Below are 72,089 nucleotides of genomic sequence, written 5' to 3'. Positions count from 1 at the left end.
CACCAGTTGAGATATTCGGAGGTGCCGTATGTAGTATGCTAGCCCCAAAGTGGTGTGATGCCTCCGCCGAGTGGCCTTAAAAGTCCAAACGCTCTGCATTGGCTCAACCACCAGAATCCCCTTTTCCCCGGACACGGCTAAGCGTGGGTGCTCGGGTCCGTGGTGACGCACCGCTCACCATCATCCCCATGCGGGAATGTCCCTGCGGATGCTCGGGAAGCCGTGGTGTCGCCACTCACCAACGTCTGCATGCTGCAGACGCCCCAGCGGGATTCCTGTATCTTAGATTATACACAGTTCAAAACGAGAGGCAAGCTACTCCATAACTGAACTGGCAGCCAACAATAACATGCACCAGCTAGCATGCCAGCGTGATGCACTGTGTATTCTCATGAAGATACACTTTCTAAAAATAAAAAACTGGTGTCCGTAAAAAAGGCACTTTTAAGCCGAAATTTGGGTCAAATACAGCCATCCTGTTTTTCGCAATCAAACTTCAGGAAATTATTTGCCAAGACCCCCCCCCCCCCACACACACATTTCTGCAAGTTATTTTTTTCCCATCAGATTTGTAAATGGTTCCGTGCAATTTCTTTTCAACAGTTTCTGAACAAGAATACTAAAACAAGAATGAAAAAAAAAGAACACACTATTGAAAATAGAACCCCGGGTTTTAGTGGTAGCCGGGATCACACTGCTGCACTTAAATTGCATGGCTTTCGTATTACAGTAATAACACCACCAAAACGAACTATTTTCAGATAAAGAATTTTAGCACTTTGATTCAACATTTTTACCTCGTTTCCGTATGGCACGAGCCTTGTCCCACGTGCTCAGCTGCCACTTGATGAGGTTAAATAAGTTTTTTCCCCAGAGGACGAGGGAACGAACGCTTTGTCGCAGCCACAGATGCTCATGTGAGTAATTCGAAACACTTGCATAAGACAGCATAATAATGCTGCTTACGCATGACAGTGACCTTGCATAAGCTGCACTCAAGGTCACTTCAACGTTGGTCGCATTCAAAGCAGCGGGAATAGCTGAAAAGATAAACCCACCTCTCTTGAAGATTACCGTGAGACCAGACTTCCTATTGGTGGATAATTCATAAAAAACAACGGAAACTGGAAGTGCAGGGCGAGTAAATAGGCCCTCCGAACTTTAATACACGCACATACACGTACATACGTGTACATCGCACAGTACACGGGCCTCGAATTTCTCCTCTGAATTTCTTTGGAGGAGAAATTCGAGGCCCGTGCACTGTGCGATGTCAGTGCACGTTAAGGAACCCCAGGTGGTCGAAATTTCCGGAGCCCTCCACTACGGCGTCTCTCATAGCCTTAGTCGCTTTGGGACGTTAAACCCCATAAACCAACCAACCAACACAGTTCTAGACTTTTTTTTATTATTTTCCTTAGAGCTATACGCTGGCATGACAGAAGATGGCTACACTGTTAACTCAGCCAACCTGATCTCAGAAAGAATGGTGTTGAGAAACGTTGAACGTTGCCGGTTGGTGTGCTTCGTGCACTGTCAGATAACACTTAAATGCTGAATACGCTACGATTGGACGGTACACTCTAGACACTGTCCTTAGTTAAATAATGGCAGTAAAGAATGAGCAGCTTTCAACATGTCCAGCAAAAGAAATCATTTCCTTTTTATCTACCCTCCTTTCATACAACCAAATGAAAATGGCTTTATAATGTAGCACTTGCATAGGTGTCATTTTTTTTTAAAATAAATCAGTTGAGCTTATTCGAGAACAAGAATTGCACTTCTATTGGCCACGTGCTTTTACCACACCTATTGCAAAATATGGAAGGTGCAAGCGCAACTGAGGATCACACCGACGCATCGACGATCTCGTTTGTGACTAAGGATGCACAAAAAAATGGGTGTGGTTTAGCTCTGGTTAAACCTGGTTGGCTGCGAAAGACTTTCCTCCTCCTCCCCTGCTCCGCTTTTCAAGACGTTCGGCCCGTTGTTTTTCGGTTTCCTCGGCACGTCTTCGTCTCTTAGCTTCATTCCGTATAGCACGGCTGGACTCACACTCTGAGCTTGAAGTGGCTTGCTTTGCTGCTTCTGATTCTCATCGTTTTCGCAGACGTTCTTCTCGTTGTTCCTCTGTTTCCTGGGCACGTTGTTTCCGCTTGGCTTCATTCCGTTTAGCTTGCCTAATCCCAGCTTCTGAACTCGATACAGCTCGTTCAGCTGCTTCGGCTTCTCGTCGTTTCCGCAGTGGTTCTTGTCGTTGTTTTGCATTCTTCCTAGCTTGCTTGGCTGTCGAGTTAAACCGTTCAGAAGCAGTGGAGCAACTACACTCTTCGTCGGTGACTTCCATGGAGAGACTCCTCGAGGAGCGCGCGCACGACCGGCTCCTCCTGGCTGCGGTGGAGAAAGCAAGCTGACTTCACGCGTCGCCATAGCAACGGAGAGGCTGACATCACACCATCGGTTAGGCGCGGCGGCGGCTCCTCGAGGAGCAGGGGGGTCCACGGACCACACGACGAGCGGTTAGACCTGGTGTAGTATTGCTTTCGCAATAATAAATTAATGACATGACAAATCTCCATGGTAGCCTAAACATGACATATACGTTGTAAACTCAGGTGGTCTATACATATTTGCAAAGCGGAGCCACATTAGCACATGTGTCTCATGTATGTAGGGGAATTTTTACCTCCAAGCCCGTGCAGCGTAGTGGGAAGTAAAAAAGGTTGCAGCTGACAAAGTCGTCAAATGTGCAATAGTGTGCACACTAGTGCACGCTAATAAAATGCACTTTCCATGTTTTCTTTTCGAAGCCTTCAGCTTAGTACGCGAGCTTAGTGACCCATTTCTGATTGTTGCGAAAACTGAAATCAATGCACCCCTGCTTTATTACTTAGAAGCATGTTACTCATATGTTATGAATGTGGTCTCTTTTTCGCTGTCAAGTGCTCCCGTATGTGAAGAGCGGCACATGCCGTGCGTGCTTTCGCCGATGTGCACCGTGGAGGACGTGACGTTTTGTCGCTGGCTGCCAATTAAGTTCTTGCCCTCTATAAGTCGGCTCGATAATTAAACAGAAATTATCCCATGGTGGCACTGAAGTAAGCTTGCGGCACGAAAGGAGCAGAGAAAAGTGCCGAATGCGACGGCTTCCCTGTTGCCTGTGAGCGTAAGTCGAACATACATTCCTCTCGGCTCATAGAACCCTTCTGCAGAACCAAGCCGCTGGCAAAACCCAACGCGACTCGAATGTTTCATTGCCCGTATAATAAGTGCTTCAAGATAATAGTGCATCATTTATCATTTACTGTGCGTGCGCTAAGTCCCCCAGGGAGCGACGACTGCGACAACTGCCCCGCGCTGAGGTTGTTTAAACAGCTGTGCACGAACAGTTCTGCTCGTTTGCTTGGCATGAAACGCATGGTGGGCTCTTCTTATCTTAAATGTTATCTACTCTTGCTCAGGAATTGTAGTTTTACTTGTTTACACACTATACGATAAGCGCCGATAATGTTACCGCGCCTGCTTGAAAACGCTTCGCGTATAGGACCGGCCCTTTCCGCTAATTGTACGAGGGTGAATCAGAAAGTCTTTGTCCCTGTTTTTTATCAGGCAAAATAAGGTATATACAGGTAATTAAAAATATGCGTACCATTCTACGTTTTTTCCACATAGTCCCCACACCGCTCCACAGATTTGTCCCATTGCAGCACTAAATTTCAAATTCCTCTGTGGTAGATTTAGTCCGGCAGACTGTACTTTCTTATTCTTCCTCGTATATAGACCAGAAGACGAAAGAAATTTCACTGCCGCCATGTTCGAAGCGCTGTGTTGAACGCAGACGCCTGGGCTGCCACGCGAAGAGACACGACATAGAGCGCACACAGGAGCAGCGGCTAAACGGCACTATGAAAACGCTGAAGGAAGCCGTAATTGAAGACATAATTTGCAGAGATCGCGTTTATTATCCTGCAACATTCATTACCCTGGTGATGAGTTTTGAAGGCTCCTTACCCACCACCTAGGCAAATGCGTCCGGTGAGTAAGAACTTTACATGCGATTTTCTCAAACCAATGTGTTGTAAGTCCGCGTAACGATGAGGCGTCCCTCACAGCCTGAGTCGCTTTGAGACGTTAAACCCGATAAAATAAAACCAGATGATGAGGCAGGGTTCAATAATGCAGGGAGCAATGCTATGAACTGTTGATCTGCATGCCTGCCCTTTGTTGGAATACGTGTGCAGATAGCAGGTCCGATATGGTTTTGTGAAGCCACTATCCCAAACCCTCCAAGGCTGGCAGTTGTTGCGAGTCATGAATTACGAACTTGCGTAGCCGCGACATCACTGATCCTGACGAAGTGGAACCCACTTATATGCCACTTGAGCACTCGAGCTACAAATGCGAGCCGGTTCTAATGACCAAAATGGGCTCATGGCGGATCGCCCCACTCTACCAAATTCACTGGCATCTATCGGTCATACCGCTAGCCACCGCGCCATTGCAGCGCGACCACATAGACCGATGCCGCTAAAGTGTAAACACAGGAAACCAACGCTGTAGCATGTCGGGCTGCACTTGTCCTTTTTGAGTGGCCGAGCATCTGCAGTGGAACAGCTAGGGTTTCACTTGGTCGGTGTTGTGGTTACTGCGATGGGTACACGGACCATCAACCACCGTGGGTTCGAGCTTCGCGACAGCCTAAGGCCCCAACCAGTGAGGAGAGCGGAAGAGCGGCTGGCACTGGGGAAACAGGCTTCCAAATTCACAAAGGAGACATTTATTTACCCCGTCCTGAATACTTCGAGCACACCTCCATGTTCCCATAACACGGTCACTGAATGCTGAACACACTGCGATGGCCACGCAGTTCGGTATACCGTTTCAAACCCAGCACTTGTGTTTTCGTACTTGCCTCGTATTTCGTTCTACGTACCACAACAATCCATATTCCACGCAGTTCGGCATTTTTAAAGCCTGATTGGAAGCGATACAGAATGAAGACTCTGAAGCGACGGAGCTCTCGACACACGTCGCGCACATCGCACACAGCGCTCCACAACATAGCTGCTTCTTTTCCTCTGCTGTTACTGCATCTGTAGAGAACGCAGTAGTGCTCAGATGACTTCTTGTACTTGCAGGAGGATGACAGAGACCTGTTTAAGCCCTCTTAGAGGTTGTAAAGGCCACTTTTTGTAAATGGCTCATACGCACTTGGTAGCGTTTTGGCAGCCCGGCAAAAGATGAACCCTGATGTCTGGGTTTGAGAGTATGTTCCAGCCGGGCCCTGCGCGAGAGTATTGTATTCCGGTGTATAACGATGTAACGTTGCGGTAAACTCAGCAGCCCTACGGAAGCTGTTTTCCTTCGCATTCTATGCTGTTTTTAGTGTTTCTAGATTGGGGCAAATTTGTCAGTCGACGTGACGTATTAGGTCGCGATATGTAAGCAACCACAATAGAGAAAAGAGTGCTAAGGAGTGAGAATTCGAATAATGATATTTGCCGCCATCTCACGCGCGTAAAAGCTTCAACTGCCTTCCTGCAGTGACTGACCTGGAAGAAAAAATCTCGGACTTGCGCAAGCGATACGCCACCGAGCTTCGAAGAGAAAGAACAGGGGACTACGGCGACCGCTGCTGGGTCCACATGGACCGCATGGCGTATCTGCGGCGTTCAGTCACTGCGGAGGATTGCAACGGCGTGCAGGTGAGTCGTGCGAGTTGTGTCTGGAATATGCAGGGACGAATTTTTGCATGCAGATCAAGAAAACTCATTCATTAGACCACTGAGGTTATCTTATCACGCTAAAAGAGTTTTATTGATGAACTATTTTTTGGTTTGCTTACCAAAGCATGCGCAATGTATTGCACATTGGAATTCAGTGGATGAAAAAAAAAACAATTTGAAAAGAGATTATGGGTAATGAGCATAAAAGGCTTTTCTTGTGCCCTTCGGTGTTACCTCTAGGTGTGATACTGTTTAAAACAGTTTCTCGAAGAAGTTAAACAAAGAAAAACGCCACAGCGAGTGCAACGAAACTTCGTGCGTTCAGTACACGAGGAGTTACGGCATCTTGATGCGGACTTCTGCGATGAAAGTTCGGGCATGTGTGCTGCCCCGGCTGTCCGGAAGGAGACGGGAGGTAATGGTGTTGTTTTACTGGCAGGGCGCTTCGGTGGCGGCTCATCGTCGTCGCCGCCCACATCCAATTCTGCTCTCAGCAAATCGTTAGCAATCACCAGTTTGAAGTCCAGTAGACTATGTGTGTTCTTGCTAGCAACTCCTAGGAGCTGACAGCCTTCTTTATACTGCAACTATGCATTAACTACCGCCACGTCCGCAAAAAAAAAACAAAGAGCACGAACAGTCCAGCGCGTTGTCCTTGCCTTGCTTGGGTAGAGACTGACCATTCTATCGCAGAGGTCAACGCCTCCCATGTTCTTATTGTACTCTTCGACGAGAGCCGGCCGAGGTGCATCCTTATAGACTCTCTCCTTTTTGCACCATCTTTTGCATTCTCCTACTGGCTCCTCACCAATGTGTGAAGAAGCGAACGTAATGGTCTTGTTGTCAACCCACTTAACAAGGCAAATGCCATCAGCCACATTGACAGTTTGGGAAAAAAGATCCGCGGCCTTTCTTCACCAAAGCTTTGTCATCAGGGAGCTTGGAATCCTTTGGCACGCGATTCTTCATTATGGTGCCAGTTCCACGCAGGCCTTGGCTCGAGAGGAGCCGGAGTAGGGGTGCAGTTGTGAAGTAGCGGTCAAAAAGTAAAGAACTGCCTGCTGGCATGGACTTTGACAATCGAAGCGCAGCACAAGCACCCACAGCCAGCTCTGATCTGTCGGCTGCGAGCGCAGACTTTCCCTGATATATTTCGGAACCTAGAACCATTCCGCTTGGGCTGGAGAATGAGGTTTACCAGGGGCGTATTGCTTCAGTGTCGTTCAGCCTGTAAACGGTATTATTTGCTCGTCTATGCTTGCTGACGGGCTTCTTGGAAGCTGGAGGCAAGCCGTCCTTATCATTTCAATGAACGGTCTCAATCTCCACAGCCGGACCGCTTTCTTTTCCTCATCACTGGTTTCCAAGTCATTCACAACTTTTATGTTTTTTCGCAGCAAGAAGAAGCGATCGCGAGTCAGAACACCAGCAATTGCAGCAACTCGTGTTTGCCTTGCCCAGTAAAGACGGCTCTGTGGATATCCCACGCAAACCATCATAAACGCTGCCCCTATGAAATTTTTCATCTTGGCAGTGTTGCTATTCCGCAGCGTCCGCTTTTTTTGGTGATAGCCCACCTCAGTGTTTTCATGCATGTTTCGGTAAAACTCCTCTGAAAAATACTGCTTGACATAGTCCAGAGCAGTCCAATTGGTTCGAGAATCGGGCTCAGTATCCGGCGTATCCGGAACATCAGGCAGTGACGACACAAACGGACCATGCCTCCAAGCAGGGAATCTCCCCACACTTGTTGATGGCTCGCTGCCGGAATCTTCCTCGTCCGAGTCGTCTTAAAAAAAAAAAAAAAGAAAATCGGCCTTAAGACCCGCATCTGGTATTTATGCTGTAAACACTTGTATTAGGAAGCTCACCTAAAGAGGAAACGTCTGGTTGCGGTGCTTGTATTGGCGTTTCGTTCAACTCATCATCAGACAAGTCGAGATCCGGGCCGTCCTCGGAGGCAATGGCCTCCAAAATCGCCTCTGCCCTGCTCAGATTCAACCCTGGCAGGGGCCAAAGAATGCCTAAATTACAAACATTGCTGACATATCAATTGGAAATAACTTTTTGTGTAAAATTGAACATCATCATAACGCCTTCCCTTGCAGAAAAGCACTTACGATGAACAGAATGAAAACAACCCCATGTGCTGTAGCTCAGTCCCAGTGTGCAATAAAATGTACACAAAAAAATACAACGCGGCCACGGACAAAATACGCGCTTGCCTCAAGATAAATTATGCTCAAAATGATCCCTGTACATTCCTGAACGTGTTCACCGCAAAATTCAGAACATTTAGCAAAGTGGTAAGTAAGTAGGGGCAACTTACTTGGTCGCGTTGAATAAAACTAATAAAACGACGCCGTCGGTATGGACGCCATTTTTGAACGTGCCGAGCAAGCGCTCCGCTCGATTGACTTCTCTCATTCTTGGCCAGATCGCAGCACATGTGTATGCAATATATTGCACAGGAGGACTTTGCGCGTACCGCAGTTGCATCAGGGCCTTGACGCTGAGACCGAGTGTGCAATAAATTGTACGCTGGGTCTCACGAGGATGCACAATTTTTTCCAATGAACATCCAGCTGACAACGCCCGTCTTGTCTTTCTGTCCTTTGTCTTCGTCGCGCTGAAACAATATGACTGCGAAACATGCCTTTTTGTTTCCTGCAAGATAAACGTAAGAGAAAAATAGAAAGAACAATTTTTTTTTCTTTACGCTTTATTGGTACAACCATTTATGTGCGCTTGCTGTTGAAAAATAAATAGCGAACGATATAGATGTTATATAACTCATGTTTTTAATCTTAGCGGTTACGCGAGCAATATTCATTTCGACAGCAGGGGAAAACAGGTCGCTGGTTCAGATATCGCGCCACGAAGGTCAAAGCACGAGCGGGGTTAGCCCAAAGCCTCCTAGCTGGCTTTGGGTTAGCGGCCTTCATTACTCAGTTTGCGGAAGGGACTTTGTTTCGCCCTCGGTCCCTTCCGTCAAGGCGGCTGGTCAGAGCTCCTTGTCAAGCCAACAAAAGGGATGATCCCCTTGCTGGCGTCGTTGTGTCCCATGGTGGGATGAAGACATGAATGGGTGGCTTCTTGCCGCCCCGACGAGGTTGCACTATATGTCTACTTTACAACATTTCGTACAATACAGATAATGTGTTATGTTCATCTGAAATGGTGCAGGTGAAATTTTCAAAAAGTACATCATTTCGTCATCATTCGCACAAAAAATGTGCAATCATTCCGATTGCACGCAGTAAAGAAGGATTATTCTGAGCACAGTAAGTGCATGCAACTTAATGCATGTACGATGCCTCTCATATTGTAATAATTGCAAGAAAATTTTTTTGTGTTTATGTAAACACGTGAAAGCGAACCATTATCACGCAGTAGCCTTCATTGTTCATGCTAATAGAAGCCGTTAACATGCAGTGGGATAATCGGTTCCCACGACGTGCCGACTCTTCTACGGACCAAACACGATGACTGCTTCGTCAACAGCAGTGGCTAAATCATAGTTCATGATCCATGGCGTTGCAATCAGCGATGGCTCGCGATAAAGCGAGCGCAGGACTCTTCGCAGTTTCTACCGTCACGAGCACAAAAGCAAACACCACCGTGTTTGTCGCAGCACCGCCATTACCTACGCATGAAGGAACACGACGCCAAAGTATCTGTGAACGGTGCCGCAAAGCAGGCGACAGCGCCCGAGATAACGCGACGGACAGAGTTCGCGAAGCACTCAAAGGATGCACGGCAGCTGCAACGGCCGCTCTGGTCAGAAATTCAAATGGGATAGTGAGAGACAGAGAGGTCGTATCTCCTTTCAGAACCTTCTTGCGGTTAGATCTTAATTGTTCTTTACTGCAGACACCAATTCCTCCTTCAGTTGCGTTCATAGCGGTGGGCGGAGCAATTACAGCTTCAACGGAGGATTCTCCTGTTGGCCGGCACGGAAGTTGCTCGCGCTTTCCTCCCCTTGAGTGGTGTCGCATATATTAGCATGGACAGTGAAGGCGATCACGTGGCTTGCTTTCAAACGTTTACATAAATACTAAATATTTTTTGCAATTGTCTACGATTGTAAGGAACATCGTGCATGCATTAAATTACGTACACTCGCTGTGCGCAGAACGACCCTCCTCTTTTGCGTGAACAGTATGTATACGAGGGGGTACCCAAAAGAAACCGTACTTATTTTTGTTTGAACTTATTTGTTCACATTTTCAGCACAGATCTTCAATATCCTTCAAAGTACTCTCCACTTACAATGATACGTTTGTCGAATCTTTCATTCCATTTTTCAAAACATTTTTTAAATTCATCTTTTGTGACGCTTGACAGTCCCTCCGTCGTTTTTTTCTTCACCTCAGCAACATCAGCGAAACTCTTTCCATTCACCTGTCTTTTCATTCTACGAAACAAAAAAAGTAGCACGTGGCAAGGTCGGGTGAGTATGAAGGTTGAGGAACAGAGGTCATGCCATTTTTGGTCCGAATTTCCGGTAGAGACAGGGCTGTGTGAGCAGGGGCATTGCCATGGTGGAAAAACCAGTCACCCGTCTGCCACAAATCAGGCCGCTTCCACCAAACACTGTTGCCCAATCTTTTCAAAACATCCAAACAGAAAGCCAGGTAATTGTCTGACCCTGTGGAACAAATTCTGAATGGACGACTCCTCTCAAGTCGAAAAAACAAATCAGCATTGTTTTGAGGTTTGGTTTCACCTGACGAGCTTTCTTGAGGCGAGGTGAATTTGAAGTTTTCCATTGGCATGACTGTTGCTTGATTCAGGATTTAATTCAGGAACACTTGAGTTGTCCCCATAGCATCGTCCTTGAACGTCTTTCTGAATATTTCAAGAGTTTCCGTTCCACTTTTTCCGAGAAAAAATCAGAATTTCACCGGCGCACGCTGTTCACGAAAATCAGCCATTGCAAAAACGACACTCACACAAAACAGTCGTCACTCTAAAACTCTGCCTAAACTAGTCTGACCTCCTTCGACGACGGCACTCGGCTTACTGACTCTGGAATGTTCGTTCTATGCGCTCCTAGCGGCAAAACGCGGTACCACAGAAGCTGTGCCGATTAAAAAATTAGTCCGGTTTCTTTTGGGTACCCCATCGTACAGGAATGATCGCACATGTATTGCGTGAATGATGCACGAAATGATGTACTGAAAATGTGAGCTGCGCCGTTTGAGATAAACTTGACACCTCTGGTGCGTCGACAAACATTATCTGTCTTGTGCGCAATGCTGTAACTCAGACATATGGTGTATTTTGAGAAATATTTCTTTTAGACTGAAAGTAACTGTAAAAACATGTATGTCGATAAAACCATAAAAAGTGTGTTCTCTGTTCATTGGCCCAGCGCTGCGGTTACCTTTGTTGACTAGCATCGCAACAAATCTTAACATGCTACAACAGCAAAGAAAGGGTGTACGAAAACCCAAGAAAAGCATGGCAGAAAGCATTCTAAGAATGCAAAATGAAAAAAAAAGGGGCGAAGAGAACCAAGTAGTGCACTCGTGCACTACCCCGAATTACAAGCAGCGCAAGTCTTCAAAGCAATGTCGATAAGCTTACTCAGGAGATCCTCGAAGCATGGGGGATTCGTCAAACATGAGAGCAGTGTGTAAGCACACCGTAAGTGGCCTTGTAAGGTAAAGAAGCCGCTTATCTTGCACGAAGCCCTAGGAAGATAAAAGAATGATATATTAGCAACGAAATAAAGCGCCCGGAATTTCCAATAAATAATTCAGTTGACAGCGCAGCTTTGCCTATGTGGTTCATTCCTTTCTTTGTCCTCGTTCTAAATTTTTTTTCTGTAACCACCCTGAAGTATTACTTCTGTTGCGCCTGTCCCAGTGTCGTGTTTCGTGCTTGGTGCTGCTGCATTAACAAGAGACGCCAACCTCGCCCCAGCTGGTTGGAATATTTGCTGCTTTTTTATCAATCATTGTCGCGATACCGGTGGCATGCGACCGTGGTAAGTGCAGTTTTCCAAGGGCAAGCTTACGTACAGCGCATTGGACTAAGTTGTTATGTGAGAGGGGGCTGGATGATTCTTTACGTTCCTGCTGGTGCTGCTTGTTTGTAGTTTACTGTGCCTTTCCCTTTGATCAAAACTAATACAGTCTAGCCCGTTTATAACGAAGCCACTTATAGCGAAATAGCGGTTATAACGAAGGGATTTCAATTTCCCATTCCCATTTTTGCATTTTCAATACATTTTGGGTCCGGTTTTAACGAAGTAAATAAGTGCGCGTCAGCGGATATAACGAAGAGATTTAATACCAACCGAAAAACAATCTGCCAATCAACACATTTTTGCGTCCTTGAGGCGATTTTTTCCGCGAAAATAAGAGCAATATCGGCTGACGGCGTCCTTTCGTGGCATCGTCTGCTCTCCTGCGGAGCGAAAGGTTGCTTCACTGCATCGAATGACACGCCGGCCTCGTGTTGCGCCGTCCTTGAATGGCGTCACGGCGTAGAGCGGTAGAGCACGCCGCGCAGGGGAAAAATGTAAAAAAGAACAGAGACGATTTTTTTTTTCGATGACGTCGCAGAGAGCGGCCGTCTTGTCCAATCGCGGTTCTCTATTTCTCCCAGGCAGTCGGCGCCACGGCTGGACTGCAGTCTGCAGGAGGTGTGGCAGCGCGCGCTTTGTTTTATGTCGGTGCCGCGGTGCGCAAGGCAGGGAGGAAGCGCGGCAGCATTGTGCATTTTGGAAGCGTGGCTCATTTTTATCGTTATCGCGGATCGTTGTATGCTGTTGTTTGGATGTTGTATGCGTTGTAGGGGACGCTGGACGACTTCTTTCAGCGGCAATAAATCGGTATGCCGATATTAGCATTTTTTTTCGTAGTCCGTATATAACGAAATAGCGGATATAGCGAAGTGATTTCCGATTCCCGCCGACTTCGTTATAACCGGGCTAGACTGTATTTTAATTTGATCACACAGACGCACAATATAATAGAGAGTTTTAGTATAGCGTTAGCGTGATAGCGTACCTAACGGAAATTACGTTAGCGTGCCGCACGCGACTTATCCCCAAAGAAAGTTATAGAATAGCGTTCTGAAAACGTTAAACGCGATCTGCTTTACATGGAGGCAAAAGGTACTTCTAAAATTGTCGCCACTGCCGCTAACTTGCCAAAATATGATATTTAAGAGTCTTCAAAGCCAATTATTACAGCAGCGCTTATTTTCGCCAGCAAAATGACCCAGAAAACGAAATAAAATGAAATAAAAAAATGTGTATCCGTAGCGCCCTCTAGTCAAGTAAATGTTAACTACAAACCGTTCGAGTAAGCATATTTTCCATCACATGGCACCTAGTGCTCAAAAAACTTTTTTTTAAATTTAATGTATGTTGTTGTGTTACATCATTTAATACATAACACACCGCGACAAAGCTCGGAAATCTATTTCTGCTTCGTTCTAGGCGTTTGTGTTACGTTCCAGGCAGTTGCAGACGACAGTGTCGCTTGGGTTTGACCGCTCCGTTGTATCTTCCGGCTCGCCGATCGAAAACGGTGCATAATCTGTGCAGCGCGCATAATTTGGAGGTGATTTAGATACTGAGGTGAGTGAGTGGTGGTAAGAAAACTTTATTGGATGCACTGGGGTGGGTTTTAGGGGAGTACCGTTTCCTAATTTGTGCAGGCGGCCTAGTTGTAGGCGTAGAGGCGCAGAGACGCAAACAGCAGAAATACAGTATTGTGCATAAGACTTCAAAAAAATTTCCCGCCTCAACTGTTAGCTCGTTTGCCGTAAAACTGACGACAGAGCTTTCGCAGTGTGGTCGCATTTGTTTTGTAGCAAGTTTTACAACGATACTTTATTCAGACGCGGTACACAAAAGTTATCCCATTGAATACCCCAGGTTCTGTGCGCAGATTTAGCCTAAACGAGCGAGCGGCTGGGGCGAGAAAATTTTCAAGTCTTCACGATAAAGATGCACAGTACTCTATATGGTATGCAATCATTAATTTCGCGTCCGTCAACAAGACGAGTAATCAGTGCGCTGCTTCTGGCGTCTTGTGAACGAAAGGGAAGACCCAGCAGCGTTTTCTTTAGTGTTTTCACGTCGCAGCGTTCAGTCTCCACGATCACTCCGTTGCTGTTGACGCCGGCAGCGTTCGTTACGGATCAGAGCGCAAAGCTTATTCCTCGCACTGCTTCATTTCACCACTACTCTTCAACAGGATGGACTCGGAGTCGACCAACCCGCCGGCATCGCGTGCCGACCACAAGCCCGAGTGGACGACTAGCAAGGAGGCCAAGCTCATCCAACATAATGTATTTCCAGGCATAATAAATGAATAATAAAATAAGCCTCTCCCGCACCACTACTGTATCGCGGGTTCAAGCCAATCAAAATAAATGAATTGGCCCGTAGGCAATTGTAATTTCACCACCCGAAGGTGGAAAGATATCAATAAGGGAGTACTACTATATCGACCCACAGCCGGGAGAGCGGGCCCGGGGAGGCTCCCCTGACCTCCCCTGGGAAGTAGCGGAAAGGGAAATGGGACATGGGAGGGGAATGGGGACAGCGATTTTTTTGCTCTGATCCTTCAATGACTCGACTCCATTACTGGCCTGCCTGGCCAGGACAGGGAGAGCGTCGAGTTGCCCAATGGTGCGGCCCCGCTCACGGGATGCCCGACCACCCACCATACGCAACGGGCTCCGACCGCCGAAGACAGGAAAACCTAACACGGGGTCAGCAGCTACTCAAGGGCCCCTCCACGACTGGGTTTGTTTCCAACATGCCGGCTACCAACCGACGAGGGCTTTTCACGGTTTTTCAGACTCCGGAAGTATGTGTGATGAGTCCGGCCAGCAGAGGCCCCAGATCGCGGACCCACGCGGCACCACCGGCCCTCGGTCTCGCACCTGACACACTCCATGGGGCCTATCTGTGCTTCCTACCAACCATCCATGCACTTATTTCCTCCCCTAGCTTGCTCGTCTCCTACTGAGGAGCGAGTGTTCAAGGCCGGGCGACCGGGCCACAAACCAAGAACGGGGCTTAGGGTGAGAGGACCGGGCCTACTCCACCGTTACTCCACCACATCGCCGGAGTCACTCAGAGTAACAGTCGTACACCATCCCCGTTCCTCGGCGTCCCGCAAAGGCCATGACAGCCCTGCGGCCGGCCGTGAGGCCGCTTCCCCGAGGTGTCGTTTCAGTGCCTTGCTACTGTAAACCCCCGCGCGGACCTGGTCTCTCCGGAACCAGAAACCGGCGCGTCGGTAGCCAGACTTGCACGCCCCCGCGTGCGGAGGGTAGTAGCATGTATCAGTACTTTCGCTCCTTTTGACATGCCTTCCGGGCCGGATTTCGTGGGTCCAACCTGAGTATGAACCCAGGCCTGCCTCCGCTCAGGCATCGGACCTCAAAAAGTATTACTACACCAGGTGTTTGTGGGATCGGGAGCACCTCGACTATGGCAAAGAGCGCCATCGCCGTCGCTCCCTGAATTACATCGCCGTCTGCTTGGACAACGAATTTGAACGTAAGTTAGGCGCCGCGGCGTCCTTTTGCTTGTCGGTCGGCTGAGGCAAGGTAGATATCATGCTGCTGTAGAAGGTCATCACCGTTTCGGCTTAGCATTCCATGGTGCAATAGCCTAGTTTACTCACGTTGTGCTTAAGGCAGTATTCCCACGGGGGACATCGGCTAGGACGGATGTGGAGACAAGGTGCGCGACGTCACCGATCCGCGTCCCTCCAACGAAACGGCGGCGAAACGCAAGATGCGCCCATGTGCTGTGCAATCCACGTTAAAGATTCATAGCCCGTGTGAATACCGCTTAAAGTGATTAGTTCTGGTTTTATAGTAAATAAAGGGCGCCGTAAATGTCTCGCTTCTCGGGTGCACACCTCTACCGTGCCATGGGGGAACCGAAGGGGAAAAAATTGACGGGTGGCGGTCCCACCCTGACGGTGAGCGGGAACCATTTTTGGTGAATTTGTACGTCGATTCTACCTCGCTCGTTCGCTTCATAAATATGGTTCAGATATCTCTGAAAAGCTAGTTTTCTCTGTTTCAAAAGATGCATTTGGTTTAACGGTAGCTGCAAATTTGTTTCAGCTGTAAAAGAAAACGCAGAGATGAAAACTGGCAGTTGAGCTCAACTTCTCTCAGGAGATTCAAAATTGTGAAAAACCTCTTGCACATAGAGAAATATCTTTCGAGATACTTTGAGATCTGATGCTAGTGAGCGTGGATAAGCATTTAGAAGTACGTGTGTAGGTTAGTTTATTAGCCACGCATGTTTGAAAAGCATAGGAAACAGAACAATGTAATCTCCAATAACTTTTGGGATATGCAGTGCACTGCGGCGACTTTTTGTACAGTTTGAGACCGTCTAATCGCTCTTCCATTCTGAAAATTTCATTCATCTGCCTTATTTAGTTTAAAAGTTATTCCTGATCAAATTTAGCGTTTTTTCGAAATAGTTAAAAACGGAATGCTATACTGTTCAGGTAACCAGCACATGGCAGTTCTGAGATTTTGCGTGAAGAAACTTAATACTTCGCTCTATGCGGCTAAGCATCGCCTTTACTCTACGGCTTTTGGGGAATGCGCAATGTCTAGTTGATTTTAGCTACCTTTTTTGTTCTCCTTATGAAGGGCACAAGCTCTTGAAACGTTCCGCGGCTTCTTTTTTTCTGTCAAATATACTCTTAAAATGTCGGTCTCTCATTCTTTTAATCAACTTGTAACAATTGCCAAGAAAGTCCACAGAATGCAATCAATAATAGCAATAACGCAGCGACATGCGATAAATGTAGATAAATGTAGTAAGTAGCGCCATCTACACATATGCACGTGTACTAAATAATAACAGTTCAAAAAAATAATGAGCGTGTTCACGAGAGGGAACGATATCTCTACGATGTTTGCACGTTTCCCTCGATTTTGCCCTATGTAGTGTGTGTCGAACTTCCAAGCAGATTTCCGCCATATTGCTTTGCTGGATTGTTGTGTAGCGCAAAGCCACACTACGCGGGTCAGAGCCGAGTTCTGTGCGAGTGTCCGCCGCCTGTTAAGGCGCGCTCACACTAGCGGCAAACTTCCCGCATTGGCGCAGCGTCAACGGCGCCGCTGCGTCGCAGCTCCTCGGAATCACGCTCACACTGCGCGCGTTTTCTCGCTGCGGTTGTCTTGGAATGTAGATAGAGAAGGCGTTGAGAGAGGGCAAAGCAACCGCCGAGTGCCCCGCAGGACACGCGCAGCCTCCGCCTCCGCCGACGGGGTCACTGAACTGGGATTGACGTCACGGTTCACGGCCGGCCCCCATTGGCTGTTCTCGTCAGCGGCACGGGAGAAATAGTTCCCGGACCCATCGCTCTGCGGGAGGGACGGCACAGGAGCCTGTCTGCGGGAGAAAAACCGGCTTGTGAGGGAAGCCGCGCGCGGAAAACGTTCTGCGTTGCGCGTTTTCCCGCTAGTGTGAGCGCGCCTTTATGCGCATGCGCGAGAACCGCGTGACGTCACGAGAGGCGCAGGTGCGTCGCCTCCTCGCCACAGCCGGTGCGAGCTCCTCGCTGCCGGCGCGCCGCTGGCGTGCGCTCCTCTCCGGCGTGTGACCTCGTGTTTACGACAGTTGCGCCGCGCGCTACTGCGCATGCGCGAGGAGGGTGCGCGGAGAAATGACGGTCGCGCTCAACATGTAAGCTCTGGTAAGCTAAAGAGAGTCGAGCCGCTGCCAAACGGCGCAGAAGACTGGAAAATGTAAATTCTTCCGATCCCAAGGTTGTCGCCTAGCAGTTCGCCGTCGAGCAGCCAAGGCGAAACGTGCGGCCGAAACACCGGAGCGCTTTACGCTACGTATATCCAGGCAGAGCAGAGCTAAGCCACTGCCAATTTTTTTTCACCTGACGCTACGAAACGCATTCTTGGCGTCGTATTATTTTTCGAGGACAGCTTTGGCATTGCTAAAGCGACAGGAAAGGGAAGAGACAGGCTTTCGCTTCGTGCTGCCGGTTGTTCGTTGTTCCGGCTAGCGCTGTGGAGGGGAAGTTGGAGAGCGCTCGATTCGCCTGCACTCACTGCACCGGTTCGGCAAAGTTCTGCGGTAGCGGCGGTGCGGCGGGTGTGTGCCGCTTGTTCCGGCACTTTGAGCGCAGTTTGGCACTGTCTGCTTCCAAAACGGATGGTCGAATGCAGGCCTGGTCGTCGCTAGCCTTTGCGATGCCAATGAATTGCAGCCAGGTGTTTACAGCCTACATCAGCGGCAGGCAACATCTCGTATCTCATGAAGAAATGTGCAAACAGCACATCACAGTAACATGTTGCCATGAACCAGCCTCGATCCGTTTCTTTGGAGAACTCGAGCAGCGTTCTAGCTTGTCGACGAGTGAAATTATTTGAGTCTCCGCCGTTTATCGCAACCCGCAAACCATAATCTGCTTCAATGGCGGCTGCAGCTGCACTATTTGAGCACTAACCATGGAGCAGGTGCAGTTTTCCTGAACTAGACTCGCACTTCTTTCAAACGAATGCCGTGGTTCAGAGGGCGCTATGTTCCACCGCTGAAAGGAATCCATGTGGTATATAAGTCGGGTACAACTCAAGAACGAAGCAGCACATGCCCATCAGAGGAGACCGCCCAGCCAAGCGCGTCGACCGAACAGTTTTCTTTTCGGTCTCCACAGGTGCGCCGCGACAGAACCGGTGGAGACTGAAGCCGCCACGACCGTCTGTTGCCGAATATGACCCCACCTGTAACATTCAGCGCTTTTGCGCAAAAAACGCTCTCGCAAGGACATATGCGAAAGGTGAGCACCCCAGCCCTCTCCCCCTTTATGACCAGTGCAGCTGAGACAATAAACGGGGGCACCATACCTACTAGTACCTTCGCCTTTCTCCCTGTCTTTTCCCCTGCTCCAGCTCAGGTGCTCCTAGAGACGATGGCAGATGCCGGGGCAGCAAAATCTTTTCCTTTCTTTTTGCGTTATTATTCTTTTAGCCTTATCGCGAACAAAGGACATCCACCCTCGGCGACACGGGGACAAAGCGCCGTCTCCTTCGCTCTCTTTCGCAGGCTTGGCTGCATGCACAGCCACACAAATCGACGTGATTGGCTGGAGAGCTCCCTCTGAGTTGCGTGTGCCACTTCGTTCTTTAGTTGTAACCGACTATAGTGCTGAGAAGACCCCTTTTCTCGAACTGGCACAAAGGACCGCCCCCTCCCCTTGCTGCGCGCCCCTCCTGCAGGCGCGGTAGACTATCGCCGCAGGAAAAGGAATTCTCGGAAAATGGTTACAAGCATGTTATAAGCGGTGTTTACATGACGAGTTGAGTTGAGGATTTGAGCTCAAAACCGGTAACCGTGTTCATGTAAACACCTAAGAGTCGGGTCCGGGAGTCGGGGGAGCGAGTCCAGTCAACTGCGCTGCAGGGGGTGGGTTGACTCACTCGACCCCAACAGCAGATAGCACGTAAACCGGTCGGAGTCGGGTTAGTGGAAGGGGAGGTGATAAATGCGAACCTGTTATTCGCTTGCGCCGTAGCGCCTCCGCGGCAGCCGTGCATGCCGCAATCTTCCAGGCTGCCACTGCCCTTTCCCGCTGCGCCGCTCGACGCTTGGTGCCGCTGCTGTTGAACCGGTCGCGGCTCGCTAAAATCGAGTTCATGTAAACACGCAGTCAAGCTGGGCTGACCTTGCTCAACTCGATCTCCTTGCTCGACCCGCCGAAGTCGGGTTCATGTAAACGAGGCTCTAGTTGCCTGTCAATAGACGGTGTGAAAATAGCAGCTGTTCCTTCAGTTTCCAGGTACGCGCGAGTGGACACGCACGCATACACACACACAAACGCGCGCGCACTTTTTCAATCTTTGATCCAACCAAATCGAGGCAAATCGACGCAAGGCAAGAAAGATATACATTTCAGCACGCGAGGGAAAATTGTGGAGGGAATAAGCAACCTAATGATGTAAACTGGATGCAAGAAAGACGTACAGTACGTCTAAAATGAATAAGAGCATGCAGTTGAGGGTCCAAACGAGAGAGGGGAGGGGGTCGCCCTAAGTGCCTACAGAACTATCGCTTTGTAGCCGACCCCCTTTTTTTGGCAGCGTTCCTGCACACCTCGCCCCCTCCCCCCTTTCTTCATACAATGTGTATAAAAAAGTCTCGAGTCCGCCTCGTGAATGGTATGCATCTGTATACAGCATTTTTGTGAACCTTGGCAGAATTCCGTCTAAGTTGATCGGAATTGGTTGCAAGGTGCCGCCGCATGTACGACGAATATTTGCTTCTGAGGTAAATACATTCCGACACCCTGCGGTGCTAACCCTCTCAGTAGCAATTTCACGTCTCTTGCGCAATGTCGATTCATCTCAAGGGAAAACAGAAATTGACAATTGCCCACTTCTCTCTGCCTTTTTCTTTACCAACCATAGTTTATAAGGTTGGACAGGCATTCGCTGAGCGTTGACTAAATTGTATAGCTGTCTTTGTTATAGTTTTCTTGTCATAGATGCAATACCATTTGATAAAAAAATATATTTTTTTCAGCGCTAGAGTTTGCAGGTTACACTCTAGACCAGGATTGTTCCGACTACTACTAATATTACTATGCATCAACCATGACGAAGTGATTGCACGCGCAAAAGACGAGGGCAGAAGGAAGGACACAAGAAAGGCACCGATTTCAACTATAAGGTTCATTGAAAAAAAAAACGCTAGAAATATATACATGGGACATAAAGATAAATAATTTGCTTTATATCGCACCTTCCTTATTTTTGGCTTCCGCTTTCTCTTTTCGCTTACTTAGTAATTTGCGCTGCGCAATTATGTCGACAATTATCACTAACTCTCCCAAGTGTCCACTGTATCGACGTTGTGCCTTTTGCGATGCGGACTGGGCAGCATTGTTTTTTTTTCTTTTTCTTTGCTCCCACTAATATATGTCACGACATAGAAAACAGGAAAGTCTGTAGTCAGGTAAAACTCAAGAACGAAACGGCACATTCCCTCAAAGGAGGCCCTCCAGATAGTAACATCGACGGTACAGCTTTCTGTGGCTACTCAGCCAAGGCTAAACAAGAGAGCGAAGGAAAGAAGAATAATTTCGACCACCTGTGGCTCTTTAACATGCACTGACATCGCACAGTACACAGGCCTCTGGAATTATGCCTTCATCGAAATGCGACTGCTGAGGCTGGGATAGAACACGTGTTTTTCGGGTCAGCAGCCAAGCGTCATAACCACTGAGCCACCGTGGCGACCCGCAGAAAGGCATGTGTGCTTGAGTCAGCAGACCAAAGAAGAAACCAAAATGCCAGACCACACACCTAACAAGATACAATTAATGCCTTCAAGGAGTGGTGCATACCATCACCCTGTCCTGTAGAAAACAACACATAGGCCAAATATAGACTATGCCTGAGCGATCGGACAAAAGAGCATGCATCAGCGCTCTCTAGCTGCCCTGGCGGCGATCTAGCCTTGCATTCTAAGAATGCAAAATGAAAAAAAGGGGCGAAGAGAACCAAGTAGTGCACTCGTGCACTACCCCGAATTACAAGCAGCGCAAGTCTTGAAAGCAATGTCGATAGCTTACTCAGGAGATCCTCGAAGCATGGGCTATTCGTCAAACATGAGAGCAGTGTGTAAGCACACCGTAAGTGGCCTTGTAAGGTAAAGAAGCCGCTTATCTTGCACGAAGCCCTAGGAAGATAAAAGAATGATATATTAGCAACGAAATAAAGCGCCCGGAATTTCCAATAAATAATTCAGTTGAGAGCGCAGCTTTGCCTATGTCGTTCATTCCTTTCTTTGTCCTCGTTCTAAATTTTTTTTCTGCAACCACCCTGAAGTATTACTTCTGTTGCGCCTGTCCCAGTTTCGTGTTTCGTGCTTGGTGCTGCTGCACTAACAAGAGACGCCAACCTCGCCCCAGCTGGTTGGAATATTTGGCTGGTTTTTTATCAATCATTGTCGCGATACCGGTGGCATACGACCGTGGTAAGTGCAGTTTTCCAAGGGCAAGCTTACGTACAGCGCACTGGACTAAGTTGTTATGTGAGAGCGGGCTGGATGATTCTTTACGTTCCTGCTGGTGCTGCTTGTTTTGTAGCCATAGTTCGGCGAACTCACTCAGGCTCATTTCAGATCATGGTCTGAATCGTGAATGAGCCCGGACTCACATTCAGCTCACAATCTCAGTCGTGATTTCGGGCTCACATTCAGATCATGATGTGAGTGGTGAGTCTGGGCTCATCTGGCGCCCCACGTTGGGCGCCACAGATGTGGGGTTTAAAATAGGGGAGATAAACACGTTCTCCCCGTTTAACCGCGGCTGACACAGTTCAAAGCCGCGCGGACCCCACCCCGTGGTCGCGTACGCTACCGAGCGCACGCCGACCACGGCGGGCCGTGCTCTGCGGGAACAAAGGAACGACACACTGGCTGACACAAACAAGGCATTTATTGCTGCAACAACAATAACGCCAGCTAGCAACAAAATACACTGAGGAATCGAGGATGTCCGACTCACCAGCACGGTTACGAGCGAACGTTCGCCCACGGTAGGGCAGAGGGAATAACTCCGAGGCCGGACGGGACGAGCTGAGGGGAACATGTTTCCACACGAGGTCGCCCGCCGACGAAGAGCGAAGCTGCGAGCGAAACTTCCGGTCGCTTCCCGGTCCCAGGGAGAAGAGAGCCGATTTTCCCCCGCGCGCGCGCAGCAAAACGCCATCCGTGGCGCTGGTGTCGCTGCGACTCTCTCGCCCTCCCCTGTTAGTTGAGAGTAACCGAACCGAGAGGAGTGCTTTGCGGGGGAGCTAACCACAGTAGGTAGGGGGTGCAATGCGGGAAAGTGAACGCAGGGGACGAAGGCGTCCCCACATCCCCCCAACCTTAAATAGACCCCCGCGCCTGCAAGTTGCATGCTATGGAGGAGTCTCCTGGTCTTCATGCACTTGAGGCAGGTCTTGCAGCGGAGGTCACGCCGACAGCGTGCACGCAGTCTTCCGCGGTATTCCGAAGGCGGCGTGAAGGTCTCCGCTGGGACGACTCGCATGGCTCGCGGACTACGTGTCCGCAGGCCCGCGAAGAGAAAGGCCAGTTGACCACTGCAGGCCGGGATTCTGCAGTAGTCGCCAGGGTAACAGCAGCCCTAGGTGGCTGCTGTCTGGCCTCGCCACAGCTGCCCCTGATGGATGCGGCGAACAGGATACAGGCCGCTCCGTCGCAGCAGGCGGCAGCGAGACGATGTGCACAGGACAGCAAGCCGGAGTGGCTCCACTGGATCTGCGAAAATTCCGAAACACACTCCGCACGCCTTTAACGTTGGTCACGGGAGGGGAGACGGCGTACACAAGGGCCTCGTGGCTCAATGCTCAACTCGCTAGCAAAACGTGTCGGGCGGCTGTGCAACGCAAAGTTCGAGTGAACAAAGCCCTTTCTTGAGTTGAACGAGAATGCTCGGTTCATGCGAGGTTAAAAAAAATGGGCGGCCAGCAAAGTGCGCCCCCTCTCAACACCACGGTCCGGTGGTCGTGTAACATTTGACAAGGTGCAGGCAGCTATGAATAGCCTTAGGCCTCACTACCATAGTGACGATCGACGACCCCCAACAAAAGAAGGACCCGAAACGGGTTTCGTGCGCGCAGCCGCGAGGAGACATCAGCGTTGTGGGATGGTCCTACCCCACTCACTGCACGAAGCAGCTTCTGAGTGATCGGCGCCCACCGTATCGGACGGTGTCGAAACGCCCTGTGCCGAGCTGCAATACCAGCAAGCTCGTAGCGGCACCCGTGGCCCCAGGCCACCCGGCTCCCGGAGCCGCGACTCCCAGAGTCGAAAAAGAGACAGCGAGAAAATATGTACAGAAAACTCGGACCACCCACACGGCTTCCGTACTCACTCGCTTCGGGCTCGGCAACTCCGCGGGCGCAAGGCCTCGCGCTCCCTCGATGCGGACCAAGTGGTTCTTGAAGAAACTCCAGAGAGAAAACTTCACAAAAAATACACACTGAGCAGGTCGAAAAGTTCAAACATGCTTTAGCGCAATACACCTCGCACTCAAGAAAGCATGCCGCAGGTCCTAGCGATCAAAATTCCCGCTAGGCCTACCATTTGTCAAATACGGACAAAGAGCGTTCCTCTAACCGAACTGACAGTCGTCCAATGTTCCAAGAGCAGGCCCCACGTTGGGCGCCAGATGTGGGGTTTAAAATACGGGAGATAAACACGTTCTCCCTGTTTAACCGCCGCTGACACAGTTCAAAGCCGCGCGGACCCCACCCCTTGGTCGCGTACGCTACCGAGCGCACGCCGACCACGGCGGGCCGTGCTCTGCGGGAACAAAGGAACGACACACTGGCTGACACAAACAAGGCATTTATTGCTGCAACAACAATAACGCCAGCTAGCAACAAAATACACTGAGGAATCGAGGATGTCCGACTCACCAGCACGGTTACGAGCAAACGTTCGCCCACGGTAGGGCAGAGGGAATAACTCCGAGGCCGGACGGTACGAGCTGAGGGGAACATGTTTCCACACGAGGTCGCCCGCCGACGAAGAGCGAAGCTGCGAGCAAAACGTCCGGTCGCTTCCCGGTCCCAGGGAGAAGAGAGCCGATTTTCCCCCGCGCGCGCGCAGCAAAACGCCATCCGTGGCGCTGGTGTCGCTGCGACGCGAGCGCCCTCCCCTGTTAGTTGAGAGTAACCGAACCGAGAGGAGTGCTTTGCGGGGGAGCTAACCACAGTAGGGGCTGCAATGCGGGAAAGTGAACGCAGGGGACGAAGGCGTCCCCACATCTGAAACGGTACATTGGCCGCCAGTAGAAGCGGTGGCGAAGGCGCTTGTAGGTCTTCACCACACCGGCGTGAGCACACTGGGGGTCGGCGTGGAAAGAGGCGCATATGTCGGAACGGAGGTGCCGAGGAATGACAAGGAGCCACTTGCGCCCGTCGGGAAGGTAGTTGCGGCGGTAAAGGAGGCCCTCCCGGATTTCGAAGTGGCGGGCTTGACGACGCAGAGTGCGGGTCGCAGGACGCTGAGATGGTGAAGACAGGAGAGCGAGGACGGAAGCGATCCAGGGGTCCCGATGTTGTTCAAATGATATGTCGGCAATATCAGGGGAAGAGGCATCAGTGGTGGCGAAAGATGTGGAGTCTAAGCCACGAGGTAGAGGGGACCGCGATAGTGCGTCGGCATCAGAATGCTTACGGCCAGACCGATAGATTACTTCAATGTCGTATCCTTGTAAGCGCAACGCCCAACGAGGAAGACGTCCTGAGGGGTCTTTGAGGGACGACAGCCAGCAGAGGGCATGGTGGTCGGTAACGACAGAGAATGGGCGACCGTATAGGTAAGGGCGGAACTTTCCAATAGCCCAAATTATTGCCAAGCATTCCTTTTCCGTTACGGAATAATTCCGCTCGGCCTTTGTCAAAGTGCGGCTGGCATATGCAACAACATGGTCGGTGAAGCCGGGCTTCCGCTGAGCCAGAACGGCGCCGAGGCCCATGCCGCTGGTGTCAGTGTGAATTTCAGTGTGCAGGCTGGTGTCGAAATGGCGGAGGATCGGTGGGGACACAAGCAGGCGCCGAAGCGTGGTGAACGCCGCATCAAAGTCTGGCGTCCAAGACGAGAGGCTGGTGTCGCCGGCAAGCTGATCAGTCAGGGTAGACAGGATGGAAGCGAAATTGCGCACGAAGCGGCGAAAATAAGAGCACAGCCCGATGAAGCTACGCAGCGCTTTCAGGGAAGTGGGTAGAGGGAACTCGGCAACTGCGCGCAGTTTTGCAGGATCGGGAAGGACGCCTTGTTTGGAGACGACGTGGCCCAAGATGGTAAGCGGCCGGGCTGCAAAGCAGCATTTCTTCAAATTCAGTTGCAAGGCGGCGTCGGTCAAACATTGCAGGACACGCTCGAGGCGGATCAGGTGGGACGAAAAGTCTCGAGAACCTGCCAGTAGCCGGAGCGGAGGTCCAATGAGGAAAAGAATTCCGCGCCTTGCAGGCAGTCGAGGGCATCGTCAATACGGGGAAGTGGATACACATCTTTGCGCGTAATCTTGTTGAGGCGACGGTAATCAACGCAAAAGCGGATGGATCCGTCCTTCTTCCGCACGAGAGCAACGGGAGAGGCCCAGGGGCTATGAGAAGGCTGGATGACGCCGTGCTGAAGCATGTCGCCCACTTCTTTGGTAATGATGGTGCGTTCAGCGGCTGACACGCGATAAGGACGCTGGCGCAAAGGGGCATACGTTCCGGTGTCAATGCTGTGTGTGACGACGGATGTGCGGCCAAGAGAGCTGTGCGGGAAGTCGAAGGACGGACGGAAACGTTGAAGTAATGCGACGAGCTGAGCACGCTGTGGCGAAAGGCTGGCATCGATAGATCGGGAAAAAACAGACACGGTGTCTTGGTTTGGCGCAGCAGGAGGCGAACCAATAGCATCTATCTGGAGAGGGGCAGGTTCTTCAGAGACGGAGTATGGAAGAGCGTGATCGACTGATTCGACATGTCCCAGGCATTCGCCGCGGAGAAGCATTGGTGGGCAAGAAAAAGGGTTCGTGACATAGATTGCGCTGTGGCCATCGCAGACAGTCAGAAGAGCGAACGGGAGGAGGAAACAGTGGCGACGGACAGCAGCATCAGTCGGAGTAAAGAGAACAGTCGAATCAGGATCGCAGGCGCAAGTGAGGGGAACCAGGGCTGCAGAGAAAGCAGGGATGTCAGTATCTTCAGCGACCAGCATTTTATCGACTCGGGGAGAGGTGTCGCACGGCAGAGTAGCGCAGAGTGGAGACAGTTCAATGCTGGCACGGCCACAGTCGATGATCGCATGATGAAGTCGCAGCCCAAAATGACGTCATGAGAACAGCAGGACAGCACGAAAAACTCGGCGATATACACAACATCCCGGATAACAAGGCGAGCTGTGCACGACGCTAGAGGTTGAATGCGGTGCGAGCTTGCAGTGCGGAGGCAAAAGTTCGAAACAGGCGTCATCACTTTACGGAGTCTACGGCAAAGGGCTGCGCTAATAGCGGATACAGCAGCGCCCGTGTCTACAAGGGCGAGAACGGCGACGCCATCAACAAATACTTCGATAACTTCGGCTGGTGAAAACGGAGGACTTGGGCAGTTCGATATAATAGCAGTTCTTGCCTCCGGAACTGCGGCTGTTAGTTTTCCTCCGGACGAGAAGGTGATCGCCGGCGCATGGGCGATATAGATCGGCGACGGGGAGAAGGAGACCGGCGTGAAGATTATGAAGAGCGGTCAAGATGGAAGGAGTCTGCATTAGTGCCGGAGGAAACTGGTAGCGAAGGAGGCGCAGGGTCGTAGTGGAATGGGCCTGCCCCGTCCCGGAAACTCGGCGTGTGTTGGCCACAAAGCCGGGCGACGTGGCCCGGCAAGCCACAGGCGTAACATATGAAGCGGTTGTCGTGGGTGCGCCATGGTTTCATGACTGCACGGCGAGGCGGCAGACGACGACGGATAGGTGCCGGCGGAGGTGGTAGCGGCGCGACAGATGGATGGGAAACATAGGCGTCGTGGTGTCGGGGTCTGGCGGCAACCTCAGCGTATGTGAGGGGGGCAGTCACAGGCGGAAGCCGAGGGCTAGAGGGCAAAACGTCGGCGACCTGTTCTTGGATGATGCGTCGAACTGCGGGATCGAGGGGTGGCGCAGGGTCGCCAGACACAGGCAGTAGGGACAGTTGGCGGGCCACCTCTTCCCGTATGAAGGCCTTGATCTGGGGAAGCAGTGAGGCCTGGTCAGAGACCAGACTGCAGACCGCCGGCGCAGGAAGAGACTCATCGAGCACGCCGGGTCGGCGAGTAGAATTCCTCTGCTTCCTGAGGACGTCATAGCTCTGACAAAGCTGGATGACATCCACCACTTTTTGTGGATTCCTGGCGAGCAACATTTGAAACGCGTCGTCGGAGATACCCTTCAAGATGTTACTAATCTTCTCGGCCTCCGGCATGGATGGATTGATGCGTTTGCACAGGTCTAGAACATCTTCCATGTAACTGGTGAAGGTTTCAGTGGCGTGCTGAGCGCGAGCGCGGAGGCGTTGTTCGGCGCGCAGTATGCGCACAGCTGGGCGGCCGAATACCTCCGAGAAGCTGGTCTTAAAGGACGACCAGGTAGGCAAGTCGGCCTCGTGGTTGCGGAACCACAAGTTGGCTACGTCGCTAAGGTAGAAGATGTTAGTAGTGTAATGGCCAGTCACGTGATGGCGCCATGTATTCGTTGGTGCGCCGTCGCCGTCTCACCTTTCTTTGCTCTGTGTGTGTGTTAATAAAAAATGGCAGCTTGACAGTGTGTGTCATTTCGTTGGCTTCGTGCCAAATCCACTCAATCCGCGACTCCCAAAGATCTGGTCACCCTGCGTATTCAACAAAACCAACAGGTTATGGGCCCAGGACGACGCATCGACCGCATTTTTGGAAGAAATGAGACGGATTGCCTTGATTGAGTGATGAAAAGGTGCGACCACGTTGAAGAAGACAACGTCAAGCTACACCACCTTCACCACGTCGTGCCGATGTCTTCGGAAGTTTTAGACAGGCGTGAGCGTCGTGAAACTGTCGGGAAGAAGTGACTGACAACTGGTGTGTGCCCGTTAAGTGAGAAGTGCGTTTTTTTGGAAGAAAGACTGACCGTCACGCGACACTGGCGTTGCTGCAGACTCCGTGTTGGATGTGTAAGGAAGACGCTTCGACTCGTCCGGCGTGTGTATAGCAAAACTGTCAGAAAGAAGTGACTGACAAAATCTTTTCAGTGGATGTTAGTGGCGAAATTTTTCGGAAAGAAGTGACTGAAAAATCGTTTTCGCGTACGCTAACTGTGAAACAGCTACGAAAAAGAAGTGCACTGTCCCTCTTGCGTTCGAGGATCAGCGAACATGGCATTAGACGAGTTAAGACTGCCGAACTTGTCATCAGATAACTATCACACATGGTTGATAAGGGCAAGAGCTGCTCTCGTACAGAAGGGATTCTGGGAAGCGATCGACCCCGGATTCTCGAATAGAGAAATGAACGAGAGAGAAAAGCAGACTGACAACAAGGCCCTGACCTTTCTGACCGGGACTTGCAGAACTGCAAAAGAAGCCTGGAATACGCTGCAGGAAATGCACTCAAAGTTTGGACTCTTGCATGTACTCCAGTTGATGCGCGATTTTTTCAATGTAAAAATGAAGAGAGACGAGTCAATGCAAGATTACCTAGGAAGATTGATGGTGCTGCATAGGAAGTTGTCAAGTGCAGGCTATGCATTTACAGACAGAGAGGTTGCATTAGCGATGCTAATAGGGTTTCCTGACTCATATGAACCTCTCATTCTGAACTAGGAGCAAGACGAGCAAACCCTCTCGACCAAAGTAGTGAAGACAAGGCTGCTGATCGAAGAAAAGAGAAAACTGCGTCGTGAGGAAGATCGGTTAAGCGACGAAGAGAGTCAGACAAGGGCCCTAGTCACTAAAGCTCGATTAAGGACTGACAACAAGCAACGCAATGAGAAGGTGCACCATCAACTCACTGTCAAGAAGGACGAGAAGGTTCGTCAGTGTACAAGTATGCAAAAGAAGAAGGTGCGATGCTTTGCTTGTTGCAAAATTGGTCATATAGCCAAAGAATGTGACCAGTTTCAAGACGAAGGGGATAACCAGAAGAAGAGGAACTCATCACAGGCAAAGATTGCAACACAGATGGCTTTATGTACCAAAAATGTGATAACATCACGTCCTCATGTGTGGCATCTTGATAGCGGTGCTACAGATAACATGACATCGCACAAGGCAAAGATCACTGACTTCAAGCCATGCGAGTCAGGAGTGGAAACGGCAAATAAAGAATCCATGAGTGTCATGGGGAAAGGAAGAGTTAAGATTCAACTCTGAAGAGTGTGGTGGGTCATTCATCACGCTAGAAGATGTCCTTTATGTGCCCGAGATGAACGGCAACCTACTATCAGTCGGAAGAATTGAAGAGCGAGGTTTGCACGTGACGTTCGCCGGGGGTAAAGCCGAAGTTACAAAAGACACTGGTGAACTGATCCTTACTGCAACTCGAGAAGGACGACTGTACTCTGCCAAAGAAGAGATTATGTTAACGAAGATGGCAAAGACCAAGGACACGGCTTTGTGGCACAGACGACTAGGCCACCTTCACCAGGATGCTGTTCGACGTCTCTGCGGAGCTATAGTGAGGACCCTGTGAAGGACAAATGTGAAACATGTTGTCTGGGGAAGCTAAGGCGAAGCAGTTTCCCAAAGGGTGAGACAACACGGTCTAAGGTTCCACTGGAGCTGGTCCATTCAGATGTGGTTGGAAAGATCACAGCAGCGACCAAAGGGGGCTCCAATTACTTTGTTACCTTCATAGACGACTACTCCAGATATACTGTTGTGTACCCCATGAAGGCCAAGAGCGAAGTACTTGAGAAGTTTGACCAGTACAGACGCATGGCGGAAAATCTGCACAACATGAAGGTGAAGACCTTGCGCAGTGACAATGGAGGAGAGTACACAAGCAAAGAGTTCAACGAGTACATGGCCAAGCATGGCATAAAGCACCATCTGACCATTCCTGGCACACCTGAGCAGAATGGAGTCGTAGAGAGAATGAACCAAACGTTGCTTGACATGACGAGGTGCCTCCTCATCGAATCAGGTGTCACCAAAAGGCTCTGGGCTGGTGCCGTTGTCACTGCAGGTCACATCAGAAACAAGTGCCCATCGAAGGCGATTGGAGGAGAGTCACCAGAAGCTCTGTGGACAGGGGGAGAAGTGAAACTGGACCACCTAAGAGTGTTTGGGTGCAGAGCATGGAGTGTGCGAAACAGATGGTGCAAGGGGAGCAAGTTGGACCCGAAAGCAGAAGAGTGCATATTGGTCGGCTACCCAGAAGGAGTGAAGGGGTACAAGCTGTGGAACCAGAAGAAAGATCGCTTCTCTGTAAGTCGAGACGTTACCTTTGAAGAAGAGTCCTTCCAATGCAAGCTTACCCAAGTTGCAAGTAGCAAGACTGAAGCACATAGCGACACTGATTGCACAGTCATGTTACAAGTTGAAGACAACTTGAGCGAGCCACATGATGCTGGTAGTTCAGATCGCAATGATACTGATTACAACTATGCTGAAGAAGTTGGCTCATCAGCTGATGAAGACGAGGCAACTACACAAGACGAAGGAGCTACGCAGCGACTGTCCAGAGTGGCAGATTGTGGTACACAGGCAATAAGACGGTCGGAAAGACTAGCAAACAAGAAACCACGTCAAAAGGAATGTCACGGCTACTGCATAGCCAGGCAAAACAGCCAAAGAGATCCAGAAACTCTACATGAAGCCTTATCTGCACCAGACAAGGAGGAATGGAAAGTAGCTATACAGAGTGAACTGGACAGCCTCGAAGCTTCCAATACATGGGAGGTAGTGTCACGACCGAAAGACAGACAAGTCGTAAAATGCAAGTGGGTGTTTCGGAAGAAGTACAACGAAAATGGTGACTTAGAGTGGTACAAAACACGGTTGGTTGCATGCGGATATTCACAAGGGAAAGGTACCGATTACAAGGAAACCTTCTCACCTGTAGTGAAGCTGAAGTCCATGAGGACACTGCTGGCCATAGCAGTTGAGAGAAATTGGAAGATCCACCAGATGGACATCACGGCAGCATACTTAAATGGTATTCTGAAGGAGACCGTCTACATGGAACTACCGCAGCCTTTGGATGACTGTAAGAAGGATGAAGTCTGCCTTCTGAAGAAGAGCCTTTACGGGCTACGACAGTCTGGAAGGGAGTGGAATCTTGCTTTGGACAAAATGCTCAAGTTAGAAGGGATGACAAGGCCAAAAGCAGAACCCTGAGTTTATATGAACAAGAAGAACCTCATCGTAGGAGTCTACGTTGATGACTTGCTGATCATCGCAGAAGATGAGAAAGAGATTGCCGACTTCAAGAGCCGCTTGGGTCAAGTATTCGATGCAAAAGACTTGGATGAGGCTGGCTACATTCTTTCCATACGACTGAAGAGAGAAAGAGATGGAAAACTTACGCTGGACCAGACGGCCTACGGCATGTCAGACGCAAAGGCAGCATCGTCCCCTTTGGATCCTGGAAGCAAGTACCAAAGAGGAGAGCAATAACTCAAGTGAGGACTTACCTCGCAAGCAATTGGTGCATTGCTTTACCTTGCCGGAGGCACAAGGCCGGACTTGGCTTTTGCGACTACTTAGATGAGCCAGTTCAATGAACATCCCACAGAAGGACATTGGAATGGGATAAAGCATATTTTTCGCTATGTGAAACATACAAAGAATAATGCACTAGTCTACCAGAGAACTGGGAAGTGCATACAAGACTTTTGCGACGCAGACTGGGCTAGTGACAAGGCTGACAAGAAGTCATTCAGCGGGTACGTGTTCCCGCTAGCAGGTGCTGCGATTTCCTGGAGTAGCAAGAAGCAGCGAAGCACTGCATTGACAACAGTCAAAGCAGAATATGTAGCAATGTGTCACGCTACAAAAGAAGTAATGCGGTTCCAAAATCTCATGAAGGAACTTAATGCGCACGAATTCATGCACGAACCACATACTTTAATGGTTCACAACCAGGGTGCAATTGAGCTTGCGAAAAGCCAAGTTACTTCAGATAGAAGCAAACATATTGACCTCAAATATTATTTCCTGAGAGAAAAGGTCGAAGAGGGAAAGTTACAACTCCAGTACGTCGAGTCGTCGAACAACTGTGCTGACCTCTTCACTAAGGCCTTAAATGGAAGAACGACTCTCAAGCACTCTGAATGTTCGGGCATTAAAAGTGTGGGCGCAATGACTGTCCATTAAGTTAGTAGTGTAATGGCTAGTCACAAGATGGCGCCATGTATTCGTTGGTGCGCCGTCGCCGTTTCACCTTTTCTTTGCTCTGTGTGTGTGTTAATAAAAAATGGCAGCTTGGCAGTGTGTGTCGTTTCGTTGGCTTCGTGCCAAATCCACTCAATCCGCGACTCCCAAAGATCTGGTCACCCTGCGTATTCAACAAAACCAACAGAAGAGCACGTTACCAAGCTTGGTGGCATCGTCCCACTTGTTGTGGGCGCTGACGTAGCCAACCAGTCGTCGACACCGTGGTCGTCGGCACCGATGAAGACGCTGGGATCTCGCTGCCGGAGCCCGCCAGAACAGAGGATGGTAGGCGACGGGATGGGGGCTGTCTGGCTGGCGACTTCCGGCATAACGGGTGGCAAAGGTAAGGTGCGGTTACGGAGCTCCAGGATGAGGATGAGAGGGGGAACTTACAGCAGCCTCCACCAAATATAGGAGGGGGTTGTGACTCAGCTGAACCTAGGTCGCTCTGCAACGTTCAGCAAAGGTTCAGCCAAACGTTCGGGCTGCGAGCGAGCTTCACACCTCAAGATCGTAGTCGTCTTTCACCGTCACAGTTCGCCACAGTAGGCGAGCATGGCTGCTACACTACAAAAGAATTTTTTAAGCGTCTCTGCAGCCGGGCGCAGGTTCGCATGCATGGGGTAGAGGTTTTGACAAATGTCATTCGTTCGCAGTTGCTTTTGTGTTGTTGTTTATGATGTGAAAATATTGTAGAAAGCCATGATTTTTCGTACGAGTGTTTTTTTGTGTGTGTGTGTGTGTGAGAGAGAAAACAAATGTTATTTACGAATGAAGTCCTCAGGATCCTGTGTGCACTCGTTTTTTATAGCTCGCCAACAGAGGAATTCTTGGTTTTGATGTCGTCTAATCCTGCGGATGCACAAATTTTTGCTCCCTTTCCGTTTCAGTCGAAAATGTTATTGTTTACTTTCTTCACAAATATTGACTGTTTATATGTATTATTCATTACAGATAGTGTTAGGCTGCTCTATTTTAGGAATGCTACCTCTCATTACATTTCAGCGTAACCATTTTGTTTGTTTTTTTTACATGATTACTCTCCACATTGCTGTTAGTACTTTTCTTTTATTATGCTTCAATTGCTTCAACTAAAACTGTGGTGTTCGCGGTATTCCACTCTGTTGCCGCTGCCTGCCGGCCTGCCCTTCAAGCCCACTGCGGCTTTGGCAGGCCTATCATGTATTGTTGCTCTGGCAATCTTGCGTTAATAAAGTTTATTAATATTATTATGTAGATATTACAGTGAACAAAACTAACTCTTCGGCTTTATTAAATTAGAAAAATCGCAGATATTGTTTGAGCGCAGGCTCTCTTTCTTTTTTCACGGCAGCGTATAAAACCTCCAGCCGGTACCATGCGGGCACCATGCAGTATCGGCAGCCGAGCGAGACCTTCACGTCAATTCGACGATGGCTATTGTTGCTCTTGTCTGCACCTCCTTCGCACTACGATTAAGAGAAACGATCGAGCGACTACATTTGATATGTTCACTCTTCGACTCACCAGCATTTGAATTAGAGAAAAAATAGCGCCAAACCATGCACACCACAAGAAAGTAACGAGGACGAGACACAAGCGCTCGTTACTTTCTTGTGGTGTGCATGGTTTTGCGCTATTTTTTCTCTAATTCAAGCATGCACCAACTAGCCCAAAAAGAGGTGTTACTGACTCACCAGCAGTACGGATAGGCCTAGGGAGTCCGCCGGTTCGTTTGTGCTATGTCGGCGATTGTTGCGATTGTGAAGAGCGAGTTCACAACTTAGCGAATACAAATGGTCATCGAGCATAGTTTTGACAACAGGGACCTGACATCGAGGATTGCTTACATCTTGGCACGCAAATACATCGAGCGGGAAGCGTCGCTGCAAGGCGGTGTGACCCAGACTTTTGATTAAAGGCCCGTGTGTTGTGCGATGTCAGTTCTCCCCCAGGTGGTCGAAATTACTCCAGAGACCTCCACTACGGCACCTCTTTATCTCTTTTTTAATTCACTCCCACCTTCCTCCCCTCCCTTAGGGCGCGGTTCAGGTGTCCACCGACATATGTGAGGCAAATACTGCACCATTTCATTTCCTAAAAAAACCAATTTACCAAAAACCAATTCATCTCCGTGGGCCCATCCGAGGCGCACGAGCGGAGCGCCTGCACGTACCCCGAAGCCGGTTTGCGCATACGCGAGGCGCAGACGCGAGCTGGCGATTGGCAAATATCTGTCCATGTCAGACAGCGGCGTGCTCGCGCAGGCGCCGGAAGTGGCTCGCTGGTTTGCGGTCTGCGTAACCAATCAGAGAACGCAGTCCTCTCGGCATCCGGTACGGCACTTCGCGCCGTTTTCTTCGTTGAGCTTAGCTGAGCGCGAGTACCAGCGACAGGAGTCGACAGGCCATCGTGTTGCGCACGTTATATATATATATATATATATATATATATATATATATATATATATATATATATATATATATATATATATATATATATATATATATATGTATGTATTCAGGCGTGCCGAGATGTGAGACGGATGCTGCGCCATTTGCGGTCCTCAAAAACTAAAAAACAGTTTTCCAATTTTGCCTCTAACTCAGCTGACGGTCAAAACTAAGCACCCGGAGATCGAAGCACGAGGTCCCGTAGCAAAGCTTTCGCGTCAAAAAATGAGCACACTCACAAAGCATGGGGACCATTTGTCTCTGGTCTGTGTCATAAAGTGAGCAAAACAACCTTTTAGAAATTTTTATGTCCTTTGTATAAAGTGATGTGTAAAACAGGCTGCAAGCCGCTTTCTCTCTCTCTGTATTTCCCTCTCCACCTTCGCTGGTCGTAAGGCTGTAGGGTGCCTTAATGTTCGCTCGCCCTGGCCATCGAAGTACCCTAAATCTGCTGCTCTGCTCGCCTAACGAAAATTCTCCGCGCAGACGACGACAGTTTTTCGCGGATTCCGGACTATGCAGGCAAGCTCCGATGTTTAAATTATTTATTGAAAAGCGCAGACTATCACAAACTACCCTATGGTCTGAGCTTGAGCCCAACAGTCGAGTAGTTTGTGCAGGATAATATTTCACAACCCAGACAGCTAGATAAATATGGAACACTCTGTATATATATGCATCTGTATACAGGCAGCAATTGTGCGTTAGTTCGGCATGAATTGCAAGCTGCATGCGTTCTACTTAGGTTAAACGGTCTCTTCTCTTGCGTCGGTCGTGCGATAACTCCGCAAGAATCGTCGAAGAATGCGAACGCCAGCCTGGGGAACGTACGCTTCAGAGTCAAGTTGTTGATACCGCGTAAGCCGGCGTTTCTGACTCTTTGTAACTGCTTTTCCGATGTGTCCAGTACTTGAATTTAAATTGGTTTATATAGAAGTATGTTCGGCGCCCATTTGCGATAAATAAAATGGCTTAATCTGTTTCCCTCAAGCGACGCCGACGGCTGCTAACTGCCGCCGCGGGCGCCTGCAGCAGAGCGCAGCGCCTATAGACCTTTTCACGGCCTATCCTTGAACCAGCGCCTCTGCGCTGGCGCCCCTGGTGTTGAGAGTATCCTACCATAGTTGCCACCCCTCTCCGAGCTGTGACATCGTCGACTAGCCCAGCAGTTCCACGGCTCTGTCTGTGGTTTTCGAAGCGGCGTGCTTCTACTATGTCGTACTGTAATCGAAAATCATCTGGCCGGAACTGTGCTGTCTACGGCTGCACTAACAACCAGCGCAAAAGAAACATTCTAGGCATCATCGTGTGCCCAGAGCACAGCGTTCCGCGAGAGGAGTGTCGATGCGATATGTTTACTTTGCATCGTTTCCCCGCGTCGCCTGAACTGCGGCAGCAGTGGATCGCTGCCGTCAACAGGAAGAACTTTAACGCGACAGAAGCCTCCCGTGTGTGCTCGCGACACTTCGTCGGAGGAAAGAAGACGGACGAAAACGCTGTCCCCATGCTGGATATGGGCTACGAGAGGAAAGTAAGTTTCCGTCGTCTTTCACTCACGACAGAGATGAGCGCACACGCTTCTTGGTACGACGATTTAACAGCATATTTTTTCAGGTGGTTGTTGGGCGCCGCCGCCTAGTCAGACAGACGTACGCATCGCAACCGAAGAAGGTACGCTGTGATGTTTCGCGTCCGTATTTCACGTACATTTCGAAAGTGTGACAGCTCGTGCCTCTTTGCAGACGCGAAGATCCGCTGGCACCAAGACGGGGTTGTGCAGCGATGCTGGACAGATAACTGATGTTGGCGCGCAAGCGTGCCCAGATCTAGTAAGTTTATTATCTTCTGATTCTTACGGTGCAATTCGCAGACAAAGTCCGCAGGCACAATGCAATAATCAAAAGAGACGATGGCTTGCGCGGTTAAGCAACATCGCGAATCGCCGAAACCAGGTGCACGTTACTTTACTTTTTCATGTGCTTCGGAAAATAATTCTCTCGTGTTCAACCCCCCCCCCCCTCCCTTTTTTTTTCAAGCATTTGTGATACAGCACAGAGCGCGCGCTAAGCAGGTAGAGCATAGTACAGTCTTCATACTTTTTCCAAAGCGCTCCAATCGCGTGCTCTGGTACGCATTTGGAGATCCGCTAGTGTCTGCATGTATTTTGAGGTGAAGAGAAACGAGATCGGATTCAATCCCCGGTCCACTTAAGTGTGTGTCGAGTCATATAAAATATTTTGGCGCTCACCGAAACGTGTTTGGCATTTTTATATAGTTGTTTTGCTAATAAGAAAAATTACAATGCAGACAAGCCTCTATTCCCAGTCGGTAAGGTAATTAATCTGCCGTTTTTTTTTGCACTGTTACATCCCAAACAAGTATCATTGAAAGGCCTCTACCTCGTGGGCATAAGAGTTTCTTGATAAGTGCACATGCAGCATTAAGTGAATGCCCTGAAAAGTTTTCTCTTCCTCTCCTGTACATGGGTGCATAATTTGCATACTAGAGAGTGCTGGCATTATGTTTAAGCGTAGTTGACTTACCAAAGGGCGCTTCTTTCAGACAAGTTCTTTCCTTCAGCTGCAGTGACACATAGTTATTCATCTAGGGTGAAATTAATGATGCCCCTGCATTTATAGTGAATGTGGCTGATTTGACGTATACAGTAAATATTGTCACCGGTTACAAGGAAAGCATTAAATGGTAAAATTGTTATTTTTGTGCAGTCCATGCCTGATGACAAGGATACTGAAACACCACTTGATGAGCATGTGGCTTGCTTGGTAAGTGAAAATCTTGCATACCACTTAATGTCCACAACTTTCACATTCTGGAGCATATTTGGGTGCATGTCATGGCATCGATTGCTCGGAGCTGCGCCCTCCTAGGTCATTAAATCATGCCCTTGTGAGACATTTCGGATCATTGTTAGGTCTAAAGTAATGCGAATGAAAGCTCTTCTAAACATGTTCTCTTTTGTTGAAAGTTGCTCAGGCATATCAAGTAGGAACCATCTGTATTGTCAGGGACTAAAGATTGCGGGATGCTAGTTTTTGGAAAAACGTTTATTGCAGCTCCACCTCGCTACCCAGTCGCCCGATATTGTTACCACAGGAAAGATAATTTAGGCCTTCAACACCTTCATTCAATATCATTAATTCATCCCAAGAGCTCACGGCCCACAAACTTTTATCCCCGATAGTACAGCTTGCGTCAGTGTATCCACTAAGGCAGGGCATAGTCACACTAATGTCATTAAATGCTTTATCTTCGTTATATGATACGACAAGCTGTGAGAGAAGTTCATATTCATGTAGGCATATCTGAACTGCTAATAAATACAGACTGCTCAGAATGTAAACTTTCAAGTACAACACCATTGTGTAGTTTGGTGCAAGGGGTAGTTTCACTTCATAACTGCATGATGGCCGAGTTTTTGCATCATCGCCACACATACCAATATGTGACTGCCTCATAGGCAGAGGTGTTTCTGGATAAGTGTACGCACAGCATTAGGTGCATACCCTTTACTTTTTATTTTTGCTGCCTTGTATGTATGCATGTAACTTGCACACCTTAATATATTGGTATTTTATTCGGCCCTGTTCATCCACCAAACAGTACCTTCGCTGGACAAGTTCCAGCTTTCAGCGCATCTAGAGTAAAATGTGGGTTGCATGACTTACTGTGCTTCAGCATCTAGGTCAGGCGTAAAAGTCAGTTTCACCACAGAATTGCATAAATGGTTGAGCTGGTGCTAGATAGCAGCATTATGAGCATAATTCTGACCAAAAGGCCACTGGTCATCACTGTGCGATGCTCATACCGATAAAATAGTAATAAAGATCTTAAGTGCTGTAACTCCTTTCTGCTGGCGCTAAATCAGGCATTGGACCCCAACACTGTGATGCATTAAACTGCGAACACCCATCTGTAACTTGTCTTAGTGCATATTAAATGAAACGTAGTCAATGTGAAGTGAAACACTGTAAAAAAATGGCTTGCGTTTGGTCTAGGGTTGAATTCTATAGCAGAAAATGGATTTGACTTGCATAATGGAAGCTAGCGGTGACAAATGTGCATGCTGCAACACATTCTTCATTTTGCGAATAAATTAAAACCACACAATGGTAACTGTGCTTTTAATATCAATTGATACAGGCAGCTGATGACATGATCGAGGAGCCGAAATTAGAAGAAGTGGCACCTGCCGTGGTAAGCACTTTCCCAGGTGCCTTTGTTAGCACTAAGTTCTAACAAGTGAATGTACTTAGCACTATGATCAACAGTTGTCATGCATTTTCTTGGATGCAGGTAGTGCCCAACATGGCCGAGGAGACAATTCCAGACCAAGTAATACCTACCATGGCAAGTGTACTCCTATCATCTGCAATCTGTCGTTCTGTTGGCTGCACTCAGCGATGCTCATACCGATAAAATAGGAATAAAAATCTCAAGTGCTGTAACTCCTTTCTGATGGCGCTAAATCAGGCATTGGGTCCCAGCACTGTGATGCATTAAACTGCAAACACCCATCTGCAACCTGTCTTAGTGAATATTAGATAAAACGTAGTCAATGTGAAGTGAAACACTAAAAAAAATGGCTTGCGTTTGGTCTAGCGTTGAATTCTATAGCAGAAAATGGATTTGACTTGCATAATGAAAGCTAGCGGTGACAAATGTGCATGCTGCAACACATTCTTCATTTTGCAAATAAATTAAAACCACACAGTGGTAACTTTGCTTTTAATATCAATTGATACAGGCAGCTGATGAAATGATCGAGGAGCCAAAATCAGATGAAGTGGCACCTGCCGTGGTAAGTGCTTTCCCAGGTGCCTATGTTAGCACTAAGTTCTACACTTAAGTTCTAACAAGTGAATGTACTTAGCACTATAATCAACAGTTGTCATGCATTTTCTTGGATGCAGGTAGTGCCCAACATGGCCGAGGAGGCAATTCCAGACCAAGTAATACCTACCATGGCAAGTGTACTCCTATCATCTGCAATCTGTCGTTCTGTTGGCTGCACTCAGAATGCACATGCCGTGAGATACTAAGCACTTGTGCTCCAGTTTATGTCGAAGCACTCTGTGGTATGGAGGTAACAGGGACTTTTAGTGCGTAAGCATTAATCCGATGGGTACAAATCCCGAGCAAAATTGTTCATTGTCTGTTCGTCTTGCGTGAGCTCTCCGTCCCGCGACACTGCCCACTCTTTGTAACCCCCTACAAAGAAGAAAATGCGTGCTTTCGCACCGACTTCAATGTAGTAAACATTCTCTGTGTGCTTTTGTATGTGTTTAGTAGACAACGCTTGTAAGGCCACGGCTTAAAATGTTAAGATGTGCGGTTAGGCAGATACGCTCTCTTCGCATACCGGTCTTCAAATGTTTGGGGGAATAGTTCCGAAGTCATCTTGCATATCACAAAGCATACTGGGTGCTACTGCACATCACACTACTGCTGACACTGAATGCACAATATTTTTCCATAATGCAGGCAGCTGCTGAAATGGCTGAGGAGATGATGGAAGATGAAGTGACACCTGCCGTGGTAAGTGCCCACCTGCCTACAGCTGTGTGCTATTTTTTGAGTGTTAATGTTGTGGCTAAGGGCAGATGGTTGCACCCAGAACGCGCTCTCTCCGAAATGCAATAACAGTGCCTCTTTGAGATGCTGATGATTGATGCCTCAGCCTGTGTAGAACTAGCCAGTGACTTGAAGATAAAAGTGATAGCAGCACGCATTATGACAAGCATGCATTCTAAGACAAGTATCAGACTGCCAGCAATACTGAATGCACAGTGTTTTTCCATAATTCAGGCAGCACCAGAAATGGCTGATGAGGGGATCCCAGATGAAGCAGCACCTGCCATGGTAAGTGGCAACATGCATATGTGCCCTCCATGGTACAAAGTTGTCATCAAAGCTAATGGGAAATGGTTGCATCTATAATGCACAAGCTCTAACATGCAAAAATATGTATCATTGACAAAATACAGGTTGCCAGCACCAGTACGTTGTGCTGGTGCTAGAGAGCTGAGCATGTCGAAGCGTATCCGAACTAACACAACACACAGCAGTGAAGTCTCATGTAAGGCACTGGCAACTGACCATGACAGGTGTAGTGCACTCACAAAATTGAGAAATTAAGAGCTTCATTTCATAATTAAAATTCATATACAAGAGAAGAAAATAATCCAAAACGTAAACCTATGAAAGGGTGGTGGCCAAGTGATATTTGGGCCAAGCAATTTAACTTGTTTAATAAATAAAATCAGGATGACCTTTGTTCACGGAGATGACCTTTTAGTGCGGTAAATGTGACGTGATATGGAGGCAATGATTTTTGAAACTCGTATGATTAAAAGTATTGCTGGAGATCATATCGTAGGCTTTTCAGTGAGTACATTTTCCACAATCCTCTATCATGTTCTGATGACGTGAAGTGCCAGTCCCCAATGTGTGAAACAATTGTTTACAGCTCAGCAGGAACAATTTTGCCACCAATTTTATGAAGAGAACCTTTGGCACGTCTAGGGAAACTTAAGGAGTGTTCTATTGTTGAGTTTTTATGGTTGCTCTGGGTTGGGTCCACCTCGAAAGCAAACAAAAGTTCATGCTGATAGAATTCCAAGCAGCCACAAATAGCTGCTGCACAGATCAAAAATTCAAGGCGGTAGTTTCTTGAAGTAAAGAAGCCATTTTATTATTGGAATGCATTTAAAATGTTTACTCTTATGATTCAGCCTCTAAGGTGTTACTTAGGGCTCAGAAAACACTCAAAAGTTGACAGGTGTGCCACCACTTCAAAAATATATGCAGCTCACAAGCTGCAGTCAGGGAATGCAGCTCTGCATAGGTTTACCATCCACACCGACATACAGACCTCGCAACTTACTGCTGCTTTTTCTTTGCAATAAGAAGAAATTTGTTCATGGCCAACGAGTTTATTACCAGTCAGGAAGGAGTAAAAGGGCTCCTCCAGATGTGGCATGTGATGACTTTTGTGCTTGAACTTACGCCTAGCTGGCCTTGTGATATGGAGATGAAAAGTATTTCAGGACTATTTCTGGCAAATGCGCAGGTGTAGTTTTGGATAATCACGAGACTCTAACCACTGTATTGGTGCATTGTTTTGTTATTTGATGCGCTAGTAACTCTTGCAACTTTCTTTCTATGCAGGAAAAATCTGCTGAAGTGAAAGCTACTTCAACTCAGTGGGAGGACATGCACAATGAGCATAGTGATTGCCGGCCTGGACTTGGCACATGGTCAAATAAGCAGCAGCTATCTGCAGCAACATTAGGAGAAGACGACTGTGTCTTTTATAAGGGGCTGGCTAAAACAGACTTTCGAAACTTAGTCACAGCAGTGAAAGTAGAGTCGAGGAAGGTCTTCACTGTGCTCCCCTATGAAGACCAGCTGCTCCTCAGTCTCATGCGACTGCGCCTTGGCCTTCTCTATGGGCACTTGGCTAGAATATTTCAAATATCTGTAAGGAGTGTCTGCAACATTTTCAGTCGTGCTGTTGGTGCTGTGCACCATTATAAAAAAAGTCGTAACTTGGCTACCACGATCAATCATCCGAAACAGTATGCCCAAGTCATTCATTGATAATGGATACGACACCACCACATGTATTGTCGACTGCTCCGAGATAAACCTGCAGCGACCAAAGAAACTGATGCCAAGGGCTCAAACCTATAGTAGCTACAAGGCGCACAACACTGTGAAGTTTCTTATTGCCATAGCACCAGATGGCTACATAATGTATGTGTCACCAGCTTATGGAGGACGTGCATCGGACAAATATATCGCGAAAGACAGCAAGCTGGAGGACCATCTCGGCCCAGGAGATGAAGTCATGGCTGATAGAGGCTTCACCCTGACAACAGGCACGATAATCCTAGGAGTGAAGCTAAACGTGCCTGCCTTCACAAAAGGTAAGGGTATTGCATAAACATGCGATAATGGATGGCTGGATTGCCTCATGGTTATGTGATTTTGCAGGGAAATCTCAGCTCAGTGAAGAGGAAGTCACCAGGACAAGACGGATAGCTTCCGTGCGCATTCATGTGGAACGCGCCATAAACAGGATTAAAACCTACCGAATATTTAAGCAGGCCCTGCCCATCAAGTCCAAGAAGACGATAAGCAAAATGATTTTTGTTTGTTCAGGGCTTTGCAATCTCAAAGGCCCTTTAATCGCTACCAGAAGAGAGCCCACAACTGAGTAAATTTGTGCCAAGTACAAGAGTACGCTTGGTCAGCCTCCCTACTCTGGAAAGCGGAAGAAATAAAGTAGCCGTACTATATGGCTGGAGTCATGTTGCCTTCCGAGCTGAAACTTGGCAAGGACCTCATTTCAAAGCAATGACGTGGCTGGCATTACAAAAATTGGTCCTTACACATGTTCAAAATTTATCACTAATACCTTAAAGAAGAGGTCATTCTAATCCCCAATGTGCACATGAAGCAAAGAACCAGCAAAGCAAATGTGGGGACACTGCGCACACGCATGCGGCCTTACTTCGCATCAGCATTTTCTAGATTGGTACTGCTTGCAGCCAATGTCAGCACTTCTCCCTGCTGACTGGACTTCAAGGTATTTGCACTTGAGGTGTTCCACACATACCATTTTCCAGTTTATGAATGCACAATAACTGTGTAACTAAATGGATGCATTTGCAATTAAAAGGCCTTCTTATGGTGCTGCACTCATTAAAATGAGTTTGTTCACTTTGTAATAATGTGCCATTTGTGCAAGCAATGCAATATGCACTTATTTGCAAATATTTCCCAAATGGCAAACACAGTAGCCATTAAGCAATGTACACATGAAAAAGGTGGAAACTGTAGACATCATTACACGCAACAGTGCATTGGTTATGGAGATATGGATTATAACAATGGTTTTGCACTGAGCAGATCTGATGCTGTATAGATCACACAGGGCAACAAATAGGCCACAACTTGTTGAATACCCGCCTTGGACCTGCAATAAATTAATGAATTACAAGGTTGCCTATTGTGCAAGCACACTTCAGATACACAGTATCTCACAGTTTAAATGAAGTACTAGATAATTCGCAGGCCAAGAAATTTTATTCCAGGAGCACTCCCTTTTCAAACTCAGAAACTCAGTGCACAGAACCTTGTGTACTCTGCAGAAATAATGAGCCGTCCAGAGACATGGCGCCTTTCCAATTCTGGCAGGAGGTCACGAAAGTAGAACTGTCGGAGTCGTGGCAAGTTTGATTGCACGAACATAGGTGAAAAAGGCACTTCAAGAACAATTTCGGCTTCCACACTCCACATGTAAAAATAACACAGTTCACGGCCTGTGCACAGCATCTGCAGCTGAGCTTGGGCATAATATCCGTTCGGCCCATTTTCAGACAGCACGTATCTTCCACCAACCTCCTTAACGTCGTGCCTTCCAGAACGCACAAGGTCCAGACAGTTCGTCACATGCGGACACTTTATCTCCAGAACAGCGGGAGCTGTCTCAAGGAGGCCATAGGGAGACGCAGAGAGCCAGGGCATATCTGGGCATAGTATTGTGCCGCACCGTGTCACACTATGCCCTGTTTTTTTTTTCAAATTGTGCACGAGCCACTGCTTCATATTTCTGGCCATATTTTGTAGTTGCATTGCCAGAAAACGTGGGACTTATAATAGCACTCACTGCTTTATGGCCTGGTGTGCTGCTTTTCTTAGGCACTTTTCTTACACTCGATGCTGTCACTCTAAAGGCCCGTTCACACTTGCTCAAAAATCGAGCGAGCGAAGCGGATTCGGCCGCTTTTGAGGCCGAGCGACGCGGAAAGCGGCGCGGCGAGGGCGATCGGGCTGGACCCATTTCCGCCGCGCGGCGACAAGCATGGCGGAGCCCTTCGAAGCCGGACCCCCCGCTTCGGACTGAATTCTCGTTGTTGCTGCCTTTTTCAGTGCGTTCACTGGCCAGAAATGCGGCACAGGTCTTTCGCTTCCTCTCACCTCGCCTCCAAGAAAACGGAAAAGTGATACATTTGCTTTCTTTTTTTATTCAGAGTGACGAGTCCGCCGCTTCTAGGCTTAAAGGGTCAGTCTACTGAATTTTATCGATCATATTTTCTTTGCGGCAACCGATAGCTCTTTACTCAAATTACCGTTTAGCCAGCTGTGGTGCCAAGGAGTGCGGTAGAACATTTTAAAATAGAATTTATTAATGTGGGAACACATCTGTATGAGATGGTAGTCTCATATGGCAACCATCTGGATTTCCGCCGCGCGGCGACAAACATGGCGGCGCCCATCGAAGCCGGATCTCTCGCTTCGGACTGAATTCTCGTTGTTGCTGCCTTTTTCAGTGCGTTCACTGGCCATAAATGGGGCGCCTGTATTTCGCTTCGTCTCATCTCACCTATAAGAAAACATTTAAGAGATAAATTTGCTTTATTTTAATAATTAGAGTGACGATTCTGCCGCTCCTAGGCTTAAGTGGAGAGTCGGTTTGTTTACAGCAATGGTTGCCGTCCTGACGACCAGATGGCGCCACTACAGGCTGAGTTTATTTTTGCGTCTCTGCTAGCATACGCTGAACTAAAAGTGGGAATGTGCCTGCGTTTTGCGTACGTGTAAATATAAATATCCATGTGATTTACAGAAAAAGCGAGCGGTACGCCTTCTACAGTTTAATAGAACAAGACGTGCGTTTCTCTGACATTGGGGCATACCATGGAGGAAGGAAAAAGAGAGGAGAGGCCCTTTCCACACAACACCATGGGAGAAAAATGTGGAGGAAATCACGTGGTTTTTTTCGCGATCGGGAGGCCACCTAGTCCGGGCAGCTTAGCAACGGCGTCGTAATTGCTGCTTGCAAGCCGGGCGGTAGCAGACGACCGCGGCGTAGCAGTTGCGGTGCGGCGTACTTTTCTCAACTGCTCGAGTTTGTTTTTGATCGTGCTCACAAGCTTACGTTGGCGCCGTTCACTCATATCTCAGGCGGAATTCGCTGCAAAACTCTCGTTGTTGCGTGCATTGATTTCAACGTGCTCGACCACGATCGCACGGGCATTCCGTCAACTGCGTCACTGCTCGGAGCCGTCGGGAGACCGCCGCTGCTTACTGAGGAGCACTCGCGCTGTTCGTTTACCAGTGATTGAATACGCCGTGCGCTAGAGAGGTCGTCGGCGTATTGCGCGGACGTTTCGCGTCCTGTGCGTGCAGTGTGCGTGTGCCATTCGCGCTCCCGTTTCCATCGGCAGTGAAACCTCGTTGCTATTAGGCGTGCTCTTGCAACGCTCTAGTGATCGTCACTGGTGTTAGTGTAACTATTTTCGTTTTTCGCGATTGCGCTTGTGTGAGCAGCGGGGGCCATGACATCGGTGGAGGGCGATATTTTAAAGGAAGCCGCTGCGCTTGCTTTGCATGCTTGCACGCCCCTGTTATACGCCGCCGGTAAAAATGAAAAGAAAGAGACCCTGCGCTTAAACAACACCTTAGAGATTTTTTTTTCTTTAATAAAGGCGAAGGGTTAGTTTTGTTCACTGCAATATCTACATAAAGATACGAATGCACACAGGATGCCGAGAACTTCATTTGTAAAAAACATTTATTTTCTCACAAAAAACAACTCGCACGAAAAAACGTGGCTATTTACAATATCTTCACATCATATACAACAACACAAAAGCTTCTGCTCTATAACAAAGTCATCAACTGCAAACAAATGACATTTGTCAAAACTTCAACCCCATACGCAAACCTGCGCTCGGCTGCAGGTCCTTTAAAAAAAAAAAGCACTTTTTATTTTCGCGATACCTTCATTTGAGGAGAATGCAAAGGATTAAAAAGTAAACTGACGTAAAAAGGTCTATTAATAATGGGGTGAACTGTGCCTAGAATTAAAAGGAGTGCCATACGCCGTGCGACGGTGAAGAACAAATGGGCACTCTTATTTTCGTTTCCACACTTCGTTTCCACATTTATTTTCGTTTCCATTATTTTCGTTTCCAATAAATAAATAAAACATGTGCCCCCCTCGAACAAAATTTCTGGCTACACCACTGCTCGTGTGGAATTCGCGCGGCTAGGGGCCCGCGTTTCTCGCGTGTGCTTAGCTGTCCTTCGCCCACCGCAGTAATTGAAAGCGACGGTCACTTCCCGTGCTTACAAGAGTTGAGGAACAGGGAGGAGATTTTCGATACCGGACGAATGCCCTTCCCGGGCGTCGGTGGCCGTCGTGTGGTTTCGCGCGACGAGGGGCCCACGTTTCTCGCGTGTCCTTCACCTCACCCGGTGAAGGCTAATTTCGAGCGCTGAGCTAAACAAGCAAGTATACTAGTTTCATCGAATGCAGCCTTCAACTTCAGAGTCCCAGGGACGGGCGTTGCCAAAGGGGGGCCACCGCAGATAACCACCGCAAGATGGGCCACCGCAGTAATTGAAAGCGAAGGTCACTTCCCGCGCTTGCAAGAGCTGAGATAAGTATTTTTCTCGGCTGATACTAATTGTGACCAGGGCCGAGCAGTTGGAGACGGCGCGGAGACGACGCAGTACGAAGCAGTAACTGAAAGTAGCCGCCTGTCTCACACGGGTATTTCCGCTTTATTAACTTTTCCGCTGACGAACACCGGCATAGGGCGCCCTAAACCGGCCGGTAAGCAGCCAAGCGCCACCAGCGCGGGGATCTGTGCCCCTGCGGTAGCACGCTCCTTCGTTGGCTTTGAAACGCGCGCGCAGTAGTCGAGGGCGGGACTTATGCGATGACGTCAGCCCGGACAAGATGGCGCCGAGCTGGTTTCCGGCTTCACAAAATGTCACGTGACGGCCTCTCCTCTCTTTTTCCTTCCTCCATGGGGCATACAAATGGTACGTAGTATATTCACTTATGCTTCTACAAAAAAGACTACCACTTTCTTGAACAAAATGAACGTTTGGGGCACCGTGGCTTGTTGACAGTAATGGTTCCCGCCCTGACAGCAGATGGCGCCACTACAGCTGAGTTTATTTTTGCGTTTGTGCTAGCATACGCTGAACTAAAAGTGAGAATGTGCCTGCGTTTAACGTACGTAAGCATGCATACGCTTTTGTTACGTAACCAGCGTAAATTTATACTCTTTTCTCACTATATCTGTGCATGCTGCTAGCAGCGACGCGGTGTGGAAAAGCGAGAAACAGCAGCGGCGGGGCGGATCCGCCTCGCTCGCGCGTGAACAAGTGAGAACAGGTCCTTGTTTTTGCGGCGAGCGAATCCGCTTCGCTCGCCGGATTTTTGGGCAAGTGTGAACGGGCCTTAAGGCAGCGTGCCATTAGCCAAAGTGGCGAATTTTGGCTCCTTGTTTCCTTCTCCAGAGCTGCTGCAGCCTTTGCCGATAAGTTAACAAACTTGTTATAAAAGGCACAGCATCGAAGGCAGCTGGCTGGCAAATCATTTATGGCTTCATAGCTGCCATGAGGTGCAGCCTCTTCCCGAAGTCTGCTGGGCTGCCGTGGTGCCGCATTGAATGTTGCATAGAGCTGTGTGCCTGGAAGTGGAATGAAAGAGCACACCACATTGAAACGAAAATGCCTCTGTAGCATCTATCTACAAAAAGAGGTTAAACTTTTTATGGGCTCTAAATATGCAATAAGGCTGACGTGCTAGCGATAGGAAGTCAGGTTTTTCAGCCTGCCAAGACCTAGAACCATTTTCAAGTAACAGGTAAAATTGTACTACAAAGCACGTGAGAGGAATCTGGAACCAAACGTGCATTTGGCTTTGCACAAAATCATGCATGGGAATATTAAGCGTCTGCAATTTACTCAGCATGCAGCCAAGCAAAGACAGAAGTTGAAAACAGCTGAGCACAATACTAAAATGGATGATACCTGGACTATTGAAGAGCTCGGGATATCCTGACTCCTCATGCATTCTCTTCAATTCCTCTTCCGAGAGTGGCGGTTTAAAAAGCACAGTCTGTGCCTGAACTTCAGGGTCGACTGTTCTTTGTTTCAACTTGAAGTTGATGTGGTCAAGTCTGCTGGGCTCAACGTTCCGTTTTGTGCCCCTATTCCACTTTGCGGCAGCGTCAGTGCAGGCCCTTCCAGTGAAGCCACGAGAAACAGCACAGTCCACTTTCCACAGTACCGCTCCCACATGGCTGCACACTCTTGCCTGTCCAGCCATGCAGGAGCAACCAGCACGCAGAACTTCGCCTGTGCTCTTTGCAGACAGCCACACTTGATGTGGCCTGCTACTTACAGCCTGTGAGGGCGTCACTTCGGATTTTAGAATTACAATGTCATCAGTCACTCTGTGTGCAAGCACTTTCCCCACCCACCCTGACTGCAAGTAATTATACGACTCTAATGATTTATATACTTTTACTTCAAGCAGGTCACATGCTTTTGTCTGCACTAGGTAGAATACAATGTCCGGCCCCCTTATCTCTGGCCAGTCGCGCATGTCTTCTGACCAGTCTTCGATGTCATCTGGGTGGGTGTACGTCATGGTTCCTGCAAACAAAAAGAGCACATAATTATTGCTGCATTACTCTTCCATAATATAGTTTTTAGATGTTGAATTCAGAAAACTGCTTTTTACTAAGCAATGCAAATCAGCTGTCTCAAGGAGACAATTTCAACAAAGCACTGTAATCATAATCTATATCAAACATGATAACACCATCATCTCTTAGTTATGCACATGTTGTGGGCAGACATTCTTTTCTACATAACCACTGCAAATTTCTCACTATGCCTTATGGCACACTTCATGAATAAAAAAAAATGCATCCAGCCAGCCTACATTGCCTTCTAGACATTATTAGTGGTTAAATGTCCAGTGCAGTAGCTTACCCTTTATCCGACAATGCAGTTAAATGAAGCAATGTACCAGTACACAAAACATTATCGTTGCAGCCATTACTAGCTAATAGCAATCTTTGCGGCGAAGAAACTTCCATTCAAAGCCATTATTCAAGGAACGCTTTTCAGTCATAAAGGAATATCACCACGCACCCACTTTCGCTCCTCCAGCCGTACGGTACGCAAAAACCACGAGTACGTGTAAACAAGCTCTCATTTCGCTGACATGAACGCACGGGCATGACAGAGACGATTGCGTTTTAAGCATGAAATGCTTTTAGCCCCCGTTGTCGGCAGTGTGGTGACGTCACGCCGAGACCGAGAGCCATCATCCGGGCACTGAAATCCACTCATCCGGGCACTGAAATCCAGTCATCCGGGCACTGAATTCCAGTCATCCGGGCTCTGAAACGAGAACATCCGGGCACCGTACGAGACTTAACGAGATTTAACGAGACTCTCTAAGCCCTCCTACGCGACCGGCATGCAAGCACCGGTTGGTCTCCAAAGGAGTCACAAAAAATAACTGCTGCCAGTGCCTTCTCAATGTTTATCAAGATATCAGTCGCTGTGCGTTTGATAATGCACGGAATTATAATTTCCGATTTCTAATAACGCGTGCAAAAAGCACATAAATGCCACGATACACTTCGTTGTCATACGTGATCTCTTAGGGGCTTCGCGCATCGAAGCAAAGCCGCGCAGGCGCACAGGGGCCCGGGGGAGAAGCGCTGCGTTCAAAGGGCAAGGCATCGCGCCGAACGGGTGGTGGCGTTCCTCCCTTCCATTACGGTGCGGTTCGGGTGTCCACCGAGATGACAGAGAATTACTGCGCTATTTCCTTTCCTCAAAAAACCTTGCGTTCAAATGGCAAGGCATCGCGCTGAACGGGTGGTGGCGTTCCTCCCGTACTGTACGGTGCGGTTCGGGTGTCCACCGAGATGACATTAGGCCCGTAAACATTTCAAGCTTACTCTACTCTCGGTTACGGGAGAGGCAGAGATTTTTTTTACTCAAGAATATGCGTGCCAGCACTAGCAAGAATAAGTGCAAGCAAGAGCGTGCGCTTCCTTGCCGCCGTGGCGTTCACAGGTGATGCGAAAGCGGGTGCCATTCTTCTCGGTGTCTTGAATCGGCGTTACCCTGCGCGGGGGCTCACTGGTTAGGACACTTGACTGCTAATCACGAGGACGCGGGTTCGATCCCGGCCGTGGCGACCACGTTTCCGTGAGGGCCAAACGCAAGGTGCTCGTGTACTGAGTGATGTCAGTGCATTGTTAAGAGTGGACAACGTGGTCCTGGGAGCCGGGTGTGACTCATCGCAAAGCAAGGAATATGACGGGGCCTGGCGCCGGCGGCAGAAGCATAGACTACGACGGACGGGGCTGTTGCACTCCAAATCACCGAACCTTCGAACCGATCGAAGGACACTGTCTCCCACGGGCCTGGGAGAAATTACTGTCAAACGAGTGTCGTCGTTGGGCAAAGATGCGGCGAGAGATTGCGACAGCAGCAGCACGGCGGAAGCAGCGGTATACGTTGGCCGAGTCGGCCTTCGGGTCACCGAACGGGATGATGCTACGCAAGGTCACGCTGTGCGAGGCTGCTAATTGAAAGACGCTGTGTCGAAGGGGTCTCGTGCTTCGGCCATCCGGCGAGGGAGTTCGAGAAGGTTCAACCACCAGCGAGAAGACTGCGGGATTCTGCTTTCCCACGGAGGCAACGCACAGAAAACTTGCGGCAGTGGTCAAGGTGACGCATCTGTGTTTGATGACTGTCTTCCCCTTCTCATCCCCCGAGCTGTGAGAGAGCGAGAGAGCTTCAGCACCGCCCCGTGCCGTGGGTGGTACCGCCAGCGTCATCAATGGCCCATCCGATTGGACAACGTTATTCGAACTAAGTTCCCCAGTCAGGGATCTGGGGAACGCGAACCGTATTTAACGGGATGTTGTTGTGTGATCGGAGCATTGCATTCGCATTCGATTCCATTCTCATCTGTAAATATGTAGAATAAACCCTTCTGTACAGTTTCTTCGATAACGCAGTCCGACATCGTCATTCGGAGCCGGTACCTGCGAGGCTAAACGAGTTAGTCATCTCCAGGACCCCTCCGTCTTCAACTCTGGTTCCAGCGGTGGGATAGAAGCCCCATCTCTAACACTGGTTCCAGCGGTGGGATTGTGGCCCCGTTCCTAACAGCATGTTAAAGAGCCCCAGATGATCGAAATTATCCGAAACCTTCCACAATGGCGTAATCTGTCGCATCCTAAACGCTTCGTCTCCCAAAGATCGTTACCAAGTTCCCTCCTTGGCAACTAATACTATGTTACTTTTCCGACACATCATCCAAAAGCGCAACTATTCACTGACTACTTGGCTAACAGTTGCGCCCGCAGAATTAAGTCTGTCAGCACGTTCACTTCCTCAAACCGGAGAGTGGCTACACTAAACAACAATAGCTATCAATGTTTCGACGTTATGCGCATTATTAAAAATTCAGGAGGCACTTTGGTTCTCTAAAGTGCTGCAAGGCGAAAGCGTTTCCTGGCCACTGTTTGTTTTTATTTACTTTTTTTTCATATTCTGTTATTTATTTATTTTTTGCTCCTTTTCTTAATTGTATTGTTTTTATTTTATCTTCACATTTTATTTTCATTTTGTTTTTATTTTTGTTTATTTTCTTATTTTTGTTTTTCCTTTTTCCTGACTTTACTCCTTTTATTTTATTTATGAAGCCCATGCATTCACTAGATGCGCCTTTCTTCATGCTGGAACCTTGAGCCTTTTAAGCAGTGACGCCTAAAGGTTGACGAATCTGTCGACGCGCCTGCGACACTCCTGCCTGTCTGTCGACACTCCTGCCGACGCGTCTGCTAACGACAGTATGAGGCATTAAAGGCTTTCGCCTTAATACATGATGAACCTGCACCTGGCCTATCAAGCAGAAGACGACTCAGGAATAGTTTCGACTACCTGCAGTTATTCAATGCGCACCATGGATAAATGTGCTCCGGAACACGCGCAGCTTCGCAACTTGATACAAATACCTTTATTTCAACATCAGGGATGTTAGGGGTACACCCAAAAGCCTATGACTGGTTTGACAGAGGGGCGCACCCCCGTACGTGGGTGCGCCTCTGCACACCCGCGTACACAAACACTGCTGTTGTTGTTGCGACTGACTGAGACAAGGATGAAAAGGAAAGTGCACGGGTGTGCCGACTGGCTCGGGCCGAGCCACCACCGCTGCCACGCGCAGATAGAGAGTTCAAAGATAAGAAGGAAGAGGAAAGGAAAGAAAAGAAAAGACGCGCGTCACTCACAACAACCGCGTCCGCCGAAGCGGACGCTGGCTAAAAAAACATAAGCGACCACAGCCGCGTTCCTCCCACCTCCCACAAACACTGCAGCCCACAAAGGAATGAGTACACAGTAAAAACACTCACCACTGATCAGCACATGTCGCGACCAACTCGACGCAGTCGACGAGGCGCAGGCACCGCGGGCTTCGTTCTCGGTGCTCATCACGATCGCGTTATTAGTGACCACCTAGTCGCTATTTGTGCCCCGCGCAGGGCAGAGAAAGTGGACAACACAGCAACAAAAACAAACGGCAAAAATCACGGATGCTGAGCGGTCACAGGAACTTTGGTTGCACAAGCGAAGCAAGGCACGCAAGCAGCAAAATATTTGTTGTCACAGCTCAGAATGGCGCTCATTCTTCTTTTTGACGCTAGGCGGCGCCAACATGCTAACATGGCGCCGCGCAGAGGGGGGATTTTGAAAAGGTCTATACGCGCCACGAAAAGCGTCGGAAAACGTGCAATACTCGATGGCCTGTCGCCATGGAGGAAAAAAAAACTAGGAGAGAGTGCGCTCAGCCTCTGCAAGCCATCCTCCTCTGACGCCGCTGCCGAGGGCCCTTTTGCGCACTGACTGCTCTATGCTTGGGAAATAGGCCCTCCACAGTTACCAGACTACCACCCAGCGGTGCTTTTTAGTGAACGCCCGAGCTCCGATATAGCGCAGAAGCGCAGCGCCTGTGTTGCAGCTTTGGCGGAATGCGTACCGAGCTCGTGGTTGTCTGAAGGCTCCGCGTCTCAACATTTCGGTTGATTACACTCTCTCGAGTGTTGATTACACTCTCTCCAGTCTTGATTACACTCTCTCTCGGGTGCACTGTACAAAACTGCAGGTAAACTTTTCATCAAAGGGTGCGGCCGCGACCTCGTCACTGTTGGTTCATAAAGAGAATGGAGAGGAATTCCTTTCGTCGTTATACACACATACGGACCAAATATTTTAAGGGGAATCCCCCAAGGTGGAGTAGATTTGTAATAAGGGAGTAATTACTCATTGACGTCCACCCGAACGCAGCCATACGGCCACAAAGGAAAGCTATACAGCTTTCACAGAAACTTCGTAGTTAAAGAAAAATTCGTCCTGGTCCGGGGTTCGAACCCGGGACCACCGCTACACCCGAGCAGTCGCTCTACCAATTGAGCTAACCGGGACGGCAAGCTTATGGTAGGGCGAGAGCGAATTGATCTATAACTCGAAGTGGGAACAGTGTTGACCAAATATTTTTAGGGGAATCCCCCAAGGTGGAGTAGATTTGTAATAAGGGAGTAATTACTCATTGATGTCCACCAGAACGCAGCCATATGGCCACAAAGGAACCCGCCACAAAGGAGCCCTACCATAAGCTTGCCGTCCCGGTTAGCTCAAGTGGTAGAGCGACTGCTCCGGTGTAGCGGTGGTCCCGGGTTCGAACCCCGGACCAGGACGAATTTTTCTTTAACTACGAAGTTTCTGTGAAAGCTGTATAGCTTTCCTTTGTGGCCGTATGGCTGCGTTCGGGTGGACGTCAATGAGTAATTACTCCCTTATTACAAATCTACTCCACCTTGGTGGATTCCCCTAAAAATATTTGGTCAACACTGTTCCCACTTCGAGTTATAGATCAATTCGCTCTCGCCCTACCATAAGCTTGCCGTCCCGGTTAGCTCAATTGGTAGAGCGACTGCTCCGGTGTAGCGGTGGTCCCGGGTTCGAACCCCGGACCAGGACGAATTTTTCTTTAACTACGAAGTTTCTGTAAAAGCTGTATAGCTTTCCTTTGTGGCCGTATGGCTGCGTTCGGGTGGACGTCAATGAGTAATTACTCCCTTATTACAAATCTACTCCACCTTGGGGGATTCCCCTAAAAATATTTGGTCAACACTGTTCCTACTTCGAATTATAGATCAATTCGCTCTCGCCCTACCATAAGCTTGCCGTCCCGGTTAGCTCAATTGGTAGAGTGACTGCTCCGGTGTAGTGGTGGTCCCGGGTTCGAACCCCGGACCAGGACGAATTTTTCTTGAACTACGAAGTTTCTGTGAAAGCTGTATAGCTTTCCTTTGTGGCCGTATGGCTGCGTTCGGGTGGACGTCAATGAGTAATTACTCCCTTATTACACACATACGGAGGGTTTATTTCAGCGCATGCTATAAGCGGAGAACTCGAGAGTAGGCGAAGAAAACGAGCCTCTAAAAAGGGCGCAGTGGCTTCCAGAGCGCTGACGGCGCACGGAGGTGTTTAACGAGCGCTCCGGCGCGCTGCGCAAGATTCTATTTTTCGGGCAGGCGGACTTGGGCCCGCCCATGGGCCCGCCGTTCTCCGCTATTCTCAAGGCACAAGTCGCGCCGAGTACGCTCGCGCACATACGCGGTTCCGACGTGAAATGCAGCAATGAAGTATTTATCTCGCTGTCGAGAGAGAGTGCCGGCGGCTTTACGTCTGCCCCTGCGCGGGGTCTCCCGGCCACTGCGCACAATCACTTACAAAAAGAAGTAAACTGTATGTACTACGTAGCGGCGCGCACGCAGCGTCTCGGACTAATCGCGCGCGCGGCACACTGCACAAGCGGCCGGGGTGGGGCGCCCGGCCGCGTATACCGTCCGAGGTAGCACCCACGGAGCGTTCGTGTCACGCGTGCACTACCTGGCGAAGAGCAAGCGGGAAGTCAAGTCCGCCTGCTCATGAACGCACAAAGGCTCACCATTGTTCTGCACGGGTGCGCGCATTGCCGCGCGGCCGCAGGAGCGCTTCGAGACTGCCCGGGATGATTCCCAGCGCCCTGTAGGCCGCGAGCATCTCGCGACGTGGCACTGCAGAAGCGGCACAGCGAAGGAGCATGTGCTCCAATATCTCCACTGCGCCGCAGTCAGCGCACGCGTCGCTCGTGTATGGCGGCCGCTGCAGCGAGCGAGCAGTTTGCGTTCACCACGGAGCCGTCAGTGAACACAAGCAGATGGTCGCGCAGTTGCTCGTAGAGCGAGAGAGCGAAACCGAAACCGAAATCCGGCTAAGAGCTACCGCTGCCTTGTCACGTGAGGGCCTATTTCCCATGATTCTTTCCATTATATTTTTTATGACTAGGCTTCAAGATTGTGACGTCATGGTCCCTCCTAATTTTTTCTTCCTCCATGCCTGTCGCCTCCTGTCGCTGGTACTCGAGCTCATCTAAGCTCAACGAAGAAAAAAGCGCGAAGGGCCGTACCGGATTCCTAGAGAAGTGCGTTCTCTGATTGGTTACGCAGACCGCAAACCAGCGAGCCACTTCCGGCACCTGCGCGAGCACGGCGCTATCTGACATGGACAGATATTTGCCAAGCGCCAGCTCGCGTCTGCGCCTCGCGCATGCGCAAACCGACTTCGGCGTACTGGTACGCGCAGGCGCTCCGCTCGTGCGCCTCGGATGGGCCCACGGAGATGAATTGGTTGGTTTTTGGTAAATTGGTTTTTTGAGGAAATGAAATGGTGCAGTATTTGCCTCACGTATGTCGGTGGACACCTGAACCGCGCCCTAAGGGAGGGGAGGAAGGTGGGAGTGAAATATGAGAGAAAGAAGTGCCGTAGTGGAGGTCTCTGGAGTAATTTCGACCACCTCGGGGTGCACTGACATTGCACAGCACACGGGCCTTTAGTCAAAAGTCTGGGCCACACCGCCTTGCAGCGGCACTTCCCGCTCGATGCATTTGCGTGCCAAGATGTAAGCAATCCTCGATGCCAGGTCACTGTTGTCAAAACTATGCTCGATGACCATTTGTATTCGCTAAGTTGTGAACTCGCTCTCCACAATCGCAACAGTCGCCGACATCGCACAAACGAACCGGCGGACTCCCTAGGCCTATCCGTACTGCTGGTGAGTCAGTAACACCTCTTTTTGGGCTAGTTGGTGCATGCTTGAATTAGAGAAAAAATAGCGCCAAACCATGCACACCACAAGAAAGTAACGAGCGCTTGTGTCTCGTCCTCGTTACTTTCTTGTGGTGTGCATGGTTTGGCGCTATTTTTTCTCTAATTCAAATGCTGGTGAGTCGAAGATTGAACATATCAAATGTAGTCGCTCGATCGTTTCTCTTAATCGTAGTGCGAAGGAGGTGCAGACAAGAGCAACAATAGCCATCGTCGAATCGACGTGAAGGTCTCGCTCGGCTGCCGATACTGCATGGTGCCGGCTGGTGCGTCAGCAGTGACGTAGCTAGAAATATTTTTCGGGAGGTTTTATACGCTTCCCGGAAAAAAGAAAGAGAGCCTGCGCTCAAACAATATCTTTGTGATTTTTCTTATTTCATAAAGCCGAAGGGTTAGTTTCAGTCACTGTAATATCTACATAAAAAACGAGTGCACACAGGATCCTGAGGACTTCATTCGTAAATAACGTTTATCTTCTCACACACACACACAAAAACACTCGTACGAAAAATCATGGCTTTTTACAATATTTTCACATCATATACAACACAAAAGCAACTGCGAACGAATGACATTTATTAAAACCTCTACCCCATGCATGCGAACTTGCACCGAACCCTCCACTGTAATATCGTTCACTGTAATATCTACATAAAAAACGAGTGCACACAGGATCCTGAGGGCTTCATTCGTAAATAACGTTTATCTTCACACACACACACACACACACACACACACACACACACACACACACACACACACACACACACACACACACACACACACACACACACACACACACTCGTACGAAAATTCATGGCTTTTTACAATATTTTCACATCATATACAACAACACAAAAGCAACTGCGAACGAATGACATTTGTGAAAACCTCTACCCCATGCATGCGAACCTTCACCGAACCCCCCCCCCCCGCCCAAGCTTTGGACTGCTCCCAACCTCTCAGTGTTGTAGGCGCTACCGAAAAAAAGTAACTAAATACGTTACTCGTTACACTAAAAAAAAGAACGCGTTATCGCCCTACGTTACCTACAAGAAAAGGTAACGCGTTACCATTACCGTTACCGAAAAAAAGTATCGCCCGTTACTTTGCCGTTACTCCATGGCCATAAATTTTAATCAGTGCGTCTTCGCTATAAGAGCTCAAGATAACAATTTTATAAAGCTCATACTTAACATAATTCCTAGTTCACAAAGAAAACATAGCTGAACTCAACAAATTTACAGTAATTCTGGCGTGCTTCTGCTTACGAAATTGCGCGGAAATTGTGTAGCGATAAAGAGATGCTTAAATGTCATAGTTCCGGAAAAAAATGTATATATGCGCATATAAACAATTTTTCTTTCTTGAACCTGCATAATTACCGCAAAAATGCGTGTGTTTACGTCAAGGTGTTCAATGTCAGCTTCGCTCGCTTAAGAACTAATTAACCGGAAACGTAGACGCAGTTGCAGATATAAACAGCCGGTTGACTGCAATCCCCTTTTCTGTGCTGTACCATTGTACTCTTTCGACGGCTCTCTTGGGGCCATCTTGAAGTAACCTGGCGACATTCCTGAGTTTGCTCAGTGGAGGGCACTGCTTCCGCCTGGAATGCGAGAGTGTCGCCTGGGAACGAGACCTTTTGGCTGGAAAACAAGCTTACGCAGAAACTGACTTACACATTTCTGCTAATGGTCCATTTGTGGCTCGTCATGCGTCCACACTTTGGAGGGTTGTGTGTGTGAATGGTTTGGGCGGGAAGACAAGTGTGTGACTGCGTGTTCGTGCTTTTCTTTTAGTTTAGTGCGTCGTCAAGGGCAGGTGTTTTTTGGCATGTATGCGAGCCGCAACAAGGGTCGTCGAAAACAGCGGTAGATGTTGTTTATTTGCAACATCATTTTCGGCGTTTTTTTTTTCAGAAAGATAGGCGGAGGGGACAATTGAAATAAAAAGTAACTAGTAACGTGACACCTCACGTTACAGAAAAATGTTAACGTAAGTACGTTACCCGTTACAGTTCCGAAATGGTAACGAGTACGTTACTAAGTTACCGAAAAAAGTAACGCGTTACCGGTAACGTCGTTACTTGTAACGCGTTACCGGTAACGTCGTTACTTGTAACGCGTTACCGACAACACTGCAGACTCCCGAGCTGGACTGCTCCCAACCTCCCTAGTTTTGGACTGCTAGACATGCTACGGAGCCCCGCTTTGGAACTTAGAAGCAAACCCTTTGGTCTGTATACTTATGACGGGGGCTGTACATACAGGGTTGTTTTTATTACCTTTATAATTTTTTTAATTTTATTTCATTCTTTTAACGTTCTGAGCACCTATCAGTCGCCGCCTGTGTATTGGCCAATCCAACGCAGTGGGTACGCGCGATCATTTTGAGGACAAAACAACAACTGCAAAGACATCTAGAATGCTTACACCGGCGAAACTACTGGTTATTCACGTTCAAATTTCGCGCAGTGGTGGAATTTGGTGCCAAATTTTGTTCATTAATGCTACATTATAATAGCGTACTTGCTTGATTCAATCATCATGAATCGGAAGTTCGTATCGTCTGTGGCGATGCCGGTGAATTTTCCGCGACACAACTATAGCAAGCGCCGTGTCCTGCGAATGAGGGGGTGCAAATGACATTGCGCTTCGTTTCGCGTCGTCTGCTTGCGTCTTATGTCGCCGACGTTTTGGTAGGGAGCCTGTCCGATTTGATCAGAATGAATCGGAAATTCCCATAATCTGCAGCGATACCAGACCAAGGAAGTGAGTTTTCGAAACATCAGCACCGGCAGTACCACGTCACGTCGGCGACATAAGACGCAAGCAGACGATGCGAAACGAAGCGCAATGTCCTGTGCACCCCCTCATGCGCAGGACACGGCGCTTGCTATAGTTGTGTCGCGGAAACTTCACCGGCATCGCCACAGACGATACGAACTTCCGATTCATGATGATTGAATCAAGCAAGTACGCTATTATAATGTAGCATTAAGCTCATTGGGCGCCGTGCGTCTTCCGTGTGGAACATCAGGAATTCGCTGCGACCATAGAGTTACTATAACCAACTCCGCTGCGGCAAAACGTGCGCCCAAGGTAGATGTACTATGGTAGCGTAGGCTGCATAGAAGCCCATACGTTCAAAACATGGCGGCTTATGGTGCGCAGCCAGCGCCATCTTCGAAATGCGTGCACAACTAAAAAGTGACGTCATACTTGAAACAAAAACGCGACGTCGAAGTCACGTGTTTTAGTGACGTCATATTCGTGACGTCAGCGTTACGTGCTGCTTGGCGGGAAAAATAAACTGCTGAACGCCGCGACGCTTTGCGCGCATTTATCCAGATCTTTACAACCCAAACTGCAAACACTGTGGCCAACGTGCTACCTACGATCACATCCTGTGGGACTGCAAAATAGAGCCACCTCCGGGTGATCTAGTTACAGCTCCTTCTCTCGAGCGGTGGGAGACCGTGCTGGCTAGCTCTGACCCCAGAACGCAAGTTTTGGCGGTGGAGTGGGCTGACAAAGTCGTCGAGGGCTATGTACTCTCGACCACTTAACGCGACCTCTTGCCAAGCTCTTCCCGGCGAATAAAATGTTTTACAATCAATCAATCAGCGCGACACCCGACACGAGAACGAAGAAAGAAGACACGACGAGTGCCGACCACCAACGCTATTTTTAGGTAGTCAGTTCTCGTTGTGCCTTTCTCCTTCGTCCTCGCCTCAGGTGTCGCGCTGAATGTCAGGGTTGTAATGTGGCAACATGCGCAGTTATTTATGTTACTGCCACATTAGTTTTAGGTTAATGACTCCTTGCTTGGGTGCTGTTTCTGAGCACCCAAGTTTGGAAGCAATGGGCTGTAGTAGAATTGTGTTGAGTTGTGCTCACACAGAAAAGGACAGTGATGCAATCTTTTTAATAAAAGTGATGATTTAACGAGTTGAAAGCCACAGTACACAAGAATCTGAATAGTGACACAAAAACACAGTGCTGATGTAATCCGTGAGGAAAGTTTAAAATATAAAAATAAGGTAGTTTGCCTGGTGTGCATAAATGCCATAAATGCACTGCAAGCAGCACTGCACTTTCCCAGCAAAATTAGGGCTTCCTTTAAAACATGCAAAGGACAGACATCTTCATCAATACAATCAAACGCAATGCACATAAATGAAACAAAATCGAGGAGCACTCATACACAATGGGGAATCAAGAAAAAGTTAATAATATTCAATTCACCGCACACCTCTTTTTTGCGTACGGGGGCCCCATGGCCACAGACGATGTCATTTTGGGGCAAAAGCGACAGAACCGCACTTAACCGAACGAAATTACACAGAAGCGCTGGCAAAAGGGAAAAGCGGAAACTGTACACGAACGTTGCACACCAAGAACTCGAGCAACAAGCAACGAGGAAAAAGTAGGGCTAGCAGAATCGAGTTTCAAACAAAAGCAAGCAGAATGGTCAAAAGATATGACAAGGGTATGACATCAGAGCACCGTCAACCTTGGCATCGTCCCGCTGCCATTGCCGCTGCTCTGAGCGAACGCTGTGATAGAAATTTTTACAAAGCAAGCGCTATACTTTCTAACAAAATGCACACAACTAAAACATTTCAAAAAGGAATCACTACAATTGTTTTTGAATGCTTTTGAAACACAAAATATGTCCTAATTATTTTCCTCTTCTAGTCGTGTCTGTCCACTCATTTTATTTTGGCGCTTTAGTTCCACTAATTTGATGTCGCTAGCACTTGGTTCTGGACCGCATTCGAGCTCCGGCTTCGCGACCTATTTCAATTCACCTGGGTGCGCCCGCACTGCTTGCGTACCTACACTCTAAGAAAAAAGGGTGTAAGAAGGGTGCATCTTCACGACTTATGCTATCTGAAGGCGCATGGACTAACGATGCACTTTGCAGAGTGCATCGTTACACCCGTGTGGAGGTGGTGGAGGCCGTTAGTCTCTTTCAGAAAACTTACCCTCTTTTTTACTCTTCAAACCAGCTGTGTTCCCTCTGCGCGAAGACGCTGTACAGCAAAGTATGCAGCCCTCACCGCCTCCCCTCCCTCTCGAAGATGGCCCTCTCCCGAAAGCGGGGTGGCGGGGTTATTTTGAGGACAATAGTTAAAAGCTATGCTGGCTCACGCTCCCCCACTGCATTGATCCTTTCACCCGCGCTGGCGACACTGACCGCGCCTCCTCGCTTCTTCAAGGGACCAGAAGCTATTTCTTCGAAGAACACGTACAGCGATCTTCTGCCCATCTCCGCCTGACATGGTCGGCAATAGGCAACCTGCAGTGTAGTTACAAGCGTTTGCAGGTAGGCAGGCTGGAAACGCTGATTGGTCAAAAAAATATGACGTCATACGCGCGTGACGTCATAGGTCACGTGGTAATTAATGACGTCATGTTCTGTTGGGGACAGGCATGTTTTCCTTAGATTTTTCCCCGCCCCCGCCACCGCTCGTCAGCGGACGGGGCTGCTCGTGTTGGCTGCTCGCGAGGAGCCGAGAGGCGAGGAGGCAGCGTGCACTGCAGCGTTGCCTCCTCGGCGTGTCCCCGTCATGTTTTTCGACCCGCCGCGGTGGCTCAGTGGCTATGCCGCTCGGCCGCTCGGCCGCTGATCCGAAAGACGCGGGTTCAATCCCGGTCGGGGTGGTCGAATTTCGATGGAGGCTAAATTCTAGAGGCCCGTGTACTGTGCGATGTCAGTGCACGTTAAAGAACCCCAGGTGGTCGAAATTTCCGAACCCCTTTCACTACGGCGTCCCTCATAGCCTGAGTCGTTTTGCGACGTTAAAACCCCAATAAACCATAAACCCATGTTCTTCAGTGCGCGCGCGAGATTAAAAAGCGCACCTGTCGCGCTGCGCTGTCACACTGCATGCCTGCTTCCGTGCATTTCTTGCGGACTCCTTTCAGTCATACTTAGCTATACTATTGACCAAAAGGCTTCTTAAACAGTTATTTCAAGTTTTATTGCTATGTATAAAGAATATGTTTGTAGCAGGTGCGTGAGCCCGAACAAAAGAAAACTTTTTATTCCCCTTCAGTATTCCTGCTTATCGAGACTTGAGCATTTATATGTTGCAGTACAACTTTTTTCAGGCATCACAACTGATGTTTCGATGTGTTTGGTACATATTCATCTTCAGACATTTGATGTCTGTTGGGTAAAAAAAATATACGAAATAATACTTGACTGCATCAATAGACGATATGCGAAATTGCTTGGCGGTCTGGCAACACCGCGCCCACAACTTCCGGTTTCCATCTTGGCGCGGTCGAGCTCGTCGAGCTGGTGCATCGTTTGCTATGCGTACTTTCTTCTTGCGAGTGGAATTTCAACAGGCAAGCTTCAGCTGCTGCGTTGTTTTCACAGCTGATCTTCGACCAAATGTAGGTGCTTTCAATAAGCGCCAGCTTACTCCTACCGCATCCTTAGCTTCGCTTGAAGTCTGGCGCTGATGATCGCAATAATCCGCACTCGAAAGTGGGTTGGAAAGTCGAACCGTGACCGTGTGCTGTTGTCGTTTTAATGCTCGCATTAAAGCACCAGTTCAAGCATCACGCATTATCATGGCTATTTTATTCCCAAGTGGACGCGAATTCATCTGGTAGGGTAGCGAGCGGTTATTTTGCGGTGAGTGCGCACGTGTGTTGACAAACTTCTGTGACAGTGCGAACTTTCGTTCGCGCCGATGCCAGGAGCTTCGTGCATTGCAGTATAATCACACAAGACCCTCGACCAGCTGCGTAATTCGATTCCTTTACTGTAATGTGCAATGCGCATCCGCGGTTTTCAACGTCACCGTTTCAGAGCCCGGCGTCGGTTGATTTTCGCCACAATTCGTTGAAACCGCGTCCTGCTCGCAGTCAGTCGACATTAACAAGATTAAAGTGGGCATGCACATATAATTCAAAATATTGTAAGCAAAGACGCAGCTTTTTTTTTTCAGATAAGCACTGAGCCACCGCGGCGGCTTGATTAGAGAAAGATGTCACAGCTGTAGGTGCATGCACGGACTCGATACGCTGGTCAGGCTGTGTGTGCAGGGGCGAAATTAGCATGTTCGGTTGCTTCCGAAACTTAATTAGCTTACTCCCAAACTTGGACAAATGGCTTTGTTGCGAAGCAAGCTGTTGGAGCTTGCCACAATGATAATAAAATCTGATGGCCTGAAGCGTTTTCAGAACACTGTTGCATTTACTTTCTAGCTTAGACATGCGTCCCTCCTTCATAATAAAGTAGCTATATTATTCGCTCCTTTTTTTTTAGATTTTGGTCGCCGCAGATATCGAAGGTATAGGAATCCTCAAGAAATAAACCATTCGCACCTCAGTTTTTATACGTAGGGTGTATTGCTTCACAAAGACTCCTTAACGCGCATAACATATGCGTATATGGTCCAGAGAGTTTGCTCGCCCTTCTAAAACTAACTGAACACGGGAAAAACTTAACTGAACACGTAGCAAACTAAGCAGTAATCGGCATATGGTTCTTCGAGTGAACTTATTTCGCCACGGCACAAGCGATTGGCCCGCTCAAAAAAATTACCTTCTCTATTACGTTGTTCAAGTATGCGTCTATATATATTCACGCCCGACCGGAGAGTTGATAAATGCACGAAATCGGCTTCTAATTTTGATCAGAGACAACAAAGGCTGTGGTCCTTATCTTAATTTAAACGCAAATCACCTCGAGAGATTTGTCAAAAATCAGCGCAGAAAGCGAAAGCTGCGCACTGATCCGCGTGCTGACACATGATACCTCGCATGGCGTTTTGTGTTACTAAAACGTTGGGACGGAGTAAAAAAATACAAAAGTGAAAAGCTTGAACGCACCTAGTTCTGGCACGCATTGTAGTGTCTTTTCACAGTGGAGAGGGTAGCGCAACACTGCATCGGCATTTTACTTTTCAAACGAAGCGCAGCCGTTTTAACCCAACGCTGGGCAACGGTTTCGTTTTCTGTACCGTGCCAACATGGAGGACTTAGTTCTCGGAGCGCCGAGAGATGGCGCTGCGCATTTCGCATATCGTCTATTGTGACTGAGGTAACTAGCATCACGTATAGCATGCTCTTGAAATTCCTCTAGCTGTTGCACAGAAGTCTGTAATTGACTTCATTGTAGCTTCATACTTGCACCATTTAAACTCTGCACATAGCTCTTTTTTCACAAAAGGAAATGTGATTAGGTTTCTGAATAGAGCTGTGCACGCGCCGCAAATTTCGAACCCGCGCCTGGCCCGGGACCTAACCTACCGACAGGAAGCCCGGCCCGACACTGAAGGATCCTGAGCACGCTCGTGCTCGGCCCGACCTGCAAAGCGGCGACGACACAAAAAGTGAATTTCAGGAAAATGAGTTTATTTCAATGACATTCAAATTTTGACCTCGCATTGCAGATCACAGTTTGGGATTATACACAAGACACAACGCATAAAGGTATAGATTTATCACTCTAAATATGCAAGTTGTTCATTGATGATGGCTTGATCGAAACAAGAGCGGCGCTCTTTCATTACGAATCCTGCGGCGCTGAAATTTTTCTCGCTGCTTGAATTGGTGGCCGCAACGGCTAATACTTTCATAGCAAGAAGAGAAACGCTTGAAGTACGAAGGGGAATGACAGACGTGGTGTCGTAAGCCATGGATGGCGTGCCACGACAGGAAGACTTTTTGACTTGTCAGAGGATAAGCCAGCAAATAAGCGACAGGGCGGCGCTATCCTGCGAATGCCGATGTGGCCGCGACGTCCCTGCTTCTACTATTCACGGGAAGGCACGGTGCTGTGTTCACTTCGCTGACAAGCGATTACCGCGAAACGCAGCACTGCGCCAGCATAGTACGAGCTGAGCCGTAGTGGAGGCGCCAGTGACATTCTTCTAATGCCATTCATGTGGTGGCCCCCCCCCCCTTCGCTCTCGCCCGCGACTATTGTCCGTCTCCCCGGCCGGAACCTGCCGGGTAGGCGGACAAGAGAGAAGGCTGCTGGTTCTGCGGTGCGCTGCGAGTGGCGAGTGGAAGAATTTAACCTTTTCCCAATGTGCTGCTGCAGCGCGACTCCGTGACCCCGCGACCTCGCGTGCGCCGTACGTAGCCCTGCCTCCGCTTCCCAGAACCATCCTTTCTTCTTACAAGGCGCCCAAAACTGGTTGCTTTGCCCCAACGTAGGTACTTGCTAGAACGAAAAATGCGTTTCCAGCCCCAGCTAGCTTTTTTTTTAGCGTTTGTACTATCCTCCCGTCCTTGTACATTCCCTCCTGGATGGTCTAGACACAAATCTATTCCTGCTGTGCATGCAAGACGCCCAGCGCACCACAGCCATATTCGCACTTCCACATATATGATACATGCTTTGACCAAATTAGAGCCCTGGGCGTTTGGTTGTGAGTAACACCGTATGGCGCGTAATGCATTCCCATCAGGCAGAATTAAAATATGAGAAAATTCATCGCAAGATATATTTCCTTGTATTGTCCAAGTAAATTACTTCTATACTAACTCCTCCGTTCTGAAGGGACCAAAAGATAAAACAACTCAGCGTGTAAAAAAGGTGAATGCAAAAATACACTACTTTTGTGCAAAATTCACAGGAAGTGCACTTAAATTGCCACAAGTGCATGGCCAATTAAGGAAAAAAAAAACAAGGGCAAAGGACGGAGACGCACAACAGGAACACAGGACGACGCTGTGTTCTGTGTTCCCAGTTCTGTGTCCCCGTCTTTTGCGCTGGTTTTCTTTCTACAATCGTGAACCAATTAACTCGCCCAGCTCTCCACTCTACTGGACCAATAAGGCATCAAGCTTCACAGTGCATTAGTGTTATATCTTACGCTACATATTTTCGAATTGCTTTTGCTCGGCATACACCTCTTTCATTTGCTTAGGAAGAAAGCAGCGCAGTCAAGAAAGTTACTCCCTCCTGCCAGCGAAAATTTAAAAAATGCGTTTTTTTTCAGCGCCAGTATAAAATCTTTGCATACTGACGGCATGTTGAAATTTTCGTTAATGCACCGTAATAATTATCTCATGAAGCCCCAGCTCTTGTGGCTCAGGACGAAGAGTACGATGATTTATGGCAATATTTGAAGTGCATTTATGAACCAATTTCTTATTGCTCTAACGTTCTCCTAAGCAAATAAAACTGAAAATTGTGATAATTTTGATAATGCTTTATGGATCTAACACTACCAGGACGTGGTAAATAAACAAAAAATAAATTCTTTTATAAAGGCCTGTACGCTGCACTTGTGCTGCTCATTTATTTCATGCTGTCCATTTTCTCAGTGCAGTGTCTTCTTTGATATGCATATTTCTGGCTCATTACATACTTTGCTTCGGTTCACAATTCTTCTTTTAGCTATATTTCATCCACTTTCCTGCCATGATCTCTATTCAAACGTAATTTGTGTAATTTTGCTTTGTCCGGGCTCCTACAATGTTCTAGTATATATGAATGATGTGAAGACCTGTTTCAAGCTGTTGCACTATAATTCAGTCTAACCTCCTCGATCACGATCACCTAAGCCTTTCCTTATCTGTTGCCATACTTTTTTATGGAAACACTTAAAAACAAAGCACCATGATCTATTTCAGTATTGTTTTATTTGCCGATCTAATTTTTTCGAAGATAACATGGAATACCAACTCCCCTTTAATGTCCCCGTTCTCGTCTCGAAGTCGCGAATTTTTAGATGTGCGCTCAGTATTCTCGTTAGTGCATTTGTGCTCACAAGGGACTATAACAGCCAACGCGGCTAATACGCTAGATTTAATCCTGACAAATCGATCTGACATAGTCTCACCTATTACATACCTGCCAGGCATCAGCGATCAGTTGCTAATGCACTCTGACATTAATCTAGCCACTCCGAACACTAACAAAAAGAAAAAAATAATAATACGAGACTACAACGGAGCAAATTTTCAGACGATAAATAATGAACTATTTTTTTTATCGATGCTTTCCCATAGCTTTGGTGTCCGCAGCATTCAAACCAACTGGAGCATGTTCACAGCTATAGTCACCCAACTCACAGAACAATACACTCCTGAACGCACTGCCACCACCCACTCAATAGCTCCCTGGTGTAATAATCACATTAAACGTTTATCTAACAAAAAGAAAGCCTCTACCGCATCGTAAAGTTCTCGCCAACTAGTGAGTGATCGGACTTCGTATTCAGCGGCTTCCAACATGTATGTTCAGGCGCTCAAAAGCGCTAAAAGCACTTCCACTCACATGTAACCACCAATGTCAAAAATTCTGGCGGGTCATTAATCCTTCCACCAACGATAGTTTTGCGTTATCTGACCCGTTAGGCGACCCCATCCCTTCCGACTTTTGCGTCACGATTCTTAACCGCGCAATCACTGACAACTTTACACCCATATCTGATGTATACATATGCCTACAACTCACCACTTCAACTATGTTTTCATGCCACCTATAACTGTTGCTCCTACTGGTGTGAATAAGCTTATTGATGAACTCAGTGTTCATTCCGCTCCGGGTTATGACTGCGTTACTTAAAAAGCACTGCAGCTTATTCGCCCATTATACTAACCAAACTTTTCCAGCATTGACCAGTCGACGCTGCTACTGAGTGGAAGATCAGAAAGGTGGTTACAGTCTACAAATCCGGCAGCAAAGCATCCCCTATTAATTATCGTCCCATATCCCTTACCAATACTTGACCCAAAATGTTCAAAAATATAATATTCACCAACCTTGTTAAATTCCTTTCATTGAACAACTTTTTTATGTCAGCGCAACATGGTTCTCGAAAACCTTACTCTTGCGAAACACAGTTAATATAGTTTACACATGCATTGCACTGTATTCTAGACCTACCATCACTAACTGACTGTATATTTCTGGATTTTTCGAAGGCTTTCGACGATGTATGTCACAACCTTTTGGCTCACAAAAAAAAAACATCTGAATATTGACTGTAACTTATTGAAATGGATTGAAGGTCTACTTAATCGCTCACAATTAGTTTTTGCTAACGGTTATAACACCTGTTTTACAGAGGTGTCTTCCGGAGTTCCACAAGGTTCAGTGCTTGGACCCTAGCTACTGTTCCTGATTTAACATTAATGATCCCCGCTCTCTTATGGATTCTCATATTCACCTATTCGCTGATGTTTGCGTCATTTTTAGAGAAATAACCAACACTAACAACCTTACATTACTTCAGTCAGTGGCGGTCACAGAGAGTGGTTTTAGGGGGAGCGGACAGACTGCTGTATATAAAAAAAGAAAAAATAGAAACAACAATTTTTTATTTTATTTGCACATAAATTTTTTTGCGCTTTGTTATTGAAAAATAAAGGGCGAAAGGTATAGACATTATACCATTACTCAATCTTTGAATGTTAACGTTTACGCGAGCAATATTCATTTCGATACCAGGGGAAACGAGTCGACGTCAGAGATATCCCGCCACGACATGTCCACTAAGGTCAAAGCACCTGCCCGGACATTTCACCAGTGGGGTTAGCGGCCTCCATTTCTCAGTTCTGGGAAGTGGCTTTGTTCCGCCCTCAGTCCCCTCCTTCAAGGAGGCTGGTCGGCGCTCCTTGTCAAGCCAGAAAGGGATGGTCCCCTCGCTGGCGTCGCTGTGTCCCATGGTGGGATAAAGACATGAATGGGTGGCTCCCTTCCCCCCCTCCCCCGCCGACGAGGTTGCTGGCCACCGCAACCGCAGGTGAATGGCACTGCCGTCGCCGCCGCGCCGGCGGCATGGCAAGACAACGGTGGCGGCAAGGCAGGAACACGATTCCTCGACAATCACAACGAATTGTGCTCGTATAACTATCAACGTGTAGAACGTGGAATTGTGTGAAATAAGACAGCTGCTAACAAGGTGAACGTACAAAGCAGGGGACTACTTGACGAGACCGCCACTGACTTCAGTGCGAAGAATGGTGAATGCAGCTATATATGAACAAATGCAAAGTCATGCGTGTATCTAGAAAAACTTCCGTCCCACCTCACTACTACTTCGATAACATTTCGTTGAGATCAGCCTCATCATATAAGTGCATCGGCGTCCACATTACTTATTATCTTAACTGGTCTCTTCATACCGAGAACATAATTGAAAATGCTAATCGTATGCTTTGCTACTTACGTCGCAACTTCTTTAACGTTCCTTCCAATTTGAAACTATTGCTTTATCAAACACTAATACGATAAAAACTCGAGCATGCAACACGTGTATGGCACCCTGCTCATGACAACTTCATTAATGATCTTGAGCTGGTGCAAAATAACTGTGCGTTTAATCCTTGTTAACTACAACCGCACAGCGAGTATAACTACTATGAAGTCTAATATCTGCCTCCCATAACTGACATCGCGTAGAAAATTGTTTCGTATCACCCTGTTCCACAAGCTGTACCATCATCCCGCTCTTCGTGATCACCTCATCCCCCATACAATTTCTGTATCCCGCCGCATTGATCATGATCACAAAGTCGGAAGTATGTCATGCAACAGAAAATGCTGCTCGCAATCATTCCTGCCGCGAACCTCATGCGACTGGAACCACCTTCCCGCAGAAGTTGCCGGCACTGAAAATTATGAGCTGTTCCGCGTAGCACTAGCTAACATTGTATATTCAGGCGCTGTTTAATATTCATGTAATCAACTGTATTTTTCTCTCAGTTTTCGTATATTTACCATTCCCCCTGTGTAATGCCACTGGCCTTGAGGGGTAACATAAATAAATAAACAAACAGAGTATGCAAGCCTCTTACACAACATTCACTAATATTTCTTTCTTTCTGTAATAACGATTTGTAGACAGCCTAAAGACTCATATTTCACTGACGTGAAGGTTCATTTTTCACAGTCACAGTTCCATACTGTAGAGCGCAGGATAGCGCTTGTGCTGCATCGCTCTTCTTCTGTGTGTGTCATTGTAGGCGCTATTGTTTATTTTTTCAAGTACTATGCACCATGTATCCCAAACTGAAGTTCTTCTAAACCTTTGATATTAGCAGTTGCAAATTCAAGCCTTCTGCAGGATTTGAAGGAGGCCCAAGGAGCCGAGGACTAATTTTATGCATATGTAAATGTAAACAGCTAATCTATCTGTACTATTGTAACTTCCATTTACTTTTTTGTTTTATGTGCTGTTTTTATATTTCGTGCCATAGTGCTGAATGTCGTAATTTTTGTATGTATAATATTGTAAACTGATACTGTATGTCTGCTGTCAAAGTGTTTTCTTTTTCTTTATTGTAAAGCGCGATTGTAATGTTTATCTCTTATATTGGTTGGTGTACTTTCCATGTTCTTGTAAAGTACCAACTTGTTTTTCCTACGTTCAAAACTGTCATCTAATGGTCTCCTGGGCCTTGTCAAGCTGTTTGGTTTTGGTTTGGTTTATGGGGTTTAACGTCCCAAAGCGACTAAGGCTATGAGAGACGCCGTAGTGGAGGGCTCCGGAAATTTCGACCCCCTGGGGTTCTTTAACGTGCACTGACATCGAACAGTACACGGGCCTCTAGAATTTCTCCTCCAAAGAAATTCTAGCCGCCGCGGCCGGGATCGAACCCGCGTCTTTTGGGTCAGCAGCCGAGCACCATAACCACTGAGCCACCATCAAGCTGTGTGCACAGCTTTTAGCCCAGGGTGACCAGCCAGATTTTTCTGGTAAATAAAGTGCATTGACTGATTTATTAATTCATTGATATGCAACTTACAAATGATTGGAAATGAGGGGAACATGTGCACAGGGCGGAAAGCGCGTGGTCTCCCAGGAAACACTGAGGTGGCCCCGAGAAGGGCCTTTAGTAAGGACGACATCCGTTTTATGCCTCTTCACTAAGCAGCGACGACACGGCGTGCGCAGTCCTCGTTGTTTTGCCCGAGCTGTCGAAGCAATCCTTGTTAAAAAA

At 48.2% G+C, this 72,089-nt stretch overlaps 2 pseudogenes; one reads left to right on the top strand and one right to left on the bottom strand.

The window, feature by feature from the left end:
- The first annotated feature begins 36,427 nt into the window (after positions 1–36,427).
- On the top strand, positions 36,428–43,279 carry LOC149354863 (uncharacterized; annotated as a pseudogene).
- A 935-nt stretch (positions 43,280–44,214) lies between these two features.
- Positions 44,215–53,439, bottom strand: LOC149354862 (uncharacterized; annotated as a pseudogene).
- Positions 53,440–72,089: the final 18,650 nt, after the last annotated feature.

The sequence above is a fragment of the Amblyomma mixtum genome, chromosome 3, assembly GCF_055824585.1.
Source record: "Amblyomma mixtum isolate Tamu chromosome 3, ASM5582458v1, whole genome shotgun sequence".
NCBI lineage: Eukaryota > Metazoa > Arthropoda > Arachnida > Ixodida > Ixodidae > Amblyomma > Amblyomma mixtum.
The sequence above is the reverse complement of the archived record's forward strand: the minus strand, read 5'-3'. Positions and strand labels throughout refer to the sequence as shown.